The sequence below is a fragment of the Lytechinus pictus genome, chromosome 6, assembly GCF_037042905.1.
Source record: "Lytechinus pictus isolate F3 Inbred chromosome 6, Lp3.0, whole genome shotgun sequence".
NCBI lineage: Eukaryota > Metazoa > Echinodermata > Echinoidea > Temnopleuroida > Toxopneustidae > Lytechinus > Lytechinus pictus.
The window spans coordinates 9,011,815-9,069,300 of NC_087250.1; the positions used below are offsets into that span (position 1 = coordinate 9,011,815).

The window sequence follows — 57,486 nt, forward strand, 5'->3', positions numbered from 1 at the left end:
TTGTTGTGTAGGATGCCGGCGCTGTTTCCTCTAATTTGTAAGTTGACAATGTTTCACTTTGAAATTTTATTCATTTCTAAACCACTTAGTTTTTCAAAATTTTAAAGATAAAAAACACCAAATATATCATTGTTATTTCTGTTAGATGATTGGATTGCTTTTGTTTGCTTGAAGTTTGAACTTTTCCTCTTTCATTTTTATTCTTCATCCTTCTATCCTTCCTGCTTGCTTTTTTTGTTCCATCTATCTTTTAATATTTCCTACCTTTCTTTTCTGATCCAGTCTGTGTGTTAATTTTCTTTCTTTCCTTCTTTCTCTTATCTGCCCTTTTTATCTACTTCCTTCTCCCTTCCTCACGTTTAATTTCTTTTCGTTTTTTCTCTCCTTCCATTATTTTTTTTTCATTCTCTCATCCCTCCAATCTTTCCTCCCTCTCTTTCATTCTTTCTTTCATTCTTTATTCTATTTTTCCTTCTAATTCTTTCTTTCTTTCCCTCCCTCCCTTCCTTCCTTCCTTCCCCCTTCATGTTTTCTTCTTTCTTCGTTTCTTTCTTTCAAAGAATGAAAACATTTTTCTTTCCGGCATTCTTTGTTTCCCTTCTTTTTCTTACTTTTTCTTTCTCACCTTTATTTTGTCTGTCACACATCTTCCCTTTCTTTCTTTTTCTTTCTTTCTATATTCAATGAATTCAACGAATGACGGAAACCTTTTTTCTCTTTTATTCTTTCTTTCATCGTCTTTTTAATTATTCTAACTTTCTTTCATGTTTTCCCCTTCATTTTCCCCTTCATTTCTTTTCTTTCTCTCCTTCATTCTTTCGTTCACCCTCCCTTCCAATTCTTTATATTTTTTTCACAAGTATAATACTGTGTAGCCTTCTTTGATTATCTTTTTTTTTTCTGGATTGTCCCGTATTTCATTTTTTGAAATCTGGTCACCCTGATTTAAACCCTTTTTTAAAACTACATGAATTACCAGGTCCCAGTACATTGTGCATATAAAAATATGTTTGTACATGATTGGCTTAATGACATTAAAATACACTTTGCCACACTAAGTAGTACATCAGTATTAATCTTATATTTATAGAGAAAACATATTGCATCTTGCACATACTTTCAATTGCCTTCTACGGCGCGTTCTCGAACAATTGACCTAGCAAAATGGCGGCGGTCACGTGACTTATCGAGTTCGCCGGCGATGTTTTGCTTGGGTGAACACGACTTCCACGTATCTCTAGTTCAGTGGTTCTAACCACTGAACTAGAAATACGTGGAAGTCGTGTTCACCCAAGCAAAACATCGCCGGCGAACTCGATAAGTCACGTGACCGCCGCCATTTTGCTAGGTCAATTGTTCGAGAACGCGCCGTAGAAGGCAATTGAAAGTATGTGCAAGATGCAATATGTTTTCTCTATAAATATAAAATTAATACTGATGTACTTAGTGTGGCAAAGTGTATTTTTATGTCAGTAAGCCAATCATGTACAAACATATTTCTATATGCACAATGTACTGGGACCTGGTAATTCATGTAGTTTAAAAAAAAGGGTTTAAATCAGGGTGACCAGATTTCAAAAAATGAAATACGGGACAATCGATAAAAAAAGATCATCAAAGAAGGCTACACAGTATTATACTTGTGAAAAACTATAAAGAATTGGAAGGGAGGGTGAACGAAAGAATGAAGGAGAGAAAGAAAAGAAATGAAATGAGAAAGAAGAAAGAAAAAAACGAAGGGGAAAATGAAAGAAAGTAAGAATAATTAAAAAGACGATGAAAGAAAGAATAAAAGAGAAAAAAGGGTTTCCGTTATTCTTTGAATTCATCGAATATAGAAAGAAAGAAAAAGAAAGAAAGGGAAGATGTGTGACAGACAAAATAAAGGTGAGAAAGAAAAAGTAAGAAAAAGAAGGAAAAAAAAGAATGAAGGAAAGAAAATTGTTTTCATTCTTTGAAAGAAAGAAACGAAGAAAGAAGAAAACAGGAAGGGGGAAGGAAGGAAGGAAGGGAGGGAGGGAAAGAAAGAATTAGAAGGAAAAATAGAATAAAGAATGAAAGAAAGAATGAAAGAGAGGGAGGAAAGATTGGAGGGAGGAGAGAATGAAAAAAAATGGAAGGAGAGAAAAAACGAAAAGAAATTAAAGGTGAGGAAGGGAGAAGGAAGTAAATAAAAAGGGCAGATGAGAGAAAGAAGGAAAGAAAGAAAATTAACACACAGACTGGATCAGGAAAGAAAGGTAGGAAATATTAAAAGATAGATGGACCAAAAAAAAAGCAAGCAGGAAGGATAGAAGGATGAAGAATAAAAATGAAAGAGGAAAAAGTTCAAACTTCAAGCAAACAAAAGCAATCCAATCATCTAACAGAAATGATAATGATATATTTGGTGTTTTTTAGATATATATCTTTAAAATTTTGAAAAACTAAGTGGTTTAGAAATGAATAAAATTTCAAAGTGAAACATTGTCAACTTACAAATTAGAGGAAACAGCGCCGGCATCCTACACAACAAGACTCAAAACGAAAGCTAAAACAACTACATGTAGATCCAGTTATGAAAACTAAAAAAACTTGTTCCTCCTATTAAATCAGTAATCTGAGAATCTATAATATATGATCATAAAAATTTCCCGCCGATTTTGCGATTATTTTGGTGGAAAAACTGTTTATCATGTGAGATTGTTTGCACCATTGAGAATCTGCTCCGATCCTACATGCATAGAGCCTGCCACACACAGGCAGGAAGCCAGCTCGTTTGCAATGTAGGCCTATTGGGTTAGGATAAAAATCACCCGCAAAACTTTGCAAAAGTTTAGTTATCGATTTATTGTTGTCTCTGCTTCGTCATCTGTTAAGTTATTTGATGAAAATTCGTCACTTTTAAATGTATCAACTACATTTTGTTCAATATTCTAAAAATACGGGACAGATAGGTGTCCCGGGAAGGGTTTGTCGGGACGCCGGGACAAAGGAGCAAAATACGGGACGTCTGGTCACCCTGGAAATATTTGACAAGAGGTAGTGGTCTTTTTGTGCAATTTTTGACATGTGGAATATTTCATATATACTGACCAGGATATGCATATAATTATTTGGTATGTGAAAATAAGCGAAATTTAGTGCCACCACTTTTTAAATGGAATTACCATTGCTATGCTTTTCTGATCTGTGCTCTAATTAGTAAACTTGTTAGAGTTGAATTTGTTTATCCATCACCCCTTCCTTTATGTAAAGGTGTATTGATGTATAAGCACATGTCGTGCAACATCCATGCTCTTCCAAATTAAATTTCATAAGAATTCAAATTATATTGTGCCCATTTTTATATACACTGTACTTAGTAGATATTTCATGGCTGAGCACACGAAGGTCCAACTTTGAAGGCTCATTAAAAGTAACAACCTTCTTGTCCTCAAACTTCTATCCAATTTTTCACCCTGAATGTGTGATTGAACAGTATGAGAGGGAGGGAAGGGAATATTTACTCAAAATTTATATAGAGAAAGTTGAAATGAGAAAGGCAAAATGGTAAAGATGCAGCCGGAGAGAAAACAAGAAACAGACGATCAACGAGAAGAGATGGAAAGTAGAGGAAGATCAAAGAGAGAGAGAGAGAGGGAGAGAAAGGGGGAAATGACGAGGAATGAGAAAAAGGTGAGGAGAGAAAGGCGAGACGAGAGGGAGATAAGAGGGCTTGATATAAGGGAGATGGGGGAAATAAAAGAGAGATATAAGGGGGATATATAGAAAGGGAAGGTAAGAGAGGGAGAGATGAGAAAGAAGAGGAAAATCAGAGAGAAAGAAGCCAAAGAGAAAGGAAATATAATAAAGAGGGAGATCGCGATAATATAAAGGGGAGAAATAAGAGAGAGAGGGGCATGAAAGTAGAAATGGAAGAAATAGAAGGGGATGGAGAAAAGGGAGGATAAGAGAGATGGACAGAAGAGGAAAATCAGAGAAAATGAGATGAGATGAATAGTTGAATGAGAAGGGAGGTTTAAAAAAAAAGCTAGAGAAAAGGGACATGATTTCTAATCGTTAAAAGATTTTTTTTTAATGCAACCAGCTTGTAGGCCTTTACTGTTCAGACAAATTGTAGGCCTACTCAGAAAGCAAATTTGTTGTTGGGACTTTCTTTGTCATAGTGTGCGCGTGAAACAGGTCGAGTTTTTATGATTTCATGTCTGTATGTTTACTCCCCTTTACATTTTTTTAAATACAAAAATGTGACTAAATCAACATTTTCAGTTATGAAAGTATTCAATAACATATAGTTCATGATGTAACAAAGCAAACTAAAACTTTAAACAGCACAAGGAACACTTTCTTTGCGTTCCTTTCTCCCATCTGCCTTCACGCAGCATTTGTCGACTAGCCAGTATTGACCTAGCAAAATGGCGGCGCGCTCAGTCGAGCGTGAAGTCCGATGCTCTTCGTTGCCGCACGGCTTTGTGTACGTTGGGAATAGGGACACGTATTCCACGTATCTCTAGTTCAGTGGTTCTAACGCACCAAAAGCTATAGCGCCATCTACATTTACTGCATTATAACCAAAAACCGTAGCGGACGGGTTCGCTACAATACTCACATTGACTGTGTACGTATAGCGCATATCTATTACAATTGTCCTGATGAAAATATATGTTATAGAATCATATTGTATGCAAAAATCATGATGGGTGTCATGGTCTGAGTTTTCTTTGTGTATACTGCATGATTCCAATTTCATTTGAACATGTCAATGTATGCAATGGCAATTTCAATCAGTTTATAATTATCTTTTGTTTAGTCAGCGTTTATTCTTCAATGTGCAGAATTGGTTTGCAAGCGGTTTTTACACCAAAGAGCTCATTCCTGGCACTTCGACTAAAGATGGATATGATACTTTATTGATAACGGTTATCCATTTTTAAAAACAATATTTATTTACTGCAGCCAAGGAGTTCCTGACAAAATTCATTTATTTGACTATAAACTAGTATGAATGTCCCCGGAATGGTCTTAAGATAAAAAATAAATACCTTTTTTTTTCGCAAATGAATATATATACTTTACTAGTTGTAGCTGTAAAATGACTGTGTCTTCCTTTCCTCTTAATTTAATATTTTAGTATTTCATTTACATAACCTAAATGAAGGAGGATTCGGAACGATTATTGTATGATGATTGAAAGGACCCCTCCCCCCAAAAAATAATAATGAATTCGAATAAATGAATAAATGATTAAATGAATAAATGAATAGATGAATAAATGAATAAATAAATAAATGAAATTAAAAAATAAAAGTCAGTAATCTTTAACAGAATAGTTCGAAAGCTTATTTCCAGTGGGGTCCTCAACACGTATATTATAATCATAAAAGGTAAAATCTGTTTACACTAGAAAAACCAATAGGAATTACTATTAAAAATAAATAAGATCTTGAGATGGTATGTACAAGAAATATATAAAAAATAGAAAGAAGAAATTAAAAGGTATGATGCTGTCTCAAGCGGATCGGGAGAAGGGGGCGTTCCTTTCCCCCTCTCTTTCATATAAACCTGGTGAGTTATGTATAATATTATCTCAATATTAATTCTATAACAAACTACTTAAAATCCTCATTTCATGACAGTTTAACTTTAACAAAAATTTCGGCTTGCGATTTGCGCTCGCATTGATTGTTGAAAATATATTAACTCGTGCATCTTAATTACAAAAGTGCTTTAAATGTCCAGTTTTCAAGCCATAATATTAAGATATTTCGCGCTCTCATTAGGCTTATTACATTAATAAATAAGATATTGATTTAATAATCACGATGTCATTTTTTCAGAATGGAATATCGACAATTTCTATTTCGTGCTTAGGAAGAGAAATAGGAAGATAGTCATCTTTTTCATTTGATGACAAAATGTTCTTAGGATGTCCCGGTCCTATATGTCAAAGCTCAAAGGAATAATATTAAAACATATCAGCTTATTTTAAACTGTGATCCATATCCACCTCACAATTTTCCTACAAAGTGCTTGAAATACAGAGCTTAAATTGTCCCTTTTTCAGATCGGAATATCAAATGTTTTAAGCTCGCGCTTCGCACTCGCTTTATTGATTTTCATGATAAAAAAAGTAATTTAGAATGTCCAGATTCTAGGTCGCGCATGTTTATTCAGATACGCAGCTTGTTCTCTATTTTAAACCGTAAATTCACTGTCTTGATCGGCTTTTGGTTCAGAACCAAAAGCCGATGCAGAATCGGCTTTTGGTTTATCTTGCACTGCGTTTACACGCTGTTACAGCTCACGGTTCAGAACCGCGAGCCGATGCAAAAGCCGATTAAGTGTAAACATGGTATAAATCATCCAATATATCAAACATTTTCTGCTCGCGCATTGTGCTCGCATTATTAATGTAAAAATATTTCCAATTATCATTTTCATGATTTACAAAAAATTAAAAGTGTCCCATTTTTAGGTGTAAATCTCGATTTTTTCCGCATGCGCTTCGCGCTCGCATAAATTGTTAAGTTATATACTTATCCTTATCACGATTACAAAAAGTGCTTAGAATTTCCATACTTCGTTTAGAAATGTCAAAATTTTCAGCTCACGCTTTTCGCTCGCATTATTTGATTGTTGAAAAATGTAAGGTCTTCATGGCTAACTATAAACAGCCGTTAACAGATCCCTTTTTGATCAGATAAAAACATATATTAAAATTTTCTGTTCGCGCTTCGCGCTCGCAGTAATTATTTAGTTTGTGGATAAACATTTGGTTTAGGATCACAAACATTGCCCAGAATATTGAAATTTTAGGACAAAATACTTTGAAAAAAAATAGCTCGCTCTTTGCACTCGCACTATTTAAATAAGGCTTATGAGATTATTATATATTTATGTTGATTTATAAGAATAAAGCTTAGAAATGACTATTATAAGACTACCCCTTCAAAGATACAAACAAAAATCAACTTCGAGCGGCCGATCGGGAAAATGTGGCTGAAAAAATTCGCCCCCCCCCTATTGGCAAAGGCTGGATCCGCCCCTGTCTACTGATTAGCTCTTGACGGGGGGGGGGGGGGGGGATGGGTTACCTATAAATATTATTGTTGAATTTTCAGCTCAATATATTGCTTTGACCCCCACCTCCTTCACACATGTTTTATATATCCCCGTCTACTAACAGCTCTTTATGGAGGCGGGGGGCACAATTTTTTTTTTAATTTTCAGCTCAATACTAGTATATTGCTCTCACACCCCCCCCCCGATCAGATGAATTACGCCACCTGACGTACGTGATTTCAATTGCCATATAGCCCAAAGATCCAATGACTATTCATCTTGCTTACACATTAAAAAAAACTGAAGAGTTGTCAAACTCAACAGAAATATACAATAAAATAACAACAAAATGACATACTATAGAAAGAAAGTATCAAAAAAATTGAGAATTTGGTAGAATAAAGAGAATAAAATGTTGAAATTTTTTACCCCCGTCTCCCACACTCGGATCTATTACGTATTAGACAATTATATAAAATTAGGCTGATCTGCCTTTATTTGTGCACAATATTCTTAACTAAAGTCATGATATGACCATTGACATATGGGTTATAAATTTTCATAGTTTGATCACACCATATCCACTTTAAATTCCTGGAAATTCCAGCAACAATACATGTTGTCATGGGTACGACACACATTTTCTTTTTTGAAAAGTATCACGACACCAACGTTGAAACTGTGCAAGGCCTTTAATGGCGAACTCCGCTGGGTTGATACATAGCCTATGGGTGATGAACATACGTGGGAGAGATGCAACTCACTAATAACTAGCATCAGAACGGACGCCAAATTCAGGGGCCCGTTTTATAAAGGACTTGCAACTGTTGTAAGTTTGCCATAATGGCAACTGCCATGATAAAATGGTTCAACAGCCAATTAGAATCAAGGTTTCCATGGTAGTTGCCATAATGGCAAAGTTATACAGTTGTAACTCTGAGTAGTCCTCGTGCGGTCGTGCCCCCCCCCCCCCTCATCAATCAACCACCCGGGCGCCGTTCTGTACATGTAGTATAGAATGGTCCGAAAATTGCGATAGGGGATTTGCCCCTTGCTTTTAGATTTTGCCCCAACCGCATCAATGTACTTATTGTACTATGTATTGTATTTACATTTAGATGATTATTATAATGATGTCTTTGGATTTAAAGAAATAGCTTGAACTTAACTGAACAGAACAAATTAGGGACGTACTACATAATATTGTAGTTTTAAATGTAGTTAGCCGAGAGGTTCAAAATTGATAACTCCAGTGAATTTGATGAAATGAAAAAAAATCCCCTTCGCTCTGCTCCCTAAATGATTAAAGAATATAAACAAAATAAAGAAAAAAAAAAAACACCAGGGGGAGGGGGAGTTGGATCTAGAAAAAAATATTGAATACCATTTGGCAATTGGTTTCAATTTTGAGTACATGGAAAGTGAAACATTTGGTACCCATTAAAACCAATTGACTATTGGTCCCAATTAGAACCAATTGGTTTCAACTGGAAATAAAGCTAATTAGTCTCAAAATGGTCCCTAATGGGGCCAGTTGGCCCTTGACCCTACAATAATTTTGACCCATTTGACCTATTGAAACCCATTGATACCAATATTGAATCCAAATTAAAATTGCAATTATGTCCTTTCTAAAGGTAAAGATAATAGACACTGCTGGCCTATATACTAATGGCTGATGGAGGGGGGGGGGGGGAGCAATGAACAACGAAATTTTCACAAGCAAGAAAAAAGACAAAAAGAAAAGAAAGGATAACAGGTGAAACATTTTTTTTTTTTTTTTAAAGCAGTATTTCTGCATTTATTAATAAATCAAAATTACAAATTTATAACAATGATATAAAATCAAACATACATACTGATCAAGTTACAAAGGTGACAATTGTATAGTAGTTAAGTAGATATATAGACATAATATTCATGTAAACAATAACAAATGAATTTAAATGCAGAGGCCAGCTATCGTAAGCTGAAAGCTTGAAATAATAGCAGCCAGGGGAAAAGAGGCTACATGGAAACCATAATAAAAATACCGGGTCTTTATTATTTAAAAGTGATGTCACTTATATTTCTATCATATTGCTAACATGATATCATTTTCTGAATATTAATGTCAAAATCTATCACAAAATTAGATTATAATAATAATAATAGTTAATAACGGTATATTTACCCAGGTTAGCCACTTTAGTTCCGAAAACTGTTCTCCCAGCGGGCCCTGCTATTATTATTATTATTACCCCGGCTAAGCTAGGCAACCTATGCAAGTGCACACAGCTTTTTGAGGAATTACTTCCTGCCGGTACCCATTTACCTCATCTGGGTCGAGTGCAGCACACTATGGATAACTTCCTTGCTGGGATTTGAACACACCGTCCCTCTGTTTCAAAGTCCGGAGACTAATCCACTGGGACTCTGGTTTCGAAGGGTAAAAATTGTATTCTCTCGCTTTTAGCCCAAATGCAGCTTTTTTAAATAGAAATGTTGTCCCATACGTCATGTCCGTCTATCTCTAAACTCGCTTTCAGTTGTTAAGGTTGATCGGATCAATTAAAGTCTGTGTAATACGGGGCCCGGATCAGTCAAATCTTTCTATACTTTTAAAGCTTGAATTTCAAATTCCTGTTCATTGTGCCCAACCGCCTATTTAAAAAAAAGAACCCCCATCAACATAACATTGTGCTGGTTACCATTGCATTGTGTTAGCTCTCATAGGGGCTCTGTATATAGGGGCGTTTCCCCTGTACATGTATTCAGTATTGAAATAATGCTGGCGTCAATACAACAGCTTCAGAAAATGAATTATACTTATCAAGTTACATTTCATTGTGTTATTTATCAGGACGGGGGTCTATAATTATGTTTCCCCTATTTTTAGCACTGAAGTACTGCCGGCGGCAATGTTGCATCTTAAGAAAATGAAGAAAAGTTCCCTCTACCAAAAATCGCACAATATTGTTCTATTCACAATCCAATTTCATTTTTAAGAGTAGACCGACGGGAACTTAACACGCACAATGAAAAAGGGGGAGATCCCTGTCCCTGGCCAAACAAGCAGAAAAAATAATGCAATATTATATTTATTTATTATATATTATTATATTATATATTTGTTATATACCATGGTCAGTGAAATGTGATGGAAAAGATGGTTAGTAAATTAATTTTTCTGCTGTTATTTTAAATGTGATATATGAAATTACACATTTTCATTGTGAATTAGTTCACACACTTATTTAGAAAGTTTTTAAACAACAATGAGTGCCATTGCAAGGATATTTCATGCTAAATCCTGATTTTTCTTTTAAAAACAGGAAATATGCAAATGAGGTAAACCACGTGATCAGCATCATCAGAATTACTGGTATTACTGGTCTTGACCAGTTCAATTTCAAACAATGAATTACTTTAGACCAGTTGACTATATCAGAGGAATTTATCTTGTTCTTAATCATAATTAAAGGAAATAATTGTTTTAATGATAATGTTAATACTTGATAATTATGATAATTATTAATAATAATAATTACAATATCAATAACAATGATAACAGTAATAAGAATGATAACAATGATCATAATAATCATACAAATAATAATTATGATAATTATAAGAAGAATGATGATAACAATCGATAACGATAACTTTCTCTGAATTGCAAGATTCATTTTCCATAATTCGTCAAATGATCTGACTTGAAATAAAATCATTATTTATTGGACCAGTAACACCAGTTTGATGAAAAACAATTTAACTGGTATTACTACTTTGCTTCAACTAGAATGCAATTGTTTGAACTGGTCTCCAGTTGATTTTTACTGGTCCAGTTAAAAATCAACTGGTCCAGTAAACATATACTGGAAACCAGTAAAAATCTACTGGAAACCATTTATTGGACCAGTAACACCAGTTTGATGAAAAACAATTTAACTGGTATTACTAATTGCTTCAACTGGAATGCAATTGTTGGAACTGGTCTCCAGTTGATTTTTACTGGTCCAGTTAAAAATTCACTGGCCCAGTAAAAATATACTGGAAACCAGTAAAATTCAACTGGAAACCAGTAAAAATTCTTACTGGTCTTACTGGTTTTTCCTTCTGGGTTTTCAGTGTCCAAAAGGGGAGAGTTGTTCATCTGTGACATCATAGATCTTGGTCGCATTGCCAATTGGAGGATCTCCATAGCATTAGTGATCTCGACATTCAAATGCTCATAACTCTTCTATTGCTAGTCCTATTTTACTCAAACTTTTGTTGATCTTATTCTTTGATTTTTCTGCTTTCACAAAAGCTAACTTGCTCCAAGAGTTTCATTCTCCTTTAAAGAGAAATTCCAGTAGTTGCAGTAAACACTGATTTCATGAGAAAGTCTGTAAAACCAGGCTTAATTGTCAGTATATCATCGAGGATCTAGATCTGGTACAGTTACATAAACTGAACTTTGTGAAATCTTGAAATCTACGCTGAAAAATGTTCAGACTGAACTTCCCCAACACAGATAAGCGCACGTGGGACAGTGTATAATTATTGCTTTGAGCGTCGGGCCCGACGCTCTACCCGAATCCTGTGCTTATTTGCTGATTTCTCAGCAATTATACAATTTCTTCCAGAATCCTTTGGCACATGCGTTTTATTTATACAAACAGACACTTTGGTGGTCATTTCATTGGATTCTGTACGAACTCATTTTGATATCGTTACCAAAACTAGCATTTACCTTTAAACACCCTTCATGACAAAAGGCAACAAGAAGTCTTTGTCCGAAACTTGTGACATTAAATCAGCAGTTTCGTCCTGAACTCCGCACAAACGGCATAATGAATATTATTTTTTTTGTCAGCTCTAAAACCTAGGACTAAACTGCTGTTCCGGTTCATCAATTGTCGACAAAGACCTCCCACATTTCCTCTGTCCTTTGACGGGCATTTACAATATATTAACAGTGTTCTTTAATGTGTCGTGTGAACGACCACTCTGTAGATTTGTGCACAGGGTAAAATTATGTTCACATTGTTAAATTTCATTTGTATTGAACAGTCCAAATCACATCTTTACATACAGTAGTCAACAGTGTGAACACATTCTGAATGCTCACACTGAAGAGATGTCTATACTGAGTGAAATAATCTCTACGGCTACACTGCATAATTTCAGTAATGTGAACGCATATTCACGAAATCCACGACATGTACATACTGGGAACAATTGATACTTTTAGAGGTGTGAAATAAATATTCACGGAATTGTATACTTTTATAACGTGTACACATATTAGCATAATCCACAATGTGAACATATATTCACATAATCCATAGTATGAACATATATTCACATAATCCACAATGTGAATGCGAAAATGTATTGACATAATCCACAATGTGAGCATATATCGACATAATCCACAATGTGAACATGTATTCACATAATCCGGAATGTGAACATATATATTTACATAATCTACAGTGTGAACATATATTCACATAATCCAGTGTGGACATATATTCACATAACGCACAGGGTGAACATTAATTTTATTCAGATAATCCACAGTGTGAACAATATTCACATAATACACAGTGTGAACACTCCCACTGCATATGTTACAGGAAGAGAAATTATCTTATGGTTTTGGCCTGGTTAAACTGGATGCTTTTGTGCGACTCACTTCTCCACATAATCCACAGTGTGAACATATAATTATTCACATAATCCACAATGTGAACACATATTAACATAATCCACAATGTGAAAATTCATTGACATATTAATCCAAAATGTGAACATAAATTGACATAATCCACAATGTGAACATATATTCACATAATCCGGAATGTAAACATGTATTAACATAATCCACAGTGTGGACATATATTCTCATAATCCATAATGTTAACATGTTAACATGTATTCACATAATCCACAATGTGAACATGTATTCACATAATCCACAGTGTGAAAATATATTCACATAAAAATAATCCACAATGTGAACATGTATTCACTTAATCAACAATGTGAACGCACGATGAACACTCACACTGCATATGTAACAGAAAGTGAAATTATCTTCACGGTTTTGGCTTGGTTAAGCTGGATCATTTTATGTGAATCCCTTCTTCACATAGTCCACTGTATGAACACACTGTGAACACATTGTGAATACAAAGTGAACACACTTAACACATTATAAAGACACGGAAAACACAGTGAATTTACGGTAAATACACTGTAGTCACACTGAGCACACAGTAAACACACTGAACACACTGTAAACACACCGGACACACTATAAACACACTGTAAACACACTCACTGTGAACACACTCTAAACATACTGAACACACCATGAACACACCGTGAACACACTGAACACACTATAAAAGCAAACTAAAACACTGTGAACACACTGTGACCACACCGTGATCACAGTGTCAACACACTGAACACACCTTGTAAACATTGTGAACACGCTGAACACATAGTAAATACACTGCACAAACTGTAAACACACTAGACAATCTGTGAACACACTTTAACACATTGTTAAAACAACATAAAGACACAGAAAACACTTTGAATACACGGTAAACACACTGTAATCAACTGTGAATACACAGTAAAAACATTGTAGTTACACAGTGAACACACAGTAAATATAGTGTAAACACACTTAATATACCGTGGAGGCGCGATAGCTCAGTCGGTAGAGCGGGGGATTTGTATTCCGATGACCAAGATTCGATACCCACTTGGTGCGCTAGTGCCCCTTGGTAAGGCATAAATCCTCGTAGCCAGGGCCTTTGGGTAGGACCTTAAGCCGTCGGTCCTCTGGTTGCTTGCTTACAAGCATTCATGCTTTCTTAGCAATCGGGTAAGAAAATCCCCACCAAAACACAAATAACACACTAAACACAGTAAACAAACTTGATACAATGGAAACAAATATATCACACTTTAAACACACTGTGAACACAGTACACACACAGTAAATACAGTGTAAACACATTGAACATATCGTGAAAACACAGTTAACACACCAAACACACAGTAAACACACTGTATACAATGCAAACAAATATATCACACTTTAAACACACTGTGAACACATGAGTACACACACTGTGAACACACCGTGATCACAGTGTAAACACATCGTGTAAACATGTGAACACACTGTGAACACGCTGAACACATAGCAAATACACTGCACAAATTGTAAACACACTGAACACACGCTAGACAAACTGTGAACACACTTAAAAACACTGTAAACACACTGAACACAGTCTAAAGACACAGAAAACACTTTAAATGCACGGTTAACACATGGTGATCAAACTGTAAAAACACAATAAATACATTGTAGTCACACATGAAACAAACAGTAAATACAGTGTGAACACACTGACCACACCGTGAACACCGTGTAAACACACTGAACACACCGTGAAAATACTGTGAACAGACTGTGAACACGCTGAACACATAGTAAATACACTGCACACACTGTAAACACACTGAACACACCGTAAAGACACTGTAGCCATGCTGTAATACACTGCGAACACACTATAAACACACTGAACACACTCACTGTGAACACATAGTAAACACAATGAACACACCGCGAACACACGGTGAACTCACTGTGTGCCACTGCGTTTATCCTGTAGGACATGTAAAAAAAAAGAGAAAAGAAAATGCAAGAGACATAACAAGAAATATGCTTGCTAAATTATTAGCATTTTATTAAATTCTAAATAAAAAGCCTCTTAGTTTCAGCGTTGTATATTAAAATAGAAATAAATTTCAGTTTTATATCCACTCATACATGACACAAGAAAATGTTGTTCTAATTACAATTCAGTATCACCAATATTGGGGGACTTTTTCAAATAAAAGAACAGTCTAAACTACACTTGCCCAATTGAATTGTTAAAAATCGGCCTCCTGGTCTGACAGCCTTGCAGTGATATTCTGTTCTTCAATATTAGTTTTTACCACCTTTCTCCGAAATTTCATGTCCCTTGTTTTACCCCCAAAACTAAGAATTCTCTTTCTAGAAAGAGCTATATAAAAATCAATAAACAGAAAGAAGGGTTGCAAACTTTTAAAATGCTTTAGCTGTCTCTCGATATACTACATCAAACTTGGATTTTGATTACGAGCGATATACTATAAAAACCTGGAAACTCACAAAACACTAGATACAACTGATTATAAGAACCCGACTATAATCACTTCAAATAAAGAGATAAAGCGATACATAATCGATATCCAATCGATATCTAATCTGTCATGATACATGTAAAAATTAACGCAAACGCAGCATTTTGGTAACATTTAATTAAGCTACATAATAATATTGAAGTTCTATAGGAATTATGAAAGAAAAATCCAATGTGTCAATGTTACCAAACCAATCAGTTGCCAACATTTAAGTAAGATTTAGGCAATTTTTTTTGAATTGTGCTACTTATTTATAATCTTATGTCCCTAGGCATTATTTACATAAGTGGTAATTTTAAGCCTCCCAATTATTACTAAATATATCCTTTAATCAAATATTTCTTTCAGTGTAACCAAACTTATCTTTTCAATAACTAGTAGACATATTATGTTCCAACAGTTGCCAACTTATTTCTTCTGTAATCTTATGCCATTTGGTATTAGTACATAAATGGACATAGTCGATGCTACAACTCTGCTAATACAACCTTCCGTATAAATGTACAAATATATGTATATATATAATATATTTCTGAAGTGGACCTCCCCCCCCCAAAAAAAAAAAAAAATTGTCAAACCATTAACATAATTTATAATTTTTTGTAAACATTTCCCCCAAACCATTTCAGTAAAGCACAGACCATATAGACAACTGAACTTTGTACCTTCTTCTCTGGCGGAAAGTTCGGCATTGAACATTGACATAATCCATGGTTGGATAAGTAATAAAAGATCCCCAAATTTCAGTTATTATACCAAATTGGTAACGAGTTGGTACGGTCTGCGAATTACAAAGGATAATCACCGTTTGCATGTTTTTTAGACAAAATCTCATGGTGCACCGCGAATAGTGCAAAAGTGTATTAACCACGATCACTGAATGAGTTTATATCAAGCTGAAAAGAATCAGCCATCTGGAAGTCAACTCCATAAGGAAATAACACATATCCCCTTTATACACAAAACCCCACCACAAACACACACTCTGAAACACATTACGGTGCGGTATAGGAATAAACTTCCAGTAGTGTTCCCCCCGGAATTTCATCTTTATACAACAATTACTGTGCCATGCCTTTACCCTTTTAGATAGGATACCCCCCATAAGAAAAGAGGGCTTTAGGAGTATAAGTCAGAGTATTCTGAACTTCCAATAGACACAAGAATAGTACAATTATGATAGAAAGGGGCATTAAAACCCGCGATTTAAAAATGATAAAATGTCTACAAAGGGGTCAGTTGACATCTTTGTCGATGGAACCAACATGTGAATACTTACGAGACTTGTGGAAAATAAAAGGCACAATTATTAAAAAAGTGAAAGAACGTGAAGTGAATGGCATTAAATCAATTTGGAATTCCACAAGATGCTATCACCCTCCCCCCACCCCCTTTCCTCGCGTCTCTTTCGTAGCCTCGTGAAGCGATCGTGACGTCACAATAGACGTTTATGGGATAGCGCGTCCATTCTTGACCATCTGCACTTCGCGTGCCAGCTGGCAGGTGGCGCAATAGCCACAGAAGGTCATGCAAACACAGTCGTTCATCAGGTTGCCCTGTATATGGAGATATAACCCGGGGAATAGTATAGATAGAGGAATCTAATGTCAAATTATATCTGATTTTTTTTCCCCCTTTAACAGGGTTTTATTTTACTTTGAAAACCGATTCCAAATATAATTTTACAATATAAATTACACTCATTTGCATATTGGAGATAAACGAATATGAACACCATTATGTTATAATTCATCACAATCGTTAGCACAATGTATAGCTTTAGGTTATTGAAGTTATTTTACGAGGACTGCACATAATGTACTATCTCATAAATTTGAAGAGTTAAACATTAAAGGACTCTAAATACTATTTCAAGAAGAAGAGAATAAAAAACGGAAAATCTATGTTAAAAACTCATCTTTTCGTTAAATAGATCATCCTTAGCATATGCGGCTTCAACTGTCTACTTTCAACTGTTAACATGTATAATTTGATTTTAGCTGACATTTCTTGTCTTCCTATGTATTTTCCTTAAGCGCTTAGAGACATTCTTTGTGATAAGCGCTATATAAATGATGTTAATTATTAATTATTATTATTATTAAGAACCTGTTATAAAATCATCCTGAATTTCCGTTTTACTTTGATTATAATAGTTTTAACTAATATAAAAATATACTGAAACCTTGGATGACCATTTGATGTCATTTCTAGTCTGAAATGGTATTCAGTAGTGCTTGGACTCTTATGTTATGGACTTCCAAATGCCACAAACTATACCACCCGATTTTTGTAGCTTGTTGAAAGTTTAAACCAATATTAAATAAAAAATTAACACTCCACGATAGTATTATAATGGAGTCATTGTATTGGATAATGATTCCCTTTAAAACCTCCCCGGAAATTAAAAGAGAACGAAACCAAAAGCAAATTAAAGAAGACAAACATACACATCCACCGAAGACAACAGCGACAAAAATAAATAAACCAAAAAAAAAACACGAATCAAAACAAACAAAGATTCTGATATAATAAACATCAAAGCCACAGGTGTATTGATTTTTTGTTTGAGGGGCGCCACCAAAATTTGATTATTGATAGGAAGGGGCGGGAGCAATTCTATTGCATAAACAATTTTTAATTATTCTCCTTGAATTTCTGCGTGTAAATGCTGTGAAAACAAGCTTGTAGTCAGACAGGTGACAACTATATTTTCACTCAGTTACTTGTCCTCGCTCACTCCCGAATTTCATTATGCTCCTGTTGTAAATGCCCACCACCATGCCCCCCGTAGGTTGGTCTTTTTATTGTCTCGGGGCTTCCCTCTTGAAAACCCGTTTTCGTTTAAATGTTATCTGTTATATTTGTCATGTTCCTTTATTTTGTGTTTTCAATCCCGTAGAAACTTTGTACATTGTGATTTTGGATGATTTATTTCAATGAAAAAATAAATGAAAAACATATATAATTTCACACTCGGGAAGTTATCAAAGAGCCTGAATTCAAAGATAACTTACATTGATGTTGTGGCGTGAACGTACAACTGCACGCATGGAGATGAGAGCGGACGGGATGCACATAGGCACGCAACAGGACTCATCCATATCCGCGGCCAGCATGCAAGGATAACTGGGCACACATATCGCACACAGACCTACAACATACAACAGAGATCCAAAAGTGTTTTTTTCTCACCGTAGATAGCCGTAGATGTAACTATATTACTATTTTTTAAATGAGGTATTGACCTGTCCTATTTATCTTATTACCGTGACAAACTTTCATTATTAAAATGACCTTTATTACAATTTATTTATTATAATTGTCATCATTATGCTAATTGCAGACTACACATCATGAATATTCACAAAAAAAGAATCGTAAAGCTAAAATAATTTGCGACAATCATTAAGTTCGTCAACTTGCTTATTGTGATAATTCTTACGCTTATAATCATTAACAAGGTTTCTGGTGTGTGTTTCATAAAGCTGTCCGTAAGTTTAGAGCGACTTCAAGAACGACTAGTGATCCTTCTTGTACGGTTGTGAATGGTTCATTGGCGATGAATCAACGCATAAGAAAGGTTCACCGGTCGCTCTTAACAGCTTTAGGAAAGATGTGAGATGAGGTGAGATTTAAAAAAAATACACAATGTGAAGAAATTTAACCTTATTCAGAGACTTCACATTCTGTGGTATTAAACGATAATTAGGGGACAAAAAAAAAATCGTAGGAAATGAAAGTGGGGGGGGGGGGGGGTGAGGTATGACTTTCGACAACGACTTACAAATGGTCATATCGTCACAGCATGCGAACAACTCCGTAGTCCAGTCACGTGCTGGCCCGCGAGGCATCATGGGATTGCCAATCACTTGAGTCACCTAGTTTGACGTAACAATAAATTCATGATTCAATTATTCATTTGTTATTGTTTTTTATTCATTTTTATCATTCACAGTAGGCAAATTAAAATATTGATATTGATTTATTTACTTTATTTACTGTAAGTCATATTAATAATAACAACCTTTTGAACGATTCCCATACGGTTTCAGATCAAATTCATCTTGTGATATGGCACTTATTGACCTCCAGGATCATCTCCTTAATAATATGGATAAAAACTTACATTAATTTGGTATATTTCTTGATCTTAGTAAAGCGTTTGAGGTAATTAATTACAATATTTTACTTTCTAAACTTTATAATTTTGGTATACGCGGTGTTGCGTTTAAGTGGTTTAAGGATTATTTATCTGATCGTTTCAATTATACTGCATATAAAAATGCTGTCTTTCATCATGAGAGCCAGAGGCGTCGATCCTGGGGGGGGGGGGGGGGGGGCAGGGGGGCGATCGCCCCACCAATGAAAATATGGGGGGGGGGGCAAACATATCATTTTGCCCCCCCATTAATTCCGGATATGCATTAAAAAAAACAAGATTGTAATGTTCAGCAAGCGAGATTGAGATACACAACTCGATCTTTATTTAAAATCGTGCTCAAAATGTCCGCTTTTCAGATTGGAATATAAAAATTTTCAGCTCGCGCTTCGCGCTCGCATCATTTCTGTAGCAAAAACCCATACTTTTCATGATTAAATTGGTGAATGTAAATGTCCCATTTTCAGTTCTAAGCCTCAAAAGAACTGCTTCAATTTGCAATCATCTTTTCTTGGATATATAGCTTGTTCTTTATCAAAAACGTCCAGTAAACTGTATTTTTTTCAGAACGAAATATCAAAATTTTCAGCTCGCGCTTCGCGCTCGCATCTATTCTCTTTTAGATACAAATCTTAATCATTGGTACCAAAAATGCTTAGAATATCAAGTTTTCAGCTCAGAATATAAAGAAATTTGAGCTCACTCTCGGCACTCGTACTATCTGTGTAGTGAGATACGTGTCTGTGTCTCATGAGTCATACATATATATAGATATATACATATATATATATATATATATATATATATATATATGTGTGTGTGTGTGTGTGTGTGTGTGTATATATAATATACATATATATATATGTATGTGTGTGTGTGTGTGTGTGTGTGTGGGTGTGTGTGTGTGTGTGGGTGGGTGGGTGTTTTGTACGATCGAGCGCCTTTGGAACGTTAATGATTTCGCCCCCCCCCAATCTGAAAAATGGATCGACGGTGTGGAGTCCCCCAGGGCTCCACACTGGGCCCTCTCTTGTTTTAATATATATATCAATGATTTATGCAATGTTACTATTTTTTTTTTCATTTTGTCCTCTTTGCAGATGACACAAACTTAATTGCTTCCAATTTTGACTTTGATATTCTTGTGAAAAATACAAATGAAGAATTAATTGAGATTACGAATGGGTTCCAAGCCAATGAATAAGTAATAACTTATGAAAAGACAACCTTTATGTATTTTAGTAAAGATCATATTAAACATTGTATTTCAGATGTTAATATATTCATGCATGGAATCCCTTTGAGTACTTCGACAACTACAAAATTTCTTGGAATTACTTTAGATGACTCATTATCCTATAACAACCATCGGTCTATTATATCCAATAAAATTGCAAAAATACTGGTATTCTTTTTAAACTAAATAGCTTTTTGCCACAGAAAGAGTTGTTTACGATTTATAATAGTCTTACCTTACCTTATCTCCAACATTGCAATATTGTTTGAGCAAATACTGGAAAAACAACATTGGAACCCTTTCATAAATTGCATAAGAAAATTCTAATATGTACGAATTCACCTTTTAGATCTCATTCACGACCTTTATTTATATATGACATTCATAAATTGCAGCTTGCATCTGTATTGTTCCGACCAGTTAGCAACATAATCCCTTCTAACATCTCCCAGATGTTTCTCATAAATCGTTCAGTTCATTCTCATGATACTCGGTCAAGCAATAAATTTCATTATCCTTAAAAAAGTTAAAACCCAAATTCTACTTAATTCATTAAGGCATCGTGGTCCTCGTATATGGAACAATCTTTACTACATTAACTTCATTTAAAGCCATGTTAAAAAACTTGTATAAAGTGAATATTAAAAACTTTTTCTGCCTAATTCCACACTTTCCCCGACTGTCCCCCGTCCCCCTTGTATGTATGCTGGTGATTGCTGATGCTGTGTGTATATTTTTCATTTGATTTTCATATGAATTTTTTTCTTGTTTTACGAGGAGCTACAACTCACAAGTTCTTATGAACTTTTCAATAGTTTTCCTTTTTCTCTTTTACATGTAATTTTCATTCTTGTACCTATTGTATATTGTTTTTTTTTATATTGGTGAGAAATAAATAAATTGGACTGTAATTGAACTTGAATTTATTTAAGAAAATACTGAAATTTGATTTTTTGTAATAAAATTGTTCGTATGGATGAAAAAACACACCCAGAGAGAAAGAAAATAAAAAGAGAACTTCGTGCAGACACGTTCAATACATTAGTGACTGAGGAGCGTTGTGGCGATTGATTAGTCTCCCAACTTTGAAACGGAGTGCCGAGGGTTCGAATCCCAACCATGGTGTATTTTCCTTCAGCAAGAAATAGATCCACATCATGCTGTACTCGACCCAGGTGAGGTGAATGGGTACTCGGTCGGATTTATTCCTTGACCGCTTTGGCGCCTACACGACGCCTTAGCTACTTCCGGAGAAATGTTATGATACCAAACATCACGCAAAGTGCGCTACATAACTTGACATATTATTATTATCATTATTATTACTGCAAATTCGTGATCTATTTCATCTCTTGGGGAGAAAATATAATACATGATTTCATGGAAATTGGAAGAAATTAAGATGGTACTTCTGGGCTCCGTTGTACAAAGATTAGCGATCAATCCTACGCTTGAATTTCACGATTAATTGTCCATTGTAGCCAATGCAATCAATGGAAGAAAAAAAAAATGTTCCAACGATCATTGCTAAGCGTTGTGTTACGGGGCTTTGGCCTTTTTATTTTTCACTATTCTGAAGCACCAATCAATGATTTTCAAGAGCGATTTTTTTTCTAGGCTTTATTTTGATAGCAAATCAGAGTCAAAAGTGAGAAAGAAGGGCCTTGGAGCTTATGTTTTAAGGTCAACTTAATGTTCCCCTGTGCCTTTAATAACTTGCTTTTTGTAAATTTCCTTCATCTGCAGTTTTGTTGACAACGTAATACGAGAATGGTTGAAAGAACCTTTAGGTATTGATATCCGTGTCTCATCATCTCTAACCGTTTATCCCACTTAGCATCATACCCTCCTCCATTTTATTCATTTTGGATCTCCATGGAAACGGGGTTGCCACGGATACCACAAACACGTCGTGGCGTCGTGGCGTCGTGGCCCAGTGGATTAGTCTCCGGACTTTGAAACAGAGGTCGAGGGTTCAAATCCCAGCCATGGCGTAATTTCCTTCAGCAAGGAGTGTGCTGCACTCGACCCAGGTGAGGTAAATGGGTACCGGCAGGAAGTAATTCCTCAAAAAAGATGTGTGCACCGAATAGGTAGCCTAGCTTAGCCGGGTAATAATAGCAGGTGCCCGCTGGGAGAACAGTTTTCGGAACTGAAGTGGCTACCCTGGGTAAATATACCTTTATTATTAGTATTATTATTATTATTATAAACACCACATAATCTATTTACATTCATGGATCTCAGTAATCATCGCATTTCGATTGTGGCGCAGTCATACTGCGGAGGCGGACTCCAGATCGATCAAAGATATTATGTGATTTACAATGCAATATCATGGGTTGGTGTAGGGTTAATTGGTTTCCACGGTCTTTAGGGTGTGTCTGAAGATTACCCTTACTAGGCCCCGTCTTACAAAGAGTTACGATTGATCCGATCAACCGCAACTATGGAGAAACCATGTAGCAAAACTATGTAGAAAAAATAGGACATTTAGTGGATTGCCAGAAAGTTGGGATTGATCGGATCAATCGCAACTCTCTGCAAGACGGGGCCCCGCACTCACCAATACTCGTTGGTATCATGATACCTGCTTTTTCATGCCACTTGTACAGAATAAAAAGAAGTGGTAATAAATAGATAAATTCATGCCCTCCAGCCGCCAGTGGCACATATCGCATATAAAGGGACGGCATCATGAAATTTTGATAGGGGGGGGGGGCATTACGATCTTAGATAACGCCATATTTCTATATATATTTTTTTTTTACAAAGGAGGATTATATTAGTAGAATTAATAGACTCAACATTTGTTTCAATCTTTTCCTGTTAAATCTTATGTTTCTTTCTCCCTCTTTTCGTTTTTCTTTTGTTATCTTTTAATACTTGACAAAATCACTGTGGATGCATGTCACCCCCACCCCCACTGCCCTTCCCTTTATGGTATCAACCCGCATGTATTTTTTTCTGACGTGACTGAACCGTATTTCTCTGGTGGGTTTATGAAAACATATCAATAAATTAATTTTCATTTGTTTGGTTATCCTGATAGTTGCCACTGGGAAGTTTATGAGTAAATTGACTTTTCGAAGTAATACAAATATAAATTTCTGACGGGGAATGTTAAGGACTACACTGTTCTACTGTAGTCCTTATTCTGCATTTTGTTAAAATGAGAATTTAAGCCTCATGTTATCGTAATTTTATGCATTTAAAAAGGAAGAAATTTCTACGTTGATGTCAGGGGCGAATGCAGGATTTTCCGGGGGGGGGGGGGGGCATTTTTTGGATAGAGTAGAGTAAGAAGCCCACAAAAAGAGTTGATTTCTGTCAGGAATAATTTGACAAGCAAGATTTACTACAAATTGGAGGTAATTTTGTCCAAGAATTTTTTTTACAAGCCTCCCCCCCCAAAAAAAATGGTATCACTATGGGATGTGCAGCAAATACCCATTAGCATTGGCGGCGGTAGCCAAAAATTTTAGGGGGGGGGGACCATCAAATTTTTTTGACAAGCAAACAAAAAAGGTTATCAAAAAAAAATTTGGGGGGGGGACGTGTGAAAAAAAATTGACAAGCAAAAAAAAAAAGAAAAAAATAGTTTTCAACAAAACTTTTAGGGGGATCGTCCCCCCTCCTCAAATTTAGGGGGGGGGGACACGTCCCCCGCCTATGCCCATTAGTGGTACTTCATTGGGACGTCGCTATATTTCACTCAAAGTATATTTAATCATAGTTATAATAAATGCAGAAATTCCTGCCAAAAAATAGCATGAAGAAAGCGCATTTTTAAAATAGACCCTGAATTTATGAAGAAAACTATGTGAAAATCAAACTGAATGACTGTCTGGACTGGTTTGACTGCCGCAGTTGGTTGGCCTTGATGGTGGGCCTGGTTGGTTAATCACAGGTTGGGCTTGAGGGAAAGCCTGGTTGGTCAAATGCAGGTTGGGCTTGAGCAAAAAATTATTGCTTCAAGCATAAGCCGGGTTAATTGGTCTTGATGGAAAGCCTGGTTGTATGGATTGGCCTTAATTGAGTAAAAGGCTGGTAGATATACTATATTATTTATTTGGAAACTAACCATTCACTGCAAAAACTCTGGTGGTGTTCTGACACCAGCCCGGAATCTATATATGAACACACCAGAGAAGTGTTAAACAACACCAGTTTCGTTTTGGTCTAACACGAGCTTGTTTATACAACACCAATTAGTATTAAAACAGCATCGGTTTGATTCCAAACTGGTGTTGTTTCAATACTTCTCTGGTGTGGACACCCGGGGGGGCCACTTCCATTGACGAGTGGATACCATGCGCGACCACGAAGTCTTGAAAAGCACCCTAAACACGTATTTTCCATATTCTGAAAATGGACCCCTTAACAAGTATTGGCGTGTGAAACCCTACCCTTAACAAGTATTGGAAACATATACTATTGGCAAGTACTCCCAGAACTGAGCCCCTAAACAAGTACGTACAGCAATGTATTTTCCATATTCTGAAAATGCACCCCTTAACAAGTATTGGAAACAAAACGATACTCTTAGCAAGTATCCCTGAAATGAACCCCTAAACAAGTACAGAGATATTTTATTATGTCACGGGTCCGTCGGTCGTCGATCGGTTTTACCTTTAGACACCATTATTTTGGTTTAGTACGGCCCCAGTCCACACCTCGCGCAAATCGGACTCTAAACACGTAGTGTTGGGGCAAAAAGGACATCCTTTATATAAGTTTGATTTTGTTTTATCATCCCCGCATATTTGACCCTAAACACGTATATTTCCGAGCGAAATAGATACCCTTTTTTCAATATTTTTGTGTTTTTGACACCCTTATCACGTTACGTACGTAACGTGCCCTATCTTGAAAAAGACATCCTTTTTACGTGTTTTTTTGGTCGCGCATGGTATCCACTCGTCAATGTAAGTGGCCCCCCCGGGTGTGGACACGATAGATTCCGGTCTGGTGTTAAATCAACACCGGAGTTTTTGCAGTGTAACGACTGTCTGCTGGGCTGGGTGGACCGCACCAGTAATTTGTATACTTTGGGTCGGCCTTGAAGATAGAACCTGCTTGGTTAACCACGGGTTTGGGCTTGAGGAAAGGCTGGTTGGTTAAGTATGGGTTGGGTTGACGAAAACATGGTTGTTTAACTAAAAGATATAAAAATGTTTTGAAACTAACCTGAATGACTGTCTGTGCTGCTGGCTGTACCGTCACAGTTGGCTGGTTAAGCACCGGTTGTTGGCCTTGAGGATATGCCTGCATTTTGATCACTCACTCTCTATAGATAATATAGTTAAGATTAAGGTTAGACCAATATAATACCTGAATATAATAATGATAATGATAATAATAATAATAATTAGAATAAAACAATAAAGATAATGATGATGCGGTCGGCGATAGTACTTGTACTAGTAATACTACTGCTACTACTACTACTACTATTACTACTACTATTCAGGGGCGGATCCAGCTTTTTATAAAGGGGGGGGGTTGGGGTGGTATGCGAGGGAGCGTAGCGACCGAGTCCAAGCGAGCGGAGCGAGCGAGGGGGGAGGGTGTGGGAGGGGGGTGTCCCCCCTCCCACAGTAGGGAAAATTTTTGAAAATCTGTGTGTGAAAATGGCGTTTTCTAAAATTACAAGTTAAAAAAAAAAGATAAGATTTTAAAAAATGGTCCCCGGATTTTTTTTTTTTTTTTGGGGGGGGGGGGGGGTTGCAACCCCCCAACCCCCCCCTCTAGATCCGCTTCTGCTATTCTAGTCACCTGGTCTATATACATGCCTTTTGTTCTTAGAATTTGAATACTCTACCGGTAAAGCTTACGCAACATCTACATTTGAAAATGATAGTGCTTATCCTAATGAAAAATTACAAAGGTCATTTGAGAAAAGTTGATCATGAGCTAACCGTGAACTGGCTTATTGTTCACGGGCACATTAAATATCATATAGGTAAAAATTTAACCAATCTCTCCTGCATTTTGTTGTTGTTGATTAATTAAAAAAAATATCCTTCAGTGCACCCGTTACCTTAGAAATTAGACTAAACTTACTAATGTCGTAAAATGAACATTTCGACAGCAATACATGACTTTATACTCACCTATCCACGAAGATGAATTTAGGAGGACCAGGAGTGGATGTTTATTTCCAAAGCGAAAGCGCAACTGGTAGGAATATGGCGGGTGTTTCATTTGCGACGGACTTGTGAGCCGTGCGCACCGAGTTAAATATCAACAGCAAAGTATTATCAAAATGGGCGTGGCGTGCCTAGTTTTGCTTTTCAGAGTTGACGCGTAAAATGAGGACATGGAATGCGTTTCATTCATTCGTGTTTCGCCATCAAGTGAAGACACATTTTTTAAAATTAATAATACAGCTAAGCGGCTAAATTAAGGAATATAATATCCCCGGTATTGTGAGTTAAGAATATAACATTGATCTCATTTCGTGTTGGAGCATTTACTCATGATATTGAAAATTATTAACAATGACATTAACCCATTTTGATTTGCATAGTTATGTTTTTTTAGCTATTGTATTGATCTTATTGATCAATTAATTGTGACTTTCCATTTTACTTTACATTTTCCCCCAAATATCAAATGGCATATTTTATCTCAGAACATTTGAGAGGATGCTCGAATATTTCATTGCATTTAATTTTCTTGGGACGCACAGTTCAAAACAAACTTGGAAGCCACTTTCACCCCCCTAAATTTGGGAAACATTACAGTGTAAATAGTTTTTTCAAATAATGATTTAAAGAAAGTATGGAAAAGCCATGCTTGGTGTGAATGACTTGGAAGTTAAATTGGCAGTACTGCGATAATTAGAGAGAGAGAAAAAAAAAGAGAATTATTACGATTGTATAGATAACATGTACAATTTTGCACGAAAATGTGTCCCCGGCACGCTAAGGGTTAATAATAGTAATTTATTAAGGTGTACATGTTAATGATGGTGTCTTATATATCACGTCGTATCAAATAAATTATAACCTGATAATTATTATCATCCCCAAGCTTCACAAAATGTAAAAATCAAAGAAAGAGTGTTTTACCCATGAATATTTTAGGTGCCCCGGATACTGCTTCATAATTTATTTTGTCCTTACGAATTTCACGATGAACAGATGAAGTAGTACATCTTTTGCCTATCCTACATGTCTCTGTTTATCACTCAAGCTAAATATAAAAAATGCGAACTTAATAATATAGCCTTCTCAACGTTCGACATTCTATCATGTTTATAGTTAGCTGGTTGCATGCATACTACTCCTTTGAACCCATTTCTCAGCTTTTCGCAAAACGAAACTACCAGCGCATATTTTCGAGTAATATACAATGCATTATAGACTGATGTATGCCATTGTTATGTTCCGGTTGTATTATTTTATGTGTGCCTGTCTGTGCCGGTGTGTTTTTGTATAGGAAAAAAAACTCCTATATTATGCAAATATTTGTATTTGATTGATCGGTGGGAAATTAAAATTTAAGGGGAAAGAATGATCAATATTCGCTAGCTGCGATCTAGTGCATGTAGAATAATAATATACGTTCACACATGATATTACAGTTCTGATGGTGCTAAATGTCAAGTAAAATTGAAGTAAATTGCCATTTTCGTCTATTCTGTGTTCTACCCGTTTGGTCTAATTCCAGTCTGATGCACTAAACCACTTTTGCAATCAATTTGTCGTATGATATTTTGGTCTCATCGCTAGTCTATTTACTATTTCATCTAAGTCCCATTTAGGCTATACCCATCTCGTCCAGTATCCACTTCGTCTAACAACATTAACTCCAGTGGCGGATCCAAGAGGAGGCACATCCGACCCTTGCTCAGGGCCCTGGGAACGATATTTGGACTTGGGTGCTGTGATGTCAATTTGACAAGAAAAGAGAGAGATAAAAAGTTTAACTCCAAAACGAAGGTTATATTTGCTGTGAGAAATGTATATGTGCTGCGAGAAATTTAACAAGCAAAACAAACATAATAATAATAATAATAAAACAAAGAAAAAGGTTTCTCTAAAGAATTAAGATAATTTTGGTTACATTTCTCCATTTTGTCACACCGATCAGAATTTCTGGGGAGGGGGGGGGGGGGGGTTCTGCCTATGGACAATACTGCACGCGGCACCCCCAACACCCCCGCTTCCCACGGCCATGCCCTTGCCTCCTTGAGACCAATAAAAAAAGATTTGTTAGTGGAAAAAGTCGCGCAAAAGCAAGTGAAGACCTCTTTTATGTTTGGTAATGCCCCCCCCTTCAGGAAATCCTGGGTCCGCCCCTGACTTAGTCTTCATGATAAGATACTCTATTTATTAACGAAATTGTAATTTGAAAATGTGAGACAATAAGTAGATGAAGTGGGAACCAGACAAAAAGGAACTAGACTAACCAAACATTAAATCATGTGTTGTGAAGGCCATACGACAAGTACACCAAATTGATACTAGACCCAATGGCCCGTATTCTGATAGTAGGATTAATTTAACCCTAGTCTACAGTTAACCCTGGTTTAACTAAACCTCCAAACCTCACCTCTGGTCTAAGTGTAGTTTAATTATTTTCGTATTCTGATACCCATGCAGGTTTAACTAAACCTGGGTTAAACCCGGGTTTACATTTTTTGTGGAAATAATCAGCCTCTTTTGATCAAGACCTGCAACTTTTGGGTAAATTTCAGCTGCAGGGGTGACTGCAACAAAGTTGAAAAAATGTTAATAAAGTTGTTTTTTCTTAATTTTTTTTATTTTATGGAAACTAATTACAACTATTGTAGTAAAAGAAGAGCATTCATCACCCGTATATGGTAAGGATTTTTTATTCAGATTATCTATATTTTTGTTAATTACCTAAACATTTCAATCCCGAACCGAGTGACATGCACAGTTTTTTTTGTGTATCAGTCCCATTTATTACTTTTCATGTATTGTTTGTAACAAACTAAATTGAATAGATTCCTCTCGACATCTTTATTCTAACTTTAGTTGAAGTAGACCTAAGGGAAAACTTTTGTAACTCTTGAGACTAGTCTTGGGTCAAACATTAGGCCTAGATCTAGCCTAGGCCCAAGATCTACAACTAACATCCGTCTGTTTGGAGGAGAATTGAACACTGTTTTGACTTTTTACTTTCCTGAACTTAGGCTGAAGCAAAACATAACTTTGTAATAATACAAGTCTAGTGCCGTAGTGGAGCAACCGAGACTGAAGCTACATAGGCCTAGATCTACTAACGTTAGACCTATATTAGTATTGGTCTACCCCTACAGAAATTTAAGCGTGCTGCATGCAGGTAAGTACATGAAGCATGCAACTAGCAGGGCGCTCGCTTGATATCCGAGTGCATGCTAGCGAACAGTTTCTGCTCGCTAAAGATCGCTTAACTATTACTCTGCACGCATATTTATTACACGCTTATTACGCTAGCCGCATGCTAGTTACTAGCATGCTGCAAGCGTGTTGCAAGCTAGCTTGAAAATTTCTGTGAGGGTAGGCCTAGAACATTCAGGACTTAGCAAGGCTTTAGCCTTAGGACAGGGATAGATCTATCTAGATCTACATGTAGGTCTAGAATAGATCTGACTTAGACCAAAAGCTTCAGTCTCCGACTCTATTTTGGTTGTTCCGCTATAAGCACGAGTACGGCACCCGACAGTCTAACTGTAACGTTACGTTGGCCTAGTCTCACCAATGTGATATGACAGTAAATGTCAGAAACTTTTAAATAAATCCCCAGAAACGACGGTTATTCCTGTCTACAGTGCTAGATCTTTTACTAATGCTATGCATTGCTTTCCAACTACGCCTAAAGTTAGATCTAGACTAGTCCTAGAGTCTAGACATGTAGACTACTCCTGTTACTTTTAGGTCCATCTGTTTGTTTGGAGGAGTTTTAATTTATACATTTTGGGGACTTGTTTAGATCTAGGTTTCCAGGACTAGAAAACATGCCTAAACCTAGACCAACAGCTCAGTCTAGCCTAGGGCCTATATTTTATAAGAATTTAGATCTAGGCGGCCTAGCCTGTGCTTTCTTCTATTCATTCTAGATTATATTTCTAGCCTAGCCGGTAGCCCTAACTTTAGAACTGGCTGATCTAGTCTACTGTTTGATCTAGAAATCTCTCTAACCTAGGCCTAGATCTAAATTAAATGACTTAGACTAAAAGTTAGACCCTATCTAGATCTAGAACTAGATCTATATCAATATAGGTGTACATAGACCTAATAATAGGTCTAGATCTAGACTAGAGGCTTGTAGATTCTATCTCAATGTAGATTCTAGATCTAAAAATAGTTAATGTAGGCTAGATCCAGTCTAGGCCTACTTCTAAGCATCTTACGTTAGGCCTGAAAAAGGAAGTAGGCTAGGGATCTAGCATTGGATTATTTCTAGGACTAAAGGATCTTGATCTAGGGTTAGATCTAAAGCTAGGGACTGTAGTTCGAGATCTAGAGTAGAGGTATAGCCCCCCCCCCCAAAAAAAAAAAATAGAACTAAGCCCACACCTACATGTAGTTCTCTATGTAGCCAAACAAAAGTTAGCATTGACAATTGTCTGTAATCTTATTTTGGCGTATGTAGTTACCATACAAACACATATCTTGATGAATGATAAAATGTTCTTGCAGATTATTTTTGCTCAAAACCTACATTTAATGAGCATATAGGCTAATGTCATAAAATGAAGAAGTAGTTCAATCCACATCATGCAGTTTACACTTTTATTGATTTGATATGCAGTTACCATGGCAACACATTTTCCAATATATATCATGCAGATCTATACCTCAAAATCAACCTGTGAGCCAACTTTTATAAGAATTGGTTAAAAACTAATAAAGGGGTTCGAACCACAAGATTTTCACCTAATTTCATTATATTATATGTTCTTAATACCTTGGCAACATGATTTCTGATACAGACAAAAATAGTCTTGCACATCTTCAACTCAAGACTAATGTGTGTGCCAAATTTCATGAGCATTGTTTGAAAAATGATGAAGGAGTTCGAAGTACAAGATTTTCACCTTATTTTCGTTATATAATATGTTGTTACCATGGCAACACGATTTCTGATACAGGCAAAAATATGTCTTAGACATCTTCAACTCAAGACTAATGTGTGTGCCAAATATTTAGGAGAATTGACCAGTTGGAAACTGATAAAGTAGTTAAAATCACAAGATTTTCATCTTATTTTTGCTTTTTTATTTGTTACCATGGCAACACGATTTTTTATAAAGGCATAAAATATAATTCTTTTGCACATCTTCACATCAAGACTAATGTTTGTGCCACATTTCATGAGAATAGGTTAAAAACTGAGGAAGTAGTTGGAACTGCAAGATTTTTACATAATATACTGTTACCATGGCAACACAAATTCCGACACATGCAAAAATGTGTCTTGCACATCTTCACCTCAAGACTTATGTCTGTGGCAAATATCATGAGAAATGGTTGAAAAATTATAAAGTAGTTAAAACCACAAGTTTTTCACCTAATTTTCGATATTATGTTGTTACCATTGCAACGTGATTTTTTTTAAATATACTTTAGGCATAGAATATTTTTGCACATCTTCACATTAAGACTAATGTCTGTGCAAAATTTCATGAGAATTGGTTAAAAACTGAGGAAATAGTTGGAACAACAAGATTTATACATAATTTTTGCCATAATATAACGTTACCATGGCAACACAATTTCCGACACATGCAAACATGTGTCTTGCACATCTTCTCCTCAAATCCAATGTGTGAGCCAACTTTCATGAGAATGGGTAGAAAACTGATGAAGTATCTTAAACGGCAAAATTTTGGCCATAATATACTGTTACCATGGCAACACAATTTCTGAAAAAGCAAAAAAAAATCTTGCACCTCCTTACCTTGAGACCAATGTGTGTTCCAAATTTCATGAGAATCGGTTAAAAACTGAGGAAGTAGCTCGAAATGCAATATAGGTATAAATTCTAAAAAAGTGTTGGCCATGAATTGTTTGATTTAAACCAGGCTTAAACTACCCCCTGCGCGAGTTAACTTTTTGAGGATCTATTACCACACTTAGACCAGGGTTAACTTAAACCTTGCTATCGGAATACGAAACTTGAACCTAGGTTTAAATATGGCAGTTTATTACCACACTTAGACTAGGGTTAAGTTAAACCACGCTATCAGAATACGGGCCAATCTGTTTAACCATTGGCGCAATGAGCCAAACATTTTCAGGGGGACGGGAAATGACGTATGTAGGGGGGGGGGGGGGTTCGAAAAGTGCGAGTGAGAGAAGCAAGCAAGGGAATTTTTTACCTTTGTTATTTGAACAAAAATGAATTTTGTGATTGATTTTGACATACCTATGCTAAAGAACATAGTGTGATCACAATGGGTGATTTCAAGTCCGGTGTTGGCCTTGGTGTTGATGTTGGTGTTGAAATTTGGATTGCTTCCCCTAGCCCCAAAACTTATTCAGAGTTTGCAAAACTGATCCAGATCACATTAATGACATTTCAACAACTAGTGAGTGACTTTTTGTGACCATCTTCATTTTATGTTTGGTGTTATAATCGCGTAAAAATTGACCTAACACCAACACCAAAAGGTCAACGCTGAACTTGAAATCACCCAGTGTGTTTACATAGTGGGCTGTGTGAAAATATTATTCACACTGATAAAATTTAACACTGTGAAGGTGAACACACTGCGGCACACACTTTTGGACACTTGGTTCGTTCTATCAGGGACTATTCAACTTTATATCAAATAATAAATAATAATATAGGATTTGTATAGCGTACGTATCCCACCTTGCTAGGTGCTCAAGGCATTCTTATATTACCCCGGATAAGCTAGTCTACCGATTCCGGTGCGCACAGTTTTTTGAGGAATTACTTCCTGCTGGTACCCATTTACCTCGCCTGGGTCGAGTGCAGCACAGTGTGGATAAATTTGTTGCTGAAGGAAAACACGCCATGGCTAGGATTCGAACTCACGACCCTCTGTTAGAAAGGTGAGAGTCAGAACCACTAGACCACGACCCCGGGGGAGGGGGGGGGGCACTTCCATTGACGAGTGGATACCATGCGCGACCATGGGGTCTCAAAAAGCACCCTAAATACGTATTTTTCATATTCCCTTAACAAGTATTGGCGTGTGAAACCATACCCTTAACAAGTATTGGAAACAAAACGATACTCTTGGCAAGTATTATTCCCTGAACCCCTAAACAAGTACAGCGATATTTTAATTGTATGTCACGGACGTCGGTCGTCGTAAGGTTTTACCTTTAACTACATCATTTGGTTTAGTACGGCCCCATGCACCTCCCACACCTCGCGTAAATCGTACTCTAAACACGTAGTGTTGACTGTTGGGGCAAACAGTACATCCTGTATAAAACATTTTAGTCCTAATTTTCTATACCCTCGCAAATTTGACCCTAAACACGTAGCTATCCTAGCGAATAAAGATATCCTTTTTTTTCCTTATTTTAGTGTTTTTGACACCCTTATTACGTTACATACGTAACGTGCCCTATCTTGAAAAAGACACCATTTTTACGTGTTTTTGGGGTCGCGCATGGTATCCACTCGTCAATGTAAATGGCCCCCCCCCCCGGGACCACGACGCACCCACCCACATTTTCCCCTTTGGCCATTAATTCGTTTTATTTTATTTTCTCCATTAATTTTCTTGAAATCTGTAGGGGAGGGGGGGGGGGACATGGCCCCTAGACCCCCCCCCCCCCGATATTTACGCCAGTATTTTTAGCCCATGTCAGATTATATGAAAAGTAGACCAACTGCCTGTGGACCAAGTGAGTATGAATAAAATGGTCAGGAGAGGGTGTGGAGAAGACACTGGAGGGGTATATATGGATGGACAACAGGGGGAGGATATACATGTTATAAGTAACAGAAGTGAGCTTGAATAAAAGAGAAGGAAAATGGCTTGAGGGTGTGGGCGTACGTGAGGATGGTTGAGAGAATGCAGGTGCTTGCAAGTGTGTGTGAGTGTGTTTCTCTGTGTATGCAGGAGAGAGAACGACAGACTTGAGAGGGGGATAGAAAGAGAGGAGAAAAGGGACGGGGACTGTCAGCTGAACAAGACAGTGTGCTTGTGTGTGAGGGTGTGCTTGTGTGTGATGGTGTAGGGGCGTATGTGTGTGCCTGGGATGGTGCGTGTGCGTATGTTTGTGTGTGTGTGTGTGAGGGGGAAGAAACAACTCTGAATTCGAACTCACGATCACGCTGTAAATAAAATAATGCTCTAATAATATATTTTGCAAAAAAATCTAGTTTTATAAACCTAAATTTTGATTTACTTTGGGGCTATTGACTGATTAATTACATTAATCTTTATTTTAAAAAAAACCTCACACACACATTAGAAAGAAGGAGATCCCATCACTGTTTTCCATATGCTTTGTGTGATTCATGTTTAAAAAATACATCAGTAATTATTAAATTATTACATCAGTAATCATGGTAATTATTAAATCATTACATCAGTAATCATTAAATAATTACATCAGTAATTATTAAATCATTACATCAGTAATTATTAAATCATTACATCAGTGATATCATCATCATCATTGTCAGTGTGTTGCTGTTTATGCTTTATGTCCCATAATATTAATTACGTGATATTTTCTAATCAGAGAATTGCTTTATACTTGATTGTGCGGACTGCGCTGGATGATTAATTTTGATGGCAACATCTAAAATCTCGAAATAAACACTATCGTTCTTATTCTTGTCACTTTCACCTTTTTTCGTCATCTCATATATTTTTTACTTTTCTCTGACTTGATCAACATTTTTTTTATCATTACCCTCTCTATGACCTTATATTTGTTCCGAATTTAAATTTCATGATTTTTTTTTCGAGTATTTTTTTTCCCGAATATGCCTAGTTATAAAAGAAAAATGAAATCTTATTTATTACAAAACTACCTTTAAATGTAACAGGTTGAAATTGTAAATAAGAATATATTTGCGTTTGTGTATGCAGGTGTTTGATAACGAATAATGTGTGTCGATGTTGATGTATGTGTGTATGCTTTAAATATACCTGTCTTTTATTGATTGTTCCTATAGTACTTTTAAACAACAATAAAAAAAAAATCACATTTACTCAACTTAATGGTGATTGGCTTTCAATATAAGGCACTGCCTTTCTGCCTCTCCTAATAATTTCATTTGTACATTTGTATTACTTGTTTTATATTTTTTCTTTATTCCTATGTCTAAACCCCTTTATATGTATGTGTATATAAATTGTTACATGCTTTAATAAAAGCATTGAATAAATGAAATGAAATGAGTCAATATGTCAGGGATACTGCGTTGGTCCCACGCCATCTACGATGATTCCTGTAGAGAAATGTTATCGTTTAAAAGGTGATCCATTTGTGTGTGTGTGCATGTGTGTGCGGGTGAATGTAAATGATTTAAATAGAGGCTGATGCATTGACAAATGGAGAATAGTTTCTTGTCAAGCAAAGGATACAGACAATGATAAAATAATTATTTTCAATCATGCATGTATTTAAAAAAAAGCAGTTTTCGTGGAAACGGGGTTGACTTCCTGAATCTCGCCAGGTTCAATTCCAAGGCCGGCGATAAGGGGGGGGGGGGGGGGTTTGGGCATCGAGGTGATCGTCCCTAGCATTTTCAAGTGGTGAAAAGGGAGAATTATGAGGAAGAAAAGGAAGAGAGAAAAAGGGAAGGGGGAAGACCATCAGTAAGATAGTTATTGCTCGTCTAATACTGCCTCTGGGTAATGCAATTGAAAGAAAATTGGCCGTCACCCCCCCCCCACTCCTCCTCATATCAAAATACACTACCAGCACGGCCAAAAAGACGAGAAAATCCTGTTTCCCGTCAAATTAACTTGTGTGACGTCCTCTTAGCTTATAGTAACATTTCACGTACATGGTTCACAGTTGCACTGTAGTTCTAGAGGAATTCGCCGACGTAACAGTGTAGTATCTACGGCAAAGACCTTATAAGGGTAATTTTGTGTGCAACGAACTTTGGGCATTTCTTTTGGGCATATATATTTATCCAGTGTGATGAGAATTGCGCCCATTCAAAAGTAAATTCTGCTAATTTTTTGGTAAACCTTACTAGACAATATGCTTCCCGCATTGGGCAAAACACTACCCCGAACTGCTTGGACACATAATTACCCTCGCGCTGGTTAAAATTTTACCCATCATTTTTTTTATACAATGTACCATTCCGCATTGCTCCTCATCGCATTTGACTTGGAAACGATTTAAGCTTTACTATTGCTAAATGCACCTCACAACACAATTACTACCAAACCAACCATATTCTAGTTATTTTGATTAGGTTGGCATAATGTACAATTGTAACAATGAAGATGAAGTTGGAAAATCAGTCGACTGTTTTTGAATTTCGACATCTTAACAATGAACGAAATTGACAATTTTCCTCGCCCATACACACAGAGAAAAAGTCAAAGTAAATTGTAAATATTAAAATCATCGGAATAGTATTATTCAAGTAAACTACATTTAAAGTGTAAATGTCTGCGAGTTATAAGATGTTGTTTGCTCGTGACCTGCTATAGAGCTCATAGATCGTTGCTAGTGGTCTTAGGCTGTTGCTTTTCCCGCCTTAATAGCCTTAACTTCCCGCGCAAGCTGGCATTGTGCACACGGCTCCAAAAAAGTAGACAGACAACAGTCGCTGACAACAAAAAGAAACTGGAGAAGGCAGACAGGTGAAGGGGAAAGAAATCCGAAAATCGAACATCCATCCAAGGAGTGAGAATCTAAAACAGAAGGAGGCAATAAATGCGGACAAACAAAATGAATAAGAGAAGAAGAAAGCAAATTTAAGGAAGAGAAGCTGACAAAAATCCGAAAGCTCATCAGCAGCAATATACACAACCTCAGTAGGGAAACGAGATACTGTATTTCATAAATCTCCAAGTGCTTAAGATGTACCAGCGTTTCCTGACATGCATACGAGGAAGAAAACGGCTATCTTCGGTAAGTTATCTGGATTTTTTTGGTACCATTTAGCTTGTCAATATAGAGCTTCGTGATTCAAGTCGACTTTTTTGTTGTGGCAATTATTAACATTTAAATACAACTTAAATTGATTATATCTTTGCATTTCTCTTTTATATATCTTAATCATCAGATGCTAGCACTTTACACCTTTCTGCATATATCGGCTCTTGCGTGTATAAAAGCTGAGTTATATTATGATGATTATTTTAAAATCTATATCTACATCACCCAAACGTCCCAACCTCTCTCCATCGGGTTTGTTTTATTGGACACATCTGCTGGGTGTTTGTTTAAATCACAAAATCATATTTTCGTTTGACACTTCCAAATTGTTCACTCGCTCTATTCGCTCGTACGGGACCCATTATCAGAACTACCCAAACGCCGTCTTCTGCAACCATTGGAGGGGGTGTTACACCTACAAATGTAATAATCGCCCACAAATGTAATAATGCCAACAAATGTAATAACGCCCACAAATGTAATATCACTTTACCCACAAATGTAATAGCCCCCACAAATGTAATAACACTTCACCCACAAATGTAATAATTTCACCCACAAATGTAATAATGCACTTTACCCACAAATGTAATGACTTTTGATCGCCCACAAATGTAATAATGACTTTACCCACAAATGTAATAAATTTGAAGGGAATTTTGGCGAATCCGTTCTAAACTAAAATCCTATACTAATACGTTCATATAGCACACAAGTGCAAAGTCTTTTTTCCAGACCCGGTTTATTAAAAAAATTATAATTTAAGTCCAAAGTCTTTATTCCAGAACCGGTTGTTTCAAAAATTATAATATAAGTCCAAAGTCTTTTTTTCAGACCCAGTTGTTTCAAACATTATAATATAAGTCCAAAGTCTTTTTTCCAGACCCGGTTATTTCAAAAATTATAATATAAGTCCAAACTAAGATACGATAATGATATTCTAGTGGAATAAAAATAAGAATCGAGCTTAGTCTTTTCTCCAGACCCAGTTAATTAAAACTGGTGGAATAAATGTCTTTGTTGTTGTTTTAACTTATACGGCGCGTATTGTGAATATATGCGATAAGAGTAAATTGAGAATCAAGCGTAGTCTTTTCTCCAGACCTGAAGACCTGGTTACTCAAAATTAAAAACTAAAACCCTTTACCCACAAATGTAATACATGTAATTTCACCCATAAATGTAATAATGCACTTAACCCACAAATGTAATAATGACTTCACCCACTAATGTTATAAATTTGAAGGGATTTTGGGCGAATCTATTCTAAACTAAAACCCTATAGTAATGCGTTCACATAGTGCAAAGTCACAGTCTTTTTTTCTCCAGACCCGGTTATATAAAACAATCTTCATTTTTTATTTCATTTTTCATTTCATTTATTTCACATTAAAAACCAAAACACACAATTACAAAAGAAAGAAAAGGAAATTACTCCATGTATATATATAAGAGAGAGAAAAAAACATACAACAAAATTAAAATATGGTATATAATGTGACTGGGGCTAGAAAAGGAGAATACGAGAATGAAGGAGAGGCCCACCCCGGGAGCACGTACGGTCAGAGGCGTTAGGCACTCTGACCGTGACAAACTAAGCTCCCGGAGTAGCTCTCTCCTCCAGTGAACACTTTAAAATCAACCTGATAGAAAGTAAGGGGGGGGGGGGACAGAAAAAAGGGAATTAAAACAAATTACACACTGATTTTGATTGATGATTATTTAGAATTGCACATATACCTTTTGTATTTCATCTTAACTCTTTAAGAGCCATTGGCAGCTATAGTTGCCCAAGTAACTTTTTTTTTGTTTAACCAATTTTACAGCCAGAAAATCAACACCATATTTTGTGTTTTTTATGTTGTTATTTTGGCAAGGAATTCACAATTGATTTTGTCATATAAAAAATAGTGGTTTACATAGACATTTTTTGAGTAAAATGGGATTTTCGCAACATTATTTTGAAGAGTTGATTTCGGATATTGTCGCGATCTGAATCAAGATTTTCCCTATAGACACGTGTGATATAAATGTTGTGTGTAGCAATACACGTACTTCTACGGGCAGAGCAAAGGCGAGTGTGCGAAGGCATTCAGCTTGGAGTTGACCAATGACAGAGCGGTACTATGTCTCTCACCCAACACTACTCGCCCATTCGCTATTGTTTTATGAATATTCATGAGCTATCGATCGGGTCTTTTGCAGGCCGGTATGGTAGTATTCTTGTGTCAAGGTTTTTTTCTGCCTGCAAATGTGCACGGTTTGGGGGAGATTTTTTTGGGGGAGGGGGGGGGGGGGCGGGGGGAAAGGTCTCGTTATAAATATATGAGTAAAGAAGGCTATCATTTCCAACTCTCGTCGCACTGCAATCATCACACTCATTTATTTATTCATTTATTATTGTTATTATTATCATTATTAGTTTTACTTTTATCGTAATCATTATTATCATTATTGTTATTGTTATTATTATTATCATTATTATCATTATTCTTCTCCTTCATCTTCTTATTATTATTAATGTTATTGCCATCAGAATCATCATCATTATGATTATTATTCAAAAGTAATTCTCGTAATCATATCAATTGCATTCCTTCTGTAGCCAAACTCTATCTTCATAAACTTAAGATCAGTTAAATAACGGTTCATATTCGTTTGTGTTTTTATAGCCCAAACCATAAAAAAAAAGAATGATTGACATTGTTATGCTTATCAATATCATATTCAAACTTCTCACAAAAATATGAACCGTTCAATATTCTCCTCGAATAAAATAGGAAGAAGCAAAAAAAAAATGTGATAATTAAAAAGGCCGATAATACCACTTTATTCGTCCCAAGATTTGTTTTTTTTGTTCAAGGTGGATGTTTTTCCTTTGCTAAATCAAACCATTGGTCAGGGAAAAAGTAAACGGAGTATATACAGTAATATCAGATGTTTTGAGGAAAAGAAAGAAAGGGATTCATTAACAAAACCGATCAGACCGACCTGTTAGTTGCTGCATCATTGACGTCACTATCAAGGGGATTTTAAAACGACTTTAGAGAGTAGAAATGAAAATGATAACGACGATAACGGATTGAATATTAATATATTTCTTTATACCAAGCATATTATTGTACATTATGCTATCTGAACAATTTTTTTTTTACCATGGATAGTTCTACGAGCTGGGGAGGCCCTGGGCGGATGCAGGATTTTTCTGCAGGGGGAAAATTGTTTTCTCTTTACCAGGGTCACCCATAAAAAAACAACATGTAAAAAGAAATAAATACCGGAACCTTTGAAAGTATTCAAAAGTCAAATCAAAAGACGCCCATGAGCCCCGATTTCTATGAACATCCTGTGCTAAATTACTCTCCTAGATAATAGATCAGGAGGGAGCGCGGATAAGAGATTCCTCATGAAAGAGAGTCTGGGCATCTATTGTTTATGACTTGGTGGCATGAACAAAAGAATGTAGTTGCGTAGAATGTTAACAGGTGGCTACTTTGGTCAGACCAGTAATACAGAACAAATAGGCCTATTTTCTTTTTGAAAATTTGTATTGATTTTTTTGTTTGTAACTGATCTGCATTTCCTCTTCTTTGATTCACGAAAAATAAACATTTGTTTATCACTTCTGTGCACTTTGCCATGAACGCCCATATTATTTTGTGGGATTTTATACCCCAAACTTGTAAGTATTGAATCTGTCCGACCCCTCTTTATCTATATTTCAATACATCATCTTTAGTTCTTTTATATTTTGTCTCCTTCTGACTGGCAATAACTTTGTTTGTTACACTACGAATAAAAAAATTACACAGTCTTATTTTGACGACTACACGAATGAAAGGGTTCGGTTGGCCGCACTTTGAAGATACATGGCGCTAATATATTATTGTGTGTGTTTGCATGGGGATCGCAGCTGTGCTGTGATTGGTCACTTGATTGACGACAATGTCCTTTTTTGGAACAGGTCGCTTTCAATTGCGTGTGTATATATACTCTCTCGTACTTCAGAGGAAATAACTTGAATAGCAAAATAGAATTTCATTAAGAGCATTATTTTTCGTTATTTCTGTTTATTCAATTTCATCAATAGATACGTCATTTGAAAGGGTAAACATTGAACTTTCATTTTATCTTCTTAATTTCTAGGTATCTCTACAATTCCTCAGGTTATTTACTCTTTGAAATGTTCATGAAATCATAATTTTCTAGGTTTTACTAATTGAAAAAAAAAACGATGTAAAATATTACATCTTTTCTCCATTTTTACAAACGCGAATATGAAAGATAATAACACGATCATAAAGCCCATGAACCATGCATCATTTCATGTGTAGAAGGTTTCATTATACAACGTACGGGTAAAGAATTATGACCGTTTTAAAATCAGCCGCTGCTCACGGTTTGGTCAATTTAGGATTCCCTCGAATATCCCTGGCAGTAGAAGGGTAATGGGCCTGGCAGAGTAAGAGTTAAACTGCCGTAATGATGGACTTTGTTTCATGTTATCATCTAAAGCAGACCATACTAGATAGCCCTGATACTTCACACTTCTCTGTCCTGTAGTGGTCCTAAAATATATGCTATGTAATTTCTTTGAGTTACGAGTATTATGACAATGGACATCACTGTTGCATTAAACCAATTTTTGAGTGACTTTGGTAGTAATCACTTTTCAGACCTGTACATGAATTCTCCAAGTTGTAACTTACACAATTCGTATATAGTTAGTACTCTAAATTGTTTAAAAAGGTCTTTTGTGTGAGCCAAATAATGCGTTTTACCAATTATACGTAATGCACGCTTTTGCAACAGATATAATCGATTTAACAATGTATTTGATGCATTCATCCAAAACATATTCCCATATTGTAAAGTAAGGTAGAACCAAGGTATTGTATAACAACGGTTATACATTTGATGGTAGTACAAATTTCGGCTTTGACGCCAATTATTCTTGATATCTTCAGTGCGATATCGTTAACATGTAAAGACCATGAAAATTTGTCATCAATATTAACTCCCCCAAAACGGGTACTACTCACTTGCCTCAAGGGTTCTGATGAGTCCGCAAACAATGTAAGCTCTTATCATATTGTTTATTACATGGGACAAAATGCATGAAATTTGTTTTGTCAATGTTTATCCTTAACCCATTCACTTTATACTAATCATTTACATTTTGTATTTCTTTATTTATGTTTTGTATTAAGGTACCTAGGTCTTTTGCACTTGCAAACACATTAGTATCGTCAGCGAAAATAATGTATGAGAAAGCAGAGGATGCATTTGGTAGGTCATTTATATATAAAATGAAAAGCAAAGGCCCCAATATTGACCCTTGGGGTACTCCACAGGTCAGCTCTTTTTTTAGATGAAGTTGAATTGTTATAAACAACATATTGTTTTCTGTTTTTTATATAATTCTTAATCCACTGTAATGAAAAATACCTCACACCATAGTATTCCAGTTTTTATAACAAGACTTGATGAATAATTGAGTCAAATGCTTTGGATATATCTAATGATAAACATATGGAATGTTTGCTCTCATTAAGAGAAGTGCACATTTGATCCAAACAAAATGTGTTAAGGCTAATAAAGTTGAATGTCCTGATCTAAAACCATATTGGAAATTTGTTAGAATTTTTTTTTTCTCAATATAATCCAGCAGTCTTGAATAGAACAGTTTTTCCGAAATTTTAGAAAAGACAGGCAAGAGAGACACCGGTCTATAATTACAAAATTGGTCAGAAGAGCCTTTCTTATAGATCGGAGTCACCCGTGCCAGTTTCATACTAGAAGGAAATGTACTTGAGAACAATGAGAGGTTAAAAATATGTACCAGTGGAGCCAGAATAAAATATAGAGATTCTTTAATGATAGAAACTGTTATATTGTCATGACCAGGGCTTTTACCTATTTTCAATGCCTTTACTATCACTCAGGATACAAAATAAAAATAAAACTTAATAATATAGCATTCTCAACCATGTCAGCATTCGACATTTTACAGCTCACTATAAAAGACCCCCAAATTCCAGTGGTATTTCTTGTCTTCAATATTAGCATTTACTACCTTTCTCCGAAATTTCGTACCCCTTGTTTTACCCCCCAAAACTAAGAATTCTCTTTCTAGAAAGAGCCATATGTAAAAAATCAATAAACAGAAAAAAAGGGTTGCAAACTTTTAAAATGCTTTGGCTGTCTTTCGATATACTACATCAAACTTGGATCTTTATTACGAGCGATATACTATAAAAACCTGGATACTCACAAAACACTAGATACAACTGATTAGAAAGAGTTATAAAAACCCCACGATAATCACTTCAAATTAAGAGATAAAGCGATACATAATCGATATCCAATCGATATCTTATCTGTCATAATACTTGTACAAATTAACGTAAACGCAGCATTTTGGTAACATTTAATTAAGCTACATAATAATATTGAAGTTCTATAGGAATTACGAAAGAAAGGTCCAATGTGTCAATGTTATCATTTAAGTAAGATTTAGGCAATTTTTTTTAATTGTGCTGCTTATTTATTATCTTATGTCACTTGGCAGTATTTACATAAGTGGTAATTTTAAGCATCCCAATTATTACTAAACATATCCTTTAACCAAATATTTCTTTCAGTGTAACCAAACTAATCATTTCAATAACTAGTAGGCATATTTTGTTTCAACAGTTGCCAACTTATTTCTTCTGTAATCTTATGCAATTTGGCATTAGTATATAAATGGACATAGTCAATGCTACAACTCTGCTAATACAACTTTTCGTATAAATGTAGAATTATAAGTATATATATAATAAATTTCTTAAGCGGACCCTCCCCCCCAAAAAAAAAAAAAATTAGTCAAACCACTAACATAATTTAAATTTTTTGTAAACATTTTCTCCAAACCATAAAAGTAAAGCACAGACCATGTAGACAACTGACCTATGTACCTTCTACTCTGGCGAAAAGTTCAGTATTGAACAATGACATAATCCATGGTTGGATAAGTATTGTACAAGCATTGCATTTTAGTGGGTCCCCCCATTTCCATCTTAATCTAATTTCTATTGTATAATAGTATACATATTTAAAACCTACAATGTGTTGCCCAAATTGTCTAAGTGTTTTTTCACAACATATGTATCATTAATTTTTTTTTTGCAACGGATAAAAATATTCATATTTATATATGGTATACAATTTGTTTCTGTTTGATGGAAGTGAAATAAATAAATTTGAATTTGAATTTGAAGTAATAAAAGACCCCCAAATTCCAGGTATTATACCAAATTGGTAAAGAATTAGTACGGTCTGCAAAATTACAAAGGATAATCACCGCTTTCTTTATTCAGTTACTGTAGAATCAGACAAAAGTTGTCAACTCCACCGAGAAATAACACACCTATACCCTTTATACACAAAACCCCACCACAAACACACACTCTGAAACACATTACGGTGCGGTATAGGAATAAACTTCCAGTAGTGTTGCCCCCGGAATTCGATGTATATAGGACTGTGCCATGTCTTTACCCTTTCAGATGACTCCCCCCCCCCAAAAAAAAAAAAAAAAAAAAGAGGGAGAGGGGATTAGGAGAAAAGTCAGAATATTCTCAACTTCCAATTAGACACACGAATAGTACAATTATGATAGAAAGGGGCATTAAAACCCGCGATTAAAAAATGATGACATATCTACAAAGGGGTCAGCTGACATCTCTGTCGATGGAACCAACATGTGAATACTTACGACTTGTAAAATAAAAGGCACAACCATTAAAAAGTGAAAGAACGTGAAGTGAATGACATTAAATCAATTTAGAATTCCACAAGATGCTATCCCCGCCTTCCCCCTTTTCATCGCATCTCTCTCGTACTAGTGACGCTATCGTTACGTCACAATAGACGATTATGGGATAGCGCGTCCATTCTTGATCATCTGCACTTCGCGTCCCAGCTGGCAGGTGACGCAAAGGCCACAGAAGGTCATGCAAACACAGTCGTTCATCAGGTTGCCCTGTATAGGGAGATATAACCCGGGGAATAGTCGTTTTTATTGCACTCTGAATCTACTTGCGCGCATTAAATCAATTCACCATGATTTAGTTATCAAATTATATCTGATTTTTCCCTTCCATAGGGCTCTTCACTTTGAAAAGAAATTCCAAATATAATTACACAATATAAATTAAACTCATCTGCATACACATATTGGAGATAAACGAATATTAACAACATTATGTTATAATTCATCACACTCGTTAGCATAACATTCATAGCTTAGGTTATTGAAGTTGTATGACGACTGCACATAATGTACTATCTCATGAATTTGAAGAGTTAAACATTCATTCATTCATTCATTCATTTATTGGTTTTTGCAACATTTTTCATAACAAAATTCTGGACAAGAAAATACATATCTGAAACTTGACATCAAGATAATGAACAATAGTTTTGTATATAAATCCTCAAACATATCTTACATAAATGAAAATCATTAAGTGGTATTTTCTGTTACACAATAAATAGGATGGTTGCAAGGGTCGTCACAAAAGCAAAGCTTGAAAACGTAACAACCCTGGAATATAGCCAAAATAATTAATATCTATTGTCATTAAACGTGCAGGTGCATGATGGACTGGGGGGGGGGGGGGGGAGAGGGAGATGCTTGGTCCTTAGCATGGAATTTTAGAAAATAACACGTTTTGTTGTTTGATTTTAATTTATACATGTTCTAGATAAAAGTCAATGTCTAATTAAAATAATGATAACAATGGTAATTATTTTCTTTTTTTAATTTGTAAGGTATTGGTTTAATTGCATTTCTTTTATAGTTCGTTTAAAGGAATAAAATGATCTTGTCAGCTTGAGTGAATCTGGCAATGCATTCCAAATATCAGGTCCATGATGTCTTAGTGTTTTATGTGCAAATAGTGTACTGGGATTGTTTAAGTGAATATTATTGCATGTTCTTGTTGGATATGAGTGTAAATTGTTATTATATGAAAATAAATCCGTGAATACTGGAGGAAGCATGTGGTAATTATATCTGTACATAAACAGTGCTATTTGTAAAGTATTAATATCATTTAACTTAAATATTTTCAGACGAAAAAAAAAAGGGTCTGTATGTGAAAGATATGCAGATTTTGACCAAATTCTAACCGCTTTCTTTTGCAATAAAAGTATATGATTAAGGCTTGTCTTGCAGCTATTCCCCCAAATGAGGTTACAGAAGTGAATATATGGTAAAATCAATGTATCATATATCATAACATGATATTTCTCTGGTAAGATTTTTTTTAGTCTACATGGTATTCCAATTCCTTTAGCTACAGAGGAAGACACGTTGCTTATGTGCGGAGTCCATGATAAATGCTTGTCTATTGTGATACCAAGAAATTTTACGTATTCTTTTTTATCTAAAGGCACATTATCAATTTTTATATCTTGTGTAAAATTTTCATTTCTATGAGATGATTGAAAATGCATAATATGAGTTTTACTTATGTTGAGAGATAAATTATTACATTTAAACCATGATGAAACTTTATTTAATTCTAAATTCATTATATCTATTAATTCTGGTAAGTTCTTGTGAGATAACAAAATATTAGTATCATCGGCGAATAAGATGAAAGAAAGAATGGAAGATGAATTTACTATATCATTAATGTATATTAAAAATAACAAAGGTCCCAGAATAGAACCCTGCGGGACGCCGCAATTGATAAACGATACAGGATATTTAACATCATTGATAGAAAGGTATTGTTGCCTATTGGAAAGATAACTCTTAATCCATGACCAAGCAATGCCCCTTATCCCGTAATTATACAACTTATGAAGTAAAATACCATGGTCAATGGTATCGAAAGCTTTACTTAGGTCCATAAATAAAGCAATGGTGTGATTTTTTTTTTGAAAAAGAGTTTACAACTTTGTCCAGCAAGTTGGTTATTGCGAAATCGGTAGAGAAATTTTTTCTGAATCCAAACTGGGCTCGTGTAATAATCTTATTAAATGACAAAAAGGAATCCAATCTTTTGTAAACAATTCTAATATATTTGATATGCATGGTAAGAGGGAAATAGGCCGATAATTTGTAACTTGAGTAGGATCATCTTTTTTATAAATCGGGATTCCTTTGCTATTTCAATAGCTCAGGAAAGCATCCAGTTGAGAGTGATAAGTTAAAAATATGTTCCAATGGAGAAACAATACATGTTACAATTTGCTTTAACAGTTTTGTACTAATACCATCATAGCCTGTTGACTTCTTTGCTGTTAAAGCTTGTACTATTTTAATTATTTCATATCAGTCTCTAAATACTATTTTAAGAACTCTAAATATTATTTTAAGAAGAAAAAGAAGAATCAGAAAAAAGAAGAAGAAGAAGAGAGAGAGAGAGAGAGAGAAGAACATATACTGAAACCCTGGATGACTACCCGGTGAGCGTTTCATCGACACCCTTGTCCAACAAGTTGTCAGATCTGATATCTTGGCTGAGAGGCACTGTTACTATAGTAACTGTCGGATAAAACGGGACTTGTCGGATAGAACGTCCGACAAGTCCTTTTATGAAACGTTCCCCGGTATTTAGTATTGCATGGACTCTTATTTTACACGTTTTATAGGCTTCCAAATGCATCCAACTACCAACCGATTTTTGTGGACCTTTGAAAATTTAAATCAATATTAAATCAAAGATAATTCTACCACGATAGTATTATTATAAAGTCATTGTATTTGATAATGGTTCCCTTTAAAGCAGATACGAACCAATCGCGCCATCTCAAGTCCTCAACTACTCATATAATGCTAGTATAGTCTAGTAATATAGACCCACTTGAATGATAACATGCTAATAAACTACTCAATACAATTATACCGCAATTATTATGTTACCAAGTAGCAAAACAATTACGTTTCCTCTCAAACAATACATTTCCTCTCAAAACATTTTAGTTTATCTAAACAAAATACAATTATAGGTCAATTCATTCTCTGTAGTAATTGTAAATATCCGAAAACGTATATTTTAAGACTTTGTATTTATAACACACATTCAATTAGAGACCACACACAGTTCACTTCACCTTTAAAACCTCCCCGGAAATTAAAAGAGAACAAAACCGAAAGCAAATAAAAGAAAACAAACATACACCAGCACCAAAGGAAACAGCGACAAAATAAAATACAAATACAAATAAAACAGAGACACTGATATCATAAACATCAAATCATATATAGATTGTGGTTATTAATAGAAAGGTGCGGGAGCAATTCTATTCCATAAAGACGTATTTTTAATGATTCTCCTTGAATTTCTGCGTGTAAATGCTATGAAAATAATTTTTGTAATAAGCTTGTAGTCAAACAGGTGACAACTATAACTTCACTTAGCTACTTGTCCTCGCTCACCCCCGAATTTCATTATGCTCCTGTTGCAAATGCCCCCCCCCCAATAGGTTGGACTTTTTACTGTCTCTGGGCTTTCCTCTTGAAAACCTTTTTTCGTTTAAATGTAATCTGTTGTTTTTTATATTCCTTGATTTTATGTTTTCAATCATGCAAAACCTTTAAATTTTGATTTTGGATGATTAATTTCAATAAAAACGTAAATGAAAAAGTTATAATTTCATACTCTGGAGTTATCAAAGAGCTTGAATTTAAAGATAACTTACAGCGATGTTGTGGCGTGAACGTACAACTGCACGCATGGAGATGAGAGCGGACGGGATGCACATAGGCACGCAACAGGACTCATCCATATCCGCGGCCAGCATGCATGGATAACAGGGCACAAATGTCGTACACAGACCTAAAACATACAACAGAGATCCCAAAGTAGTTTTATCATCATGATTATTGATAAATTACATACAAGTGTTTTTTTCTCACCGTAGATATTCGTAGCTGGGACGATATAACTAGTTTTATGAGATATTGACCTCTCCTATTTATCTTATGCTCATTGTCATTCTGAAGATGATCTTTATTACAATTTTTTAATTACCATTGTCATAATGATTGTAATTGCAACTACACATCATGAATATTCACGAAAACGAATCGTAAAGCTAAAATAATTTGCGAGATTCATTCAGTCCGTCAAACTGCTTATTGTGATAATTCTTGCGCTTATAATCAATGAAAAGGTTTCTGGTGGGTGTTTCATAAAGCTGTTCGTAAGTAATTAAGAGGGACTTTAAGAACGACTGGTGATCCCTTTTGTTGTGAATGGTATATTCATTGGCGATGGATCAACGCGCAAGAAAGGTTCATCAGTCGCTCTTAACAGCATTATGAAAGATGTGAGAATTCATATAAAAAATACACAATGTGAAGAAATGTTATCTTATTCAGAGACTTCAAATTCTGTGGTATTAAACGATAATAAGGGGACAAAAAAAAAAATCGTAGGAAAAGAAAGTTGGGGGGGGGGGGTGAGGTATGACTTTCGTCAACGACTTACAAATGGTCATATCGTCACAGCATCCGCACATCTCCGTAGTCCAGTCACGTGGTGGCCCGCGAGGCATCATGGGATTGCCAGTCACTTGAGTCACCTAGTTTGACGTAACAATAAATTCATGATTCAATTATTCATTTGTTATTGTTTTATTAATTTTTATCATTCACAATAGGCAAATAAAAATATTGATTTATTGATTTAATACTGTAAGTCATATTAATAAAAAAAAATATTTGAACTATTCCCAATACGGTTTCAGATCAAATTCATCTTGTGATATGGCACTTAATAACCTCCATGATTATCTCCTTAATAATATGGATAAAAACTTACATTCATTTGGTATATTTCTTGATCTGAGTAAGGCGTTTGATGTAATTAATCACAATATTTTACTTTAAAAACTTTATCATTTTGGTATACGCGGAGTTGCGTTTAAGCGGTTTAAGGATTATTTATCTGATCGTTTTCAATTATACTATATATGATAATGCTATCTCTCGTAATGAGAGGGTCCGGTGTGGAGTCCCCCAGGGCTCCACACTGGGCCCTCTCTTGTTTTTAATATATATTAATGATTTATGCAATGTTACTATTTTTCGTCCTCTTTGCAGATGACACAAACTTAATTGCTTCCAATTTTGACTTTGATATTCTTGGGAAAATACAAATGAAGAATTAATTGAGATTACGAATTGGTTTCAAGTCAATGAATTAGTAATAAACTATGAAAAGACAACCTTTATGTATTTTAGTAAAGATCATATAAAACATTGTATTTCAGATGTTAATATATTCATGAATGGAACCCCTTTGAGTACTTCGACAACCTCTAAATTTCTTGGAATTACTTTAGATGATTCATTATCATATGTCATATTCATTATTTACAACAACCATCGTTCTATTATATCCAATAAAATTGAAAAAAAATGCTGGTATTCTTTTTAAACTAAGTAGCTTTTTGCCACAGAAAGATTTGATTGATAATAGTCTTACCTTACCTTATCTCCAATATTGCAATATTGTTTAGGCAAATACTGGAACAACAAAATTTGAACCCTTTCTTACATTGCAAAAGAAAATTCCAAGAATATGTACGAATTCACCTTTTAGATCTCATTCACGACCTTTATTTATATATGACATTCATACATTTCAGATTGCATCTGTGACGTTCCGACCAGTTAGCAACATAATCCCTTCTAACATCTCCGAAATGTTTATCATAAATCGTTCAGTTCATTCTCATAATACTCGGTCAAGCAATAAATGTCATTATCCTCAAGTTAACACCAACATTCTACTAAATTCATTAAGGCAACGTGGCCCTCGTATATGGAACAATCTTTCTGATAATATCAATTGTTCAACTACATTAACTTCATTTAAAGCCATGTTAAAAAACGTGTATATAAGTGAATATTCAAAATAATTTTTTTCTGCCTAATTTCAGAATTTCCCCGACTGCTGTCCCCCGTCCCCCTTGTACATGTATGTATGCTAGTGATTGCTGATGCTGTGTGTATATTTTTCATTTGATTTTCATATTAATTTTTTTCTTGTTTTACGAGGAGCTACAACTCACAAGTTCTTATGAACTTTTCAATAGTTTACCTTTTTCTCTTTTACATGTGATTTTCATTCTTGTACCTATTGTATATTGTTTTTTGTTTATATTGGTGAGAAATAAATAAATTGGACTTGAATTTAACTTGAATTTATTTAAGAAAATACTGAAATTTGATTTTTTTTTGTAATAAAATTGTTTGTATGGATGAAAAAACACACCCAGAGTGAAAGAAAATAAAAAGAGACATTCGTGCAGACATTTTCAATACATTAGTGACTGAGGAGCGTTGTGGCGATTGATTAGTCTCCCGACTTTGAAACGGAGTGCCGTGCGTTCGAACCCCAACCATGGTGTATTTTCCTTCAGCAAGAAATAGATCCACATGATGCTTTACTCGAGCAAGGTGAGGTGAATGGGTACTCTGTCCGATTTATTCCTTGAAGCTTGGCGCCTATTTTTATGACGCCTTAGCTATTTCCTGGGAAATTACATAAAACCACTCATCACGCAAAGTGCGCTACACAAAATAATGGATCATCATTGTTACTCAAACATCGTAATCTATTTGATCTCTTGGGTAGAAATTATTATACATGAAATGGAAAGAAATTAAGATGGTGCTTCGGGGCTCCGTATGACAAAGGTTAGCTATTAATCCTACGCTTGATTTTCACGTTTAATTGTACATTGTAGTCAAATCAATCAATCACACACAAAAAATACGATCATTGCTAAGCGTTTACTTTATTTTTAACTTTCCTGAAGCACCAAGCAATGATTTCGAGAGCGTTTTTTTTTTCTGGGCTTTGTTTTGATAACAAATCAGTCACAAGTGAGAAAGAGGGGCCTTGCAGTTTATGTTTTAAAGTCAACTCAATGTTCCACTGTGCCTTTAATAGCTTGCTTTTTTGTAGATTCCCTTCATCTGCAGGTTTGTTGACAACGTAATACGAAATTGGTGAACTTTATGTGGCATTAATGAAATAACCTTTAGGTATTGATATCCGTGTCTCATCATCTCTAACCGTTTTTCCCACTCAGCATCATCCCCTCCTCTATTTGATTCATTTCGGATCTCCATGGAAACCGGGTTGCCATGGATACCACAAACACCACAGAATCTATTTACATTCATGGATCTCAGCAATCATCGCATTTCGATTGTGGCACAGTCACAACGCTGAGGCGGACTCCAGACCGATCAAAGATATTATGCGATTTACAATGCAATATCGTCGATCGGTGTAGGTCATGATGGTGAGTCTGAACGTTACCCTTACTAGGCCCCGTCTTACAAAGAGTTACGATTGATCCAATCAACCACACCTATGGAAAGCCAGCAACGTTAACATATAAAATGCATGTTTATTCATAATACTTTCTAGATTAGGCTATCCATATATTAATCGTTTCTTAAAATTCAGTGTGCTTTTTTTTTATTACAAAAGGGCACTGTGCATATTTCCTGTAGAAAAAATAGGACGTTCATGGATTGCCAGAAAGTTGGGATTTATCGGATCAATCGCAAATCTTTGTAAGACGGGGCCCCGCACTCATCCAATACTTTTATCAGATTTCATGATACCCACTCTTTCATGTCACTTGTACAGATGCCAAAAATAGTAATAAATAGATAAATCCATGCCCTCCAGCCGCCAGCGGCACATATCGCATATAAAGGGACGGCATCAGGACATTTTGATAGGGGGGATACGATCTTAGATAACGCCATATGTCTATATATATGTTTTTTTTAAAGGAGGATTATATAAGTAGAATTATTAGACTTAACATTTGTTTTAATTCTTTCCTCTTATATCCTATTTTTCTTTCTCTCCCTTTTCGTTTTTCTTTTATTTTATTTTACTACTTGACAAAATCACTGTGGATGCTATCGCCCCCGCCCCACTGCCCTTCCATTGATGAAGGCGCGGATCCAGGGGGGCACGTGTAAAAATGCCATTAAAACCGAGGTGTGGGCCCCCTCTTTAGAAATTGAAGACTTTTTTTTTTTGCTTGTCCAATTTTTTCGGGTACGAAATATCCTTAATCTGAATTTTTGGTTTTAAACCTTTTCTTGTTTTTGGCTAATCAAAATTTTCCTCCGAAAATTTGCCCCCCCCCCTTTGGAAAATCCTGGATCCGCCCCTGCTCCCTATATGGTATCAACCCGCATACGGCATGTTTTATCTCTGATGTGACTAAACGGTATTTCTCTGGTGGGTTTATGAAAACATATCAATAAATTAATTTTCATTTGTTTAGTTATCGTGATTGTTTCCACTGGGAGGTTCTTAAGCAAATTACCTTTTCGATGTAATAAAAACATAAATTTAGGACGGGGACATTTTGATGACGCACTGTACGTTCTACCATAGTCTATTTTCTGTATTTTTGTAAAATGGTTGTACGCCTCATGTATTCGCATGTTATATACATGTATAAAACAAGTACTTTCTTTGTTGGTGTGCTGATATGAAAATAGCTATTAATGCTTTTTTTGTGCTTTCACTTATTTATTTTGACGTAAAAAAACATAGCAGTATTCGTATAAGTCAATTTTACGTGTTGCGAAGCTTTCATTATTTTTTAACCTCATTAATATGTCATATTTTTAAGTACACTAGGGGCTCTTCATAAGGGCGGCAGTATATTTCACTCAAAGTATATTCATTTTGATCATAGTTACAATAAATGCAGAAACTTCTGCAAAAAAGTTAACCTTGAATTAATGAAGAAAACTATTTGAAAATCAAGCTGAATGACTGTCTTGACTGGTTTGACCGCCGAGTTGGTTGGTTATCTATCGATTGGCCTTGATGGTAGGCCTGGTTGGTTAACCACGGGTTTGGGCTTGAGGGAAAGCCTGGTTGGTCAAGTACAGGTTGGGCTTGAGGAAAAGCATGCATTGGTTAAGTACACTGCAAAAACTCTGGTGTTGACTTAACACCAGCCGGAATCTATATATGAACACACCAGAGAAGTGTTAAACAACACCTCTTTCGTTTTGGTCTAACACGAGATAGGTGTTTATACAACATCAATTAGTATTAAAACAGCATCGGTTTGATTCCAAACTGGTGTTGTTTCAATACTTTTCTGGTGTGGACATGATAGATTCCGGTCTGGTGTTAAATCAACACCGGAGTTTTTGCAGTGTAATGACTGTCTGCTAGGCTGGGTGGACCGCACCAGTAATTTCTATACTATGGGTCGGCCTTGAAGATAGACCTGCTTCGTTAACCACGGGTTTGGGCTTGAGGAAAGGCTGGTTGGTTAAGTACGGATTGGGCTTGAGGAAAAACATGGTTGTTTAACTAAAAGATATGAAAATGTTTTGAAACTAACCTGAATGATTGTCTGTGCTGCTGGCTGTACCGTTACAGTCGGTTGGTTAAAAACCGGTTGTTGGCCTTGAGGATATGTCTGCATTTTGATCACTCACTCTCTATAGATAATAGAATTAAGATTTAGGTTAGACCAATATAATACCTGAATATAATCATGGTAATAATAATAATAATTATGATAATAATAGAAATAAAAAATAATAGTTATAATAATAATAATGATGATGATAATGATAACTGATTCATTCATTCAGTTTTTTGATCTGCAACCTGATTTAATTCATTTCTAAAATGAAAAGTAAACTTCCATCATTTGTTGTTTTAGAGATATTCATACACACAATGAAAAGTGTGTAAAATTGTGCCGTGTAACGTCAGTTACTATGAAAATGCCCATAGGATTCCTGAAGTATGTCGTATAAAAAGTGTTTTTCAAGTTTTATATCATTATGTGACGTCACCATTAACTAAGGCCTAAGCATGACTTCACGTCTGGTCATGCCATGCTTGAAGTCGTGTTTACCCTTCCTTGTTTGTACAGGAATGCATACAAGACTGGGACGTGTGCTACGGCATATACCTATTCATAAATTAAATTGGATTACATCGTCATGCACGCATTGTTTTAAGAAAAAAAAAAGCCTTCTGCTTTTTTAACAATGTGCCTAACATTCTTATGTACAATTTATAATGTTTGTACTTAAATGAAATTTGATTTCAGATATTCAATAAAATGTCATAAAACGTTGTTTTCAGGGAGAAAAAACAGTCTTTCTGCTTTAGCATAATGTGGTTTCTTATTTTATACAATTTATAATGTTCGCATTGAAATGTAATTTAATTCCAGCTATTAAGTACAAAGCTTTTATTTCAACTTCAGCTCATGCAAATATAAGAAACGAAGACTCCTAATTTCCTTACAGGAACAAGTCACTGGTCTTGATTTAAGTCGTATATGAATTATGAAGAAATTTATACGTCTCATGAGGTTGTCCGACAAAGAATAAGTATCAATTTCAGTCATGCTAAATTGCAAAAAGTGCCATAATTCTGATTGACGGGGTTACGATATATTTTTATATTTTCAAGTCGACTAATATAAGGATCATAATCGACTTATCACCTTGGTCGACATGACCGTACAGCTTATCTCATCAAATTTTCTCTAAAAAAAAATACATGCTACACGTTGGCATGGTGACTTGGCAAGCTAAATTAATCGATTAGATGGCATGTATAACATAACTACTCAGACATTGTATTAATATGGGTATTACGATGGGTATGTATACGTGGGTGTATGGGTGGGTGTGTGTATGTGTACAGACTATACTCTAATATTTTACATGTATTTTTATGTAGGGCCCAGTTTATAAGCAGTTTTGCTTCTTTTGGGTCCTGGCTATTTTTAAATTGTTATTTTGTTTCTCAATGGATGATTTGTATGATACTTATTTTATGATGTTCATGTACTATGTTGATTTTAAATGGTCAAATAAATGAAATGAAATGAAAAATGAAAATGAACATTGACTTCACAAGCTATCTTAAACGACCATGGTGACCTGCAAGGCAAATATGTCAATTATCATGTCGACATATTTGCATTGCAGGTCACCATATAATCGAAGTAACAGTGTAAATACATTTTCAAAATAATACATACAGTTCTATGACATTTCATAACAAATATTGAAAATAAATTAAGTGAACGGAGGGACTTGCCAAGAAAAGCAGAGCTTGTAAAAAAGGCAAGTCCCTAAACTTAGTTCCAATACTAATTAGCATTACCTATATACAAGAGACGGGCGGAAAACGAACTTAAAATACATAATCTACAAAATACCAAAATAGAGCGAATAGGCGAAAACAAAAGATGGAAAGTAATTTAGATAATAATTGTAATGATAACGATAATAATGATAACATTTTAAGTAGAAATTATAAGAGTGGAAAAGGGGAGGCAAAGGAAAGAGAGAGGGAGAAAAGCGTGGTGTAAATAAAACTGAAAATGAAAAGAGGAACATGGCATGTACACAGGTCATAGGGCACTGTAGTGACATTATTTAGAATATATAATAATAGACAAATGTATTGATAGTTAAAGATTAGATTTGAATACTTTTAGTTACAGTTATATGTTAGCTTGACTTGTTGCTGTGGAGTATTGACAAATTAACATCTTCTTAAATGATCGTCTTCACCACCGATGAATCAGGAAAGAGCACAGTCAACCTAAGAAACATACAACTTAAAGGTCAAGCCCACCACAGCAAAAAGTTGAGTTGAATAAAAAGAGAAAAACCCAACAAACAT

General features: G+C 35.5%; 2 protein-coding genes across 2 annotated transcripts in view; both read right to left on the reverse strand.

The window, feature by feature from the left end:
• Positions 1 to 14,766: 14,766 nt before the first annotated feature.
• On the reverse strand, positions 14,767 to 26,901 carry LOC129262980 (cornifelin homolog). The gene is made up of 5 exons (XM_054900935.2): positions 26,789 to 26,901; positions 25,863 to 25,962; positions 19,061 to 19,154; positions 18,291 to 18,427; positions 14,767 to 16,829 (listed from the first exon to the last, which is right to left on the reverse strand). Exons 2-5 carry the CDS (start codon positions 25,944 to 25,946, stop codon positions 16,722 to 16,724), a joined length of 423 nt encoding a protein of 140 aa, XP_054756910.2. The 5' UTR covers positions 25,947 to 25,962; positions 26,789 to 26,901; the 3' UTR covers positions 14,767 to 16,721.
• Positions 26,902 to 39,252: 12,351 nt separating this feature from the next.
• Positions 39,253 to 57,486, reverse strand: part of LOC129263836 (cornifelin homolog) — a 20,394-nt gene continuing 2,160 nt past the window's right edge. Inside the window, exons 2-5 of the mRNA XM_054901750.2 lie at positions 55,169 to 55,268; positions 50,248 to 50,341; positions 49,457 to 49,593; positions 39,253 to 45,782 (exon numbers count right to left, since the gene is read on the reverse strand). Of these exons, the coding sequence (XP_054757725.1) occupies positions 45,675 to 45,782; positions 49,457 to 49,593; positions 50,248 to 50,341; positions 55,169 to 55,252 (423 nt within the window). The 5' untranslated portion in view covers positions 55,253 to 55,268 and the 3' untranslated portion in view covers positions 39,253 to 45,674. The remainder of the gene's footprint in view (positions 45,783 to 49,456; positions 49,594 to 50,247; positions 50,342 to 55,168; positions 55,269 to 57,486) is intronic.

What these genes read in the sequence shown, in the direction of transcription:
- LOC129262980 (XM_054900935.2), bottom strand. Translation starts at nt 25,946, where the DNA reads ATGCAGGCATATCCTCAAGGCCAACAACCGGTGCTTAACCAGCCAACT. An exon ending in CAGCACAGACAGTCATTCAG is followed by an intron (nt 19,155 to 25,862) that starts GTTAGTTTCAAA and finishes ACGTCAAACTAG; the next exon opens with GTGACTCAAGTGATTGGCAA. An exon ending in GTTCACGCCACAACATCAAT is followed by an intron (nt 16,830 to 18,290) that starts GTAAGTTATCTT and finishes CTCCATATACAG; the next exon opens with GGCAACCTGATGAACGACTG.